At 46.5% G+C, this 72089-nt stretch overlaps 1 protein-coding gene and 1 pseudogene across 1 annotated transcript; one reads left to right on the forward strand and one right to left on the reverse strand.

Annotated features, from left to right (window-relative positions):
* Positions 1 to 2712: 2712 nt before the first annotated feature.
* Positions 2713 to 3438, reverse strand: LOC142437249 (dnaJ homolog subfamily C member 8 pseudogene; annotated as a pseudogene).
* Positions 3439 to 5656: 2218 nt separating this feature from the next.
* On the forward strand, positions 5657 to 44686 carry LOC142422865 (major histocompatibility complex class I-related gene protein). Its single transcript, XM_075528097.1, has 6 exons — positions 5657 to 5791; positions 29210 to 29470; positions 33152 to 33427; positions 38282 to 38557; positions 39441 to 39545; positions 40987 to 44686. Exons 1-6 carry the CDS (start codon positions 5737 to 5739, stop codon positions 41028 to 41030), a joined length of 1017 nt encoding a protein of 338 aa, XP_075384212.1. The 5' UTR covers positions 5657 to 5736; the 3' UTR covers positions 41031 to 44686.
* The last annotated feature ends 27403 nt before the right edge of the window (positions 44687 to 72089 follow it).

The following is a 72089-nucleotide window of genomic DNA, read 5'->3' on the forward strand; positions in this document are numbered from 1 at the left end:
ATCAACTTGACAGTACACGACCACACACACACGCAACCCAATAAACCAATGGCCCCATCTCAAAATCCATAATCACACCTGAACACCCCACCCCCACCCTATTTTTTACCCTATTTACCAAAGGTGATGTATTCACAGGTTTTGGAGATTAGAGCATGGACATCTTTTGGGGCCCATTATTCAGCACATCACAGAAGGAAACCAGTATGCAGTTGAGTATGATTGAGCTGTTCCTAATTGCAGTACTGAGGAGAATGTGGAACACCCTACCTTTATCGTTAAGGATCATCATGCATCTGATTCTCGTGTGGAATTTTTAAAAGGCATGGAGACTATTACCTCTACTTAGAGTTATTTATTTATTGGAAACAATACAAGGGAAAAGCTGAGTCAGATGAGATCTGGGAGAGGTCCCAGCATGAGGCTTCCACTGTGCCCAGACACACAGTCTCCCTTACATGGACACTCTCCTTCTTCCAGAGAGTATGACCGAATGGAATGCGTGACCAATTACTTCCATGAACAGCTGCCTCCCTTGCAATGAAACCAGAAGAGCTATATGGTACCTGGCTACCATTACTGAATGCTTCTTCAAAGTCTCTACAAGAATATTGACCAAAGCAGGTGAAATGCAAAATAAAATGGAAAATTCTCATGAAACTCAAACTTTCTGTAGCCATGGAGGCTGGCTAGCTCTATGAAACTATTGTTCCAAGATAACCCTTAAACCCTTAATCCTCTTAAAACCAAACACTGGTGTAGCATAACTAGTAGTAGGGCTTCAGTTCTGAGCATCAGGTTTGCAGAAGACTATGGACAATAGTAAAAGCCCAAAATTCATGTGCAGAGGCCCCACACTGATTAGGCCTCCACTGGAGTCCTTCTCACCATTTACCAGGATTGTGCATTGTCTTGCCCTCGGGCAGAGTGTATTAGAAAGGGCATTATGTCCATTCCCTGACCAGTCCAAGGACAGCTGATCTCCTTTGGAAACTTGTCTCGGGCGTCCTCACTGGAGACTACCATACTGACATTCATTGTGAGGGAGGTTTATTGTGTCAACTGGGCCAATAGGAGCATGTGGGCAGAGCTTAATCAGGTCGCAGCTTGCTTGGAGGGCTATGGAAGTAAAGATAGCCAGCATTCCTTCTCTCTTGCTCCTTGGTGATTGGACTAGCATGCTGCTGCTTTAGCTAGTTCTCTGCCTCAAACTGTGCTACACTGTGAGCTGAGCCAAGCCACTGGAGCAGTGGATCTCAACCTTCCTAATGCCTCGACCCTTTAATACAGTTCCTAAACCATAAAATTACTTTCGTTGCTACTTCATAACTGTAATTTGGCTACTGTTATGAATCAGGCAACCCCTGTGAAAGGGTTGTTCAACCCCCAAAGGGTCGTCTCACACACAGGTTGAGAACCGCTGCACTAGAGCTTGAGGCGTCTTAGAAACCTGCTTTGCCAGGCTGCTGGTGTGTACATTGCTTGAGCTGGAGACTGGTGGATCCTGTCACCGCGCTTGAGTTCAAGATTCCATCCAGGCCTGCTTTGCTAAGCTCCAGAGCTACTGACTGTTGCTGACCCACCCTGCTGTCTGCTGCCTTCCGGCAGACTCTGCCTCCCTTGCCTGAGGGCAGACTGCTCTGTCTGCTTCCTTGTCCTTGGACAGGGCAGCCTACAAGAGTTAAAGGACTTCCTGTTTGTATACTAACGGTTCCATGAAAGTGAGTTGAACTGAGCCCTCTGTACTACTGTGCGGATTAATTAGCTGTTATATTCTTTCTCACTGTGTAAACCTATCTATCTAATCATATTCATATATATATATATATAAAGCGTCCTGCTTTTGTTTCTCTAGAGAGCACTGCTTAATACACATAGTTATGAGTCATACCCTGATTGCCTCCATCAGAAGGCCCTGGACCCATCTGTAAGCTCTTATGCCCACCATAATATGTGTGTCCCATCATGGTGCCAGTTCCATTTCTTTTTTTTTGGGGTGGGGGGCGGTATAAAAATGTATTACACATCCAGAAGTTTACTAAGGCACACAGATGGGCTAGGACACGATGGTACTGGGTTGAGGACAGCTAGTTCTTCGGAACGTGAACGGGTTTGGATGGCTCAGAGCCTCGTGCCACGCTGATGGGTCAGCGAGGTTAGGAGGGCACATGTCGAACACCCAGGGGTGGCAGGGCACTGGGGGGCTGCCCTGTCTGCCTGCCCGCACCGCTGCCCCTGTCTGATTCAGGCTTCAGAGGACACCACGCCCAGAAGCAAGCACCTGAAGAGCAGGGGCTTCCTGCGGTGGTCCACGCTGACTGCAGGAGTGACTGCAACAGCTTTAATCGGATGATCTCCATCAGCTCCACATGAAGTCTCTAGCCATCACCATCCCCTAAAGTACAAAGTATGAAGTTCCAGGCCTTGGGGACAGAAGGAGCCCCAAGGGCAGGCGGCATCTTCCTACCTGGGTTGCTAGGGAACAGGGAGTGGGGAAGGTCTTTTTTGTTTGTTTGTTTTTTAACTGAGCCCCTCATGACAATATACAAAAGAATCATTCTGATTGATATTGAAGTGTACTGAAACAAAGTGGACTAAAAAACAAGTGCTGTTCTGTGTGTGTGGGGGGGGGGCAGGAGAGAGACTGAGTCCTTCTTCCAAGCAGGAGGGGTCAGCTGGTGGAAGCTTCTGTGGCCGTGACCCCAACAGTGGTCACTCCCGCTGCTCCATTTTGACTTTGGGTGGTCTCAGGAAGGTTCAGTTTTTCTTCTCTTTCTTCCCCTTTGTGTTTGCTTGGAAATTTCCCCGCTGTCCCCTCGGCCATCTCTGCTTCCCTCAACGTTTTTCTGCCACTCCCTTTCGCGTTTGGCTTTTTCTTGAGTTCCCTTTCATGCCTCTCTTCGGCCTCTTTCTTTCCTCTTAATTTCCAGTGCAGCAAAGTTTCCTGGCCTGCTTATATACCGCTTGTCTAGCTCGCGGTCACCCTCCTCCACACTGTAGCTTTGCTGCCTTCTGCAGTTGCCCTTTTCGCTCTTTCACAGAGTGTGCCACGTATTCTTCTCCTGCCTGAATTACATCCAGGGCCCTCTTCTTTCGTTCCTGATCCAGCAGCAACTTGTAAGCTTTGTCCACAGCTTCAGAAGCCTTTTGTGCTCTGTCAGCATCATCTTGGTTTTTGTCAGGAGCCACCGATATCGACAACTGCCGAAATTTCTTTTTCATTTCTTCCTCTGTCACTTCAGGATCTGTCTGAAGAACCTCAGATGGGTTCAAATTGAAGTAGGAGGAGACAGGACTGGTCAGTCTTTCAACCTGATTTTTGGATGTTAAAACCGAGTCTCTCTTCTCTATTTGTTTGACCTCACTATAAAAGGTCATAAACGCCTCCTCCATGCCGCCCCTGCTGCCCGCAGGCCGGCTCTCCCCAGAAGCCACCATTTCCCCAGCGTGGCCACAGCCTCACGTGGTCGCCAGTCCCATTTCTATAGTCCTGCCTGCATCTGTGCTGTATTGGTCTGCCAGCAATCATGTTTCTGTAATAGTTTGCTTTCTCTTCCCATTAACTCTCCTTCTTAGCCGCCATTTTGACCTTGAGCTCCCCTCTCCAGATGTGTCTTTTTAAAATCTTTGTCCTGGGAGGAGGGGAGTCACTCAGGGTGCAGTGTAGCATCTATGAAACACACAACTTTCCTCTCGTTCATAAATGCTTCCCCCCAACTATCATGATCCCAATTTTACCTTACAAACCTGGCTAGCCCAGAGGATGTACACTGGTACAGCCAGGAACTGGAAACACGGGGAATCCAGGACAGATGAACCCCCCAGGACCAGTAGTGAGAGTGGTGGGGTAGAAAGGGGGGACCAATTACAAGGATCTACATGTAATCTCCTCCCTGGAGGATGGGCAACAGTAAAGTGGGTGAAGGGAGACGTCGGTCAGTATAAGATACGATAAAATAATAATAATTTATAAATTGCCAAGGGCTCATGAGGGAGAGGGGAGCAGGGAGGGAGGGGAAAAATGAGGAGCTGATTCCAAGGGCTCAAATGGAAAGCAAATGCTTTGAGAATGATGAGGGCAACAAATGTACAAATGTGAAGACACAATGGATGGATGGATGGATGGATTGTGATAAGAGTTGTATGAGCCCCCAATAAAATGATTTAAATAAAAAATAGGAATATGAAAAAAATAATACAAGATTTGTCCTGTAGAAATAAACATTCTCCTTACATTATATTTAAGATTTTTTTAGCCTAAAGCACTGGTTAAGAATATCTGCCTTGAGTACTATACTCTTTTTTTTTGTTTTAGTCTTTAAAAGAGCTATCCAAATGGGCTCAGAGGGACAGCACCCCCCACCCCCCGAGTATTCAATAGGAAGCTTAGGGGCAGCGGGTTCAAGCTACCAAGAAGGAAGAACTCAGAAAAGGAGGGTGAGACTGGCGGGACCACTCCAGGAATATAATCAGTGTCACCGGATTGTACTTGTAGAAAACTACATGGTGTTTACTTTTGCTTTGTCTATTCTCAACAGTAAACAACACAGCAGAATAATGTTAGACTCGACATATGTTTGGTGGCCTCTCTCGTGCCTCTCTCTGAGGTTTGCTGCCAGGCCCGAGCATATCTACCCCTCCTCATGTACACATGTCTCACTGTTGTCTGGTTGTTCTAGAAAACAAAAGGGCTCCTTGATTTCTGGAGATTTCCAGAGGGTTATTTTCAGAAGCCAGAGACAAAGGCCAACCCAAGTTCTTTGTTGCACAAGAGTTCTATAGTTTGGGATTCTGCCCAAGGTCAAGTGGCTAGAATGCAAGCTTAAGTCCCTGCCCCCAAGTTAAGTTTGCCTGCCTCGCCTCCACTCAGCTTGTTCGTCTCTCTTCCTTTTTCCCCGACCCTGTCTGCTCACCAGCCACTCGAACAAGCTTAGGCACGATTTCCTACTTGTCATGGCTCCTGATGACAGCACTGCCACAGCCGCAGCTTTATCTACGGACGATTACACTAGCCAAGTGGCTACCTCTCAGAATCTTTTCTTAAGCTTTCTTCTTGTCTTCCTTCCCTTGTTCAAAAACTTTCTGTTGCATCTTGTTTTGTTTTGTTGAGCTCAGTGTGTTCCAGTGCTGGAGCAGCAGGAGAGACAGACCTAAAAGAGCGCAGCACAGTCAGAGGACGTGTGTGTCCCCTGGTGGGAGGTATGGACTGCTGCACAGATGGGCTGCGTGTCCATGCATAGCACACGCAGGCACTACAGCACCGCAGGAAGTAAGTCCTGGGACCTTGGTATGAATCTTTCTCACTGGCCAGTGGGCAAAATCTAAGGTCCAAGGAGGAAACAGGGGCAGCTACTCTAGCTCCCGAGGGACTGGGTATTAGTAATCTTTGTGTTTCCTGGGCCCTGCATATAACCGCGCTCCACAAATACTTGTAAGTTGGGAGAAGGGACCAGGTAAGCGCGCACATGCGTGTGCGCGCGCACACACACACACACACACACAGTACTTGAGACCAACAAAGGGTTGAAAGTTACCCTGGAAGGCAGCAGCATGTTCATTTTGTCTCTGTGTTCACTTAGCAACTGATGACACTTATGTCCCCCTGTTCTTATTGGAAGAGGGCCCGGGGTATTACTACGTCACTGGCTGGGTGGAGCGTAGGCTCTGGAAAGGTTGGACGCAGACCTGTCAGTGTTTGAGTTAAGAGAGTCCGGAAAGAGGAGCTTTGAGAGACTGATGGGGCTCCTCTTATCTCTCGTCGCTGTGTTAATGGTGACGCACAGCAATGCTCGTGAGTATCCCCCATTCTCTTTGTCCCTCCCTCCAAGCTGACGCAGCCTCGGGAACAGTGCTCCTTCCTAAAACTTGTGGTGAAGTAATGAAGCAGCCAGGGCCAGAAACGTGTATTTCCTGAGCTAGAGACTGGTCAGAGCGAAGGGCTAGCAGAACAATGTCTTAGTTCATGACTGAAGGACTTCGATGTCAACTCGCCTTCTGAGCGGTGAGAGCCATTCTGGGAAAAACCCTACCACACAACCTCCACTTCCCCTCCGAGCACCACTCTGCTGGTTGTCTGCTCATAGCCTTTCTTTTACTTTCTTTTCGTCTCTCATCTGGCTTCATGGCTCTCAGAAGGTTGTGGCCAAAGTTTCCAGGGCATTGAAGCAGAGTTGGGGGGCAGGGGGTGGAGATTCATTATTCACATTGTTCAGGCTTATTTATCCTTGTCCTCTTCACCACAAGTCCCAACTGTAACACAAGATGCAAGAGAGATAAAGCCATGGCCTGGAACTAGTTTACTGGCTGTAACAAATATCCATCAAGTAGAAAGAGGAAGGTTTCATTGTTGACGGAGGTGCCCATATTCTGGGGAGATGAATACTTCTGTTGCCCCAATATTTGAGAAGGTCCAGAGGCTGTCAGCACCAGAATGATCTTCAGAGGTGCCCTGGTGGTACAGTGAGGTAAGCACTGGGTTGTTAACTGCAAGGTTGGTGGTTCAAACCCACCAGCTGCTCTGTGGGAGAAAGATGAGGCTGTCTGCTCTTGTAAAGATTTATCGTCTTAGAAACCCTATGGAGTCGTTCTGCTCTGCCCAGTAGGGTTGAAATGACTTGGAATAGACTTGATGGCAGTGGGTTTGGTTTGGTTTATAATTCTCAAGGAATTCCCTATAAAAATATGACAACCAAATCTACCCCCTTCTGGCCCCCCCCCCTCAAAAAAATCCACTACCCTGGAGTTAATTCTGACTCCTAGTGATCGTAGAGGGGAGAGTAGAACTGCTCTACCACTTTTCCAATGTGGTCATTCTTTACAGAAACACATAGTCTCATCTTTCTCCCACGGAGCAGCCTGTGGACTTGAACCCCAACTTTTGCAATTAGCAGTCCAACTTGTAACACATGGTGCCACCAGGACCCTGTAATGTAACAATAGTCCTTAATTATATTCTATCATGTAAGGGTCTCATTAATCTTTTGTGATAGGTTAGGAAAATATCCTCATTGACAGATGAGGAAACCTAGGTCTAGAGGGATTGATAGGGTCCACATCACCCTGAAGTAGGACCCAGGTGTCCTGGCCTTCCATCTCTGCCAGTGGTTCTCAACCTTCCTCATGCTGCAACCCTTTCATACAGTTCCTCATGTTGTGGTGAACCCCCCCCCCCACTACCGAATCATAACATTATTTTTGTTGCTGCTTCATAACTGTAATTTTGCTACTGTTATGAATCGGGCGACCCCTGTGAAAGGGTTGTTCGACCTCCAAAGGGGTCACGTCCCACAGGTTGAGAACCGCTGGTCGATACCTTTTCCACAATGTCACGGTGCCTCTGAATGGGAACTCAGGTGACTGGTGCAATGAGAGATGGGATTCATGTGTTGTAAAGGGCGGGTTAAAGTCATATAGGAACAGTACTTCTCCTCCAGACCCCTCTGCCATTCTCTGTCTTGATCTATGCCCGGTGGGCTGACTCTAAAAAATGCTTCACCAAGTTTCTCATGCTGGCTGATCTGTTTAGGTTCAGCCGATAGGAGAGAGGAGATCAGAGAGCAGGGAGGAAAGGGAGGTTGGTACATGACTTTCTTGCTCTTTCCTCTCTTTACTGTTTCTGGAAGTTGCTGGGCCCCTTCACAGTGTAGCTTCCCTGAAGGTCCCCTTCACATTCTAACTCCAGTTTGCTACTCGTATCTCTTCAGACCTACAGGTGGTATCAGATTCCCACAAGTGCTGCTGTCTCGATGCCTCATTATCTCTTAGTTCCTTAAACTTGACCATATCTCTTCAAAGAGTTCTTTCATTGAGGTCTCTTTAGAGGACCATCTTAGGTAAAGACTATTTCCTGTGTATAATAAAAACCCTAAATCTAACCCAATGCCATTAACTCAATTCTGACATAGTGACACAGTAGAACTGCCCCTTTGAGTTTCTAATACTTTAAATCTTGACAGAAATAGATAGCCTCATCTTTCTCCTATGGAGCCATTGATGGATTCTAACTGCTGACTTTGTGGTTAGGAGCTCAATTCATAGATCACTACTCTACCAGGACTCTTCCTTGTATACGTTGATTTAAAAAAAAGCGAACTCAATACCTTTGAGTCGATGCCAATTTATAGTAACCCTACAGGGCAGGGTCTACCCTGCCCTAGTGAGTTTCTGAGATTTAACTCTGTAGACGTTTAGAAAGCCCCATCTTTCTCCTGCAGAGTGGCTGGTGGTTTCCAACTGCTGACCTTGTGAATTGCAGCCCAAGCATGACCATTATGCTATCAGGGCTCCTTAAGATACTGACAAATGCTTACTGAGTGAATGTGTCTTCTATAATTATGTCCATAAGGAATTGAAGGTTCTCTGTGGTTTATTGTAGTTAGAGAATTTATTTGGGGTGGAGCGGTGGCCCTGCTGCATGTTTGTGCAACTCATCTTGTTCTTTTTAGCCCGAGTGCAACTGAACCGGTGATGTGGGTGAATGTAGTCAGTCGGGGGCATGCATGGGATTTCTCTCACACAGCCATAGGTGCTTTGTGTTTCATCTTGAAATAGCGAAGGGCAGTCTGTTGCTGGTCCTTGGGATTTTGTGGACGAATCAGCCTGCATGTCAATCTGCTTCAGGAATGGTAGAGTCCTTCCCAGACAAGGACTGACGATGGCTAAGTGCTTCTTTAGCCTGCAAACTGGGCTAGTGTTAAAAGACAGGCTTGCAGATTAGAGACCTTGAGTTCAAAGAGTTAACGCAAGCAATGTTGGCATTTGCTGTAGAATGAGTAGCCCTGGCAATGCCTTTGGTCTGTTTCCATGGAGATGTTGCCATGGTAGATATAGTAGAAATTTCTCCAAAATAATATTTCACTCTCTTAAGACTGCCTTCTTGATTGACATTGAATGCATTTAAATCTGAGAGTCTGCACTAATTGGTAGATTTTTTTTCGTCTCACTACTTGGAATGTCTATTCTCACTTAACTTCCATTGACTGCACTCCTCTTGCTCTGGAGGATTGCCAAAAATCGGAGAGAGGATCAAACACATGACTGCTTGAATACTTTGATTTTGGAAAATCCAAATTGAGACAGATGACAAAGGACATTCTTTTGGGCATCCAAATATATATTTACTCTGGACCACTTTTCAAGAATATGACTCAGAATGAGAGGAAACAGCTTCAAACACCTATTCATAGTTAGAGCATTGACTATCTGGAGTATGAAGTTTGGAAATTTGGAAATTGTCAAAAATGAAATGGAATGCATAAAAACCGATGTCCTAAGCATCATAGAGCTGAAAAGGACTGCATCTGACCACAGGAAGGACAAGTTGAAGAGGAATGGCATCACGTTCACTGTCAACAAGAGTATTTCAGGATCCCTCCCGAAGTCCAGGGAGGTCAGTGATAGGATAATATCCATATGCATACGAGGAAGACACATTAATATGACTGTGACTGAATATTGTGCACCAACTACTAATACCGAAACTGAAGATTTTTTAAAACCAAATTCTACCCTCTGAAATGGATCAAACACACAACCAAGATGCATTGGTAATTATTGATAATTGGAATGTAAAGGTTGGAAATAAAGAAGGATAGTTAGTTGGAAAACATGGCTTTAGATGCCAGAAGTGGCATGATAAAAACTTGCAAGACTAATGAGTTATTCATTGAAATAAAAGCAAGAACTAGGAGGCAAAGGGCATTTATAGAGGTCTAAATACAGGCATGTACGCATGTAAGTATATTTATATATAATGATAGAGAAATCGATTTATGAACATATATTTATATGTTAAGTATTAAGGTAGCAGACAAACATTGGGTCCTACCTAAGTACTCCCTCAATGCAAGAACACTTTGTTCTAATAATCCGGCATTCTGTGATGCTCACATTCCTGACACGATGGCTGAAGACAAAAATGGATACATAAGCAAATGTGGTAAAGAAAGCTGATGGTGCCTTGCTATTAAGAGATACAGCATCTGGAGTCTTGAAGGCTTACAGATAAACAAGGAGCCATCTAGCTGAGAAGCAACACAGCCCACATGGAAGAAGCACACCAGTCTGTGTGATTATGAGGTGTCAATGGGATCAGGTATCAGGCATCAAAGACCCAGAACAAAAAATCATATCAATGTGAATGAAGGGGAGCATAGAGCAGAGATCCAAAGCCCATCTGTGACAATTGGACATCCCCTCACAGAAGGGTCACAAGGAAGAGACAAGCCAGTCAGGGCGTAATATAGCTCCAATAAAATTTACAACTTTCCTTTCATTCTTTAATGCTTCCTCCACCCCCACCCAACTATCATGACCCCAATTTTACCTTACAAAATCCAGCTAGACCAAAACATGTACACTGGTACAGATAACAGTTCTAAACACAGGGAATCCAGGACAGGTAAACCACTCAGGATATGAGAGTAGCAATACCAGGAGGACAAGGGGAAGGGGGGGCAGGAGAGGAGGAACCCATCACAATGACTGACATAAACCCCCTCCCAGGGGACAGACAACAGAAAAATGGTGAAGGGAGACAGCAGTCGGTGGAAGACATGAAAAAAATTTATAAATTACCAAAGGTTCATGAGAGAGGGAAGGTGGGGGAGGGGGGGAAATGAACTGATACCAAGGACTCAAGTAGGAAGAAAATGTTTTGAAAATAATGGCAACATATGGACAAATGTGCTTGACACAATGGATAAATGTATGGATTGTGATAAGAGCTGTAAGAGCCCCCAATAAAATGATTTGAAAAACAAAAACAAAATGTCAGTCCCTTTTCTAACCATGTAAATGGAGACTATATACTTGGAGCGAGCCAGATGGGCTGTAAAGGACAGCATCTGCCAAAAGCATGATGGGAAGAGCAGCAGCATCAGGCAGAAAGAGGAGGGGCCGACTGCAGAACAAACCAAGTGTTCACATGCAAGTGCAAGTGGGAGCTGAAGGAAAACACAGTCCACTGCAATGTAGAGTCCTTCTCAAGAAGATATTTGGTGCCTTGAGCACCAGTGACCAAAGACCAACTGAGCTGTGGGTGTCATCAAGGGCATCATACATGGAGAAAGGAAAAGGTCAGTGTTTTAAAAAAGGAAAGAAAGCAAAGACAAAAACGGATGCTCTGGAATGTAGAGTAGAAAGAGCAAACGATGAGATAAAAGAAGAGAACAAAAGGTTTCAAAGGGCAGCTCAAGAAGACAAGCAAAGACTTGGAGTTGGAAGACCAAAGGAAAGAACACGCTCTGCATGTCTCAAGCTGGAAGAACTGCAAGATGCAAGCCCAGGGTTACATGGGCGAGACACTGAATGACACAGGAAGCATGAAAGAAAAATGGAAGGAACACAGAGTCTGTACCGAAAGGAATGGGCTCATCCATTTCAGGGGTGGCATAAGCATAGCAGGAAGAGCCGATGGTACTGAAGGAGGAGGCTCGAGTTGCGCTGAATGCGCTGGTGGAATGCAGGCTCCAGGAGTTGAAAGGATGCTAACAGATGTTTCAGCCACTGGATGCAACGCTGCAGCTACTCACCAGTTACCTGGCCAGCCACCTTGAAGAATTCCAAATTCGTGTCCATTCCCCACACAAGTGACCCATCAGGCTGTGGGAATTATTGAACGATATCATATGCAAGTAAAGTTTTGCTGAAGATAATTCTAAAACAGTTACAGAAGTTCATAGGAAATGGCTGAAAATTCATGTTGACTTCAGAAGCGAATATAAAACAAGGACTATCATTGCTAATGTCAGATGCATCCTGGCTGAAAGCAGAGAATACCAGAAAAAAGTTTACTTGTGTTTTATGGAGGATGCAAAGGCATTTGACTATGTGGATCATAATTAATTATGGATACTATTGTAAAGAATGGTAATTCCAGAAACCTTAATTATGCTCATTTGTAACTTGTACATACACTTAGAAGCAGTTGTCCTAAATAAGGGTGTACTGTGTGGTCTAAAATCAGGAAGGGCCCACCAGGCCCTGAGGACGATGACCCCAATTAGAGCAGCCAGTCCACAGAGAGGACTACATGGCCAACCCCACTCTGAGACATAACGTCCCTCACTGACCCATGGCCCTGCGGGGGTCAGCACTGGAGACACAATGTGGGAATTACGCCCAATCTGGTCCCGCCACACCGAGGCAAAACACTGGGGAATGCGCGGAACAGCAAGGGAATGGAGCAGCAAGGTCCCCAGGGAATGCTGAAGGTGGACTTTGGGGCCAGGGCATGGTGCCCCAACAGACTGGACTGGAAAACACTCCTAAAGGCCAACAAACGGTCCTTGAACTAACTACAAGCTTTTCTTTCTTGTTGTGTTTTGTTCTTTGTCAGTGGTTTATTGTTGTTGTTTTGTTGTATATTGTTGCTTGGTTTTGCTCTGTCTTGTTTTTGTGCATGTTATTATTTCTGCAGGTCTGTCTAAATAAGATAGGTTGGATGAACAATCTGGAGGAGAAAACAACGGGACCAACAGTTCCCGGGGGGACATGGGAGAGGGGGAGGTGGAGGAAAAGGAAGTGGTGTTAACAAACCCAGGAATAAGGGAACAACAAATGATCCAAATTGGTGGTGAGGAGGGTGTGGGAGACCTGGAAGGGCATGACCAAGGGTAACGTAGCCAAGAGGAATTGCTGAAACCCAGGTGGGGATGGAGCATGATAATGGGACAGGAGAAAAGTCCAGGGAAATAGAGGAAAGATCTGAGAGGCAAAGGAGATTTATACAGTTCTAGATGAAGACATGTACATATGCAAATATATTTATATATAAGGATGGGGAGATAGATCTATGTGCATATATTTATAGGTTTAGTATTAAGGTAGCAGAAGGACATTGGGCCTCCACTCAAGTCCTCCCTCAATGCAAGAATAGTTTGTTCTATTAAATTGGCATTCTATGATGCTCACCTTCCTGACACAACTGCTGAAGACATAGTGGGTGAATAAGCAAATGTGGTGAAGAAAGCTGATGGTGCCTGGCTATCAAAAGGTATAGCATCTGGGGTCTTAAAAGCTTGAGGGTAAACAAACAGCCATCTAGCTCAGAAGCAACAAAGCCCACATGGAAGAAGCACAACAGCCTGTGTGATCACGAGGTGTCGAAGGGATCAAATATAAGGCATAATCAGAACAAAAAAATCTTACCAAAGTGAATGAGCGGGGAAGTGCAGAGTCGAGACCCAAAGCCCATTTGTGGGCCACTGGAAATCCCCTTGCAGAAGGGTCTGGGGGAGGAGACAAGCCAGTCAAGGTGCCGTGTCCATGTAGCAACGATGAAAACTACTACTTTCCTCTAGTTCCTAAATGCTTCCTAACCCACCCCCCATACACACACACACACACACACACACACACACACATACACACACACACACGCACACTATCATGATCCAAATTCTACCTTAAAAGTCTGGCTAGATCAGAGGATGTACACTGGTACAGGTAGGAACCAGAAACACAGGGAATCCAGGGTGATGATCCCTTTAGGACCAGTGCTGTGAATGGCAATACTGGGAGGGTAGAAGGAGAGTGGGTTGGAAAGAAGGAACTGATTACAAGGATCTACATGTGACCTCCTTCCTGGGGGATGGACAACAGAAAAGGGGGTGAAGGGAGACGTTGGACAGGGCAAGATATGACAAAATAATAATTTAAAAATTATCAGGGCTCATGAGGGAGGGGCAGCGGAGAGGGAGAGGAAAAAATGAGGACCTGATGCCAGGGGCTTAAGTGGAGAGCAAATATTTTGAAAATGATGAGGGCAATGAATGTACAGATGTGTTTTACACAATTGATGTATGTATGGATTGTGATAAGAGTTGTATGCGCCCCAAAGAAAACAATTAAAAAAAAAAAAGATCAGATCATTCAAATCAGCTGGTTAGTTTGTCACCTGAGCTGCTTTAAAGGTACTTTCCCCCATGGAATTATCTACTATTTCTCATTTGCCATATTTCCCTAGAAAATTAACGACTAAAAAGTTTGAATTAAATGTAAACTATACACAAACACATTAAAAAAATAAAATCAGGAAGGGAAAAAAATCAGGAAGGCTATGTTTCAAGTTCGTATCCTTTCACAGTCCTTATCCAATCAGTGCGCTGAACACATAATCCTAGGAGCTGAATTATATGCAGAGGAATTCCACGTCAGGATTAGAGGAGAATTTTTGGCAACCCTACCACCTGTCTGCGTGCTTGTTGTGTGCGGTGGCTTGTGTGTTGCTGTGGTGCTGAAAGCGATGTCACTGGTGTTTCAAATACCAGCAGGCTCACTCAGAGTGAACAGGTTTCAGCAGAGCTTCCAGGCCAAGGACAGACTATGAAGAAGCAATAGGCTGCCTATTTCTGAGGCAATAGCCACTGAAAACTCTCTGAATAGCATTGAAATACCATCAGATCCCGAAAACCTAATGAAAAGAAGCAAAACATTTTCAAAGGTAGTGTTTTATTGACGATGTAAAGGCATTTGACTGTGTGGACATAACAGACTATGGCCAGCCTTGAGAAGAATGGGAACTCCAGAGCATTTTGTTTGCTCATGTGGAACCTGTACACGGATCAAGAGGCAGCTGTGGCAACAGTCCAAGGGGATACTGCATGATTTAAAATCAGGGAAGCTGTGTGTCAGGGTTGTATCCTCTTACTGCACTTATTCAATCGGTATGCTGAGCAAGCCATCAGAGGAGTTGGCTTATCTGAGCAATGCGGCTTCGGAATGAGGGGAAGGCATATTAACAACCTGTGATATGCAGACGACCCATTCTTGCTTGCTGAAAGTGAGGAGGACTTGCCGATGAGGATCAAGGATTACAGCCTTCAGTATGGGTCACAACTTAACGTGGACAAAGCAAAAATCCACACGACTGGACAAACGGGTAGCACCGTGATGAGTGGAAAAAAGATGGACATTGTCAAGGATTTGATCTTCCTTGGATCCACAGTCAATGCTCATGGAAGCAGCAATCAAAAGATCAAAAGACACAACGCATTGGGTAAGTCTGCGGCATAAGACCACTTTAACGGGTGGAAAAGCAAGAATGTTACTTTGAGGACTAAGGTGCCTCTGACCCAAGCCATGGCATTTTCAGTTGCCTCATATGCATGTGAAAGGTGGACATTGAAGAAGGAAGACCAAAGGAACAAAATCACTGCAGTTGAGCTATGGTGCTGGAGAAGAAAGCTGAAAGTACCATGTCCGCCCAAAGAACAAGCAGATCTGTCTTAGGAAAGGTCGAGCCAGAATGCTCCTGAGAGGCAACGTTCGTCTCACCTACTTTGGACATGTGATCGGGAGAGACCAGTCCCTGGGGGAGGGCTTTGACAAAGCAGAGGGGCGGTGCAAAAGGGGAACAACCCCCACCCCACCCCCCAAGCTGGATTGCCACACAGGCTGCAGCGTGGGCTCACCAAAGAGAACCACTGTGAGGATGGCGGGACCGGGCGTGCTTCCTTCTGATGTATATAGGGTCCTTGTGGGTCAGAAGGGACTCCGGGGCACCTAACATCAGCAACATTAGCAACTGGCAATATGCAGATGACACACCTGACTTAATGGAAGCAATGAGGACCGAGGACTTGAAGCACTTTACTGAGAAAGGTCAAGGACTACATAAAGGCTTCAGCATAGATTATACCTCAACATGAAGAAAACAAAAATCCGCATAACTGGGCTGATAAACAATATCATGAAAAATGGAGAAGAGATTGAAATTGTAAAATATTCTGTTGTAGTTAGATCTACAGTGCTCATGGAAGCAGTAGTCAAAAAAGCAGTAGACATATTACATTGGGCAAATCTCTGGAGAGACATCTCTTTAAAGCAGTGGTTCTCAACCTACCTAATGCCGTGACCCTTTAATACAGTTCCTCATGTGGTGGTACCCCAACCATAAAACTATTTTCATTGCTACTTCATAACTGCAATGTTGCGACTATTACGAATCGGGTGATCCCTGTGAAAGGGTTGTTTGACCCCCAAAGGGGTGGTGATCCACTGGTTGAGAACCGCTGCTTTAAAGTATTCAAAATTAAAGTTATCACTTTGCGGACTGAAATGCTTGTGATGAGTTCTGAGGATGATTTTGGGGCAATTACAATATCTCATGGACATTCTATCTGTGAAATTGGATTATGAGACCCACATCAAAGTGCTGTTGTGAGGAGTAAGTGAAATTCATGTTGACGTGATCCAAATGGTTAATGCACTCAGCTACGAATGGAAAGGGTAGAGGGTCAATCTACCCAGAGGAGCCTCAGGAGACAGGCCTGGCAACCTCCTTTTTAGCAACCCTTTCTAGGATTTCCAAGGCTGCAAATCTTTACAGGAGCAGGGAGCCTCATCTGTCGCCTTTGGAATGGCTGGTGGTTTTGAACCATCAACCTTGTAGTTAGCAGCACCACCAGGGCTCCTTACCCATGTGGTTAAAAAAAAACAAACTCACTGCCATTAAGTCTATTCCAACTCTGCAGCAGGGTAGGGCTGCCCCTGTGCGTTTCCAAGAGTTTAACAGGAGTAGAGAGCCCCATCTGTCTCCCTCGAATTAGCTGGTAGTTTCAAACCAACAACGCTGGGGATTGGAGTCCACCGAGTAACCACTATGCCACCAGGGCTCCTGATAACACATTGTAGTACTCAGCAAATAAGTGCAATTCTTTTTTTGAATTTACTGAGATTTATTTCAGCTATAAGCATATAGTAAGGGAAAACACCTATTCATGAGAATGATAGTGTGATTAGATGAGCTAACTTGTGCTACGCGGAGGAGCATCCCATTTGGCAGAGCGTCAGCAAAAAGCCAATAAAAAGGGCGCACATTCACAAGATGGGGTGACACAGTGACTGTAACAATTGGCTGAAGCATAGCAACTGCTATAAGAATGATGTAGTACTAGACAGTAGTTCATATTGTCCTGCAAGTGCAAATAAAAAATACTGCTGCTTTGTCTCTAGTGCATAGATGGATAGATTTATTCCAAACCAGTTATGTTCAATCATCTCTCAGCTATCAGTAGGTGACTGAAGTCAATTTCTCTCAATAATATATTTGTATTAGCATCCTCAGATTGCTTTAAAAGTTAACATTTTCCCCATTAAAAAAACTATTGTTCAGGTCTCAAAGCAAATTTTTAACAAAATTTAAGTGGACACCTTTCTAAATCATTGAAATTTTTCAGTGAGTTTACAGATGCACTCTCCTACACAAATGTCGTACAAATGTGCTTTACACAATGGATGGATGGATGGAGTGTGATAAGAGTTGTATGAGCCCCCAATAAAATGATTACTAAAAAAAATGAAACCATAAAAAATGTGTTCGATGCATCTACAAACTCTTGTTTGTTGTGGGAGAGCACAGAATGAACACAATTCTAATGGTTGGAGTCGGGGGAACTCCAGCGCTCTGAAAGTAAGTGACAGGCTAACCCAAAGGTGGGTGGTGCCGACCCCCAGTGGTTCAGCGGGGAAAGATGAGGACATCGCTTCTGGAAAGATGTGCCTCTTTGAAAGTTGTATGGGAGAAGTTCTACGGGGTCTCCTACCGTCCCTGTGAGCCAGAATCAATCCAGTGGCAGTGGGCTTGGCTTTTTATGGCTCATGATTGTGGTTAAGATTCTGCTGCCCTGGGGGCTCTTTCAAAGGCCCAAGGGATAGGTCCCCTCCTGCGTGGCGTTTCTGTGTCCTTGCATATGAGCATGAGCAAGCTCTCTCTCTGAGCTGCCTGAGCACCCCGCCATCCCTTTGTTGCAGCACCTCCTGCTTGTGCATTTGTTTTTTTAAATGTATAAGTGCCATGTGCATGTATTTACTTACGGTGGGTGTTGCAGTTCCCCAACAGTACTACGTGCTGCTGGAGACAAGAATTGGCATCTCTTGTTTTTTTCTTCCTGACATTGCCTCATCATTACTTATACATAGTAAACAAACAAACAAAAGACCCACTGCCATTGAGTTGATTCCAACTCATAGTGACCCAGTTTATTATTTCTGGGGCTATAAATCCTTACAGGAGCCAACAGCGTCCTCTGTCTCCTGAGGAGCAGCTGGGGGTTGGAACTGCTAAGCTTGAGGTTAGCAGCCCGACGCTTCCCCAACAGCCCCGCCTGGGTTCCTTACAGGCTCAGTAGTCACCTGATAGAAGCTACCCCGATGGGCGAATGAGGGACTGAATGTTCTTCACTATCTTACAAGTCGGTGCTTTTCACAAACTTTGATAAATACACTCTGTGGCCTAAAAAGGGGCATCACTCACTTTTCACTGATATTGAGTCCATTCTGACTCCTAGTAACCCTGCATTCAGGGCAGAACTTCCCCTGCGGCCTTCCAAGACTGTCCATCTTTATAGCAGCAGAACGCCTCATCTTTTTCATAGGTAGCTCCTGGGGGGTTTGAATTTCTCACCTTGCAGGTAGCAGCTCAGTTCAGAACCCGCTATGCCAGCGGGCTCCTAAGGGACCTCATTTAGAAACATAGTGAGCTCTGCATCAGACCTGAGAGGTGACAAGCAAAGAAGCCTTTGGCTGACCTCATGGAAGAACAAGCTGTAAAGCGTACAGTTCAGCTCATTAAGTGAAGTGATAGGGAGAGATCCAATATCCTAATTGTTGAAGGGAGACTGGAAGATTTGAAGCCATCATATGAAGTTACCATGGTTTTCAAAGAAGTCAAAGATGATCAACTAGCAGCCATTTGAAGTGATTCGACTGAAATAGTAATCATGCTGGAGACCTGCTCACCGGCAATGCTTCATTCACAGTGGGATAGGGATGATCACAAGGACTCAGGTGCTGTGAAGGGGCCCTAGTTAAAGTCCTTGACTGTAACCGAAAGGTCGATGGATCAGATCCACCGGAGGGGCTTGGGAGAAAAGGCCTGCCAGTCTGCTGTGGGACAGTGCGACTCCGTCTTACAGAGAGGGCTGCTGTGAGTCGGAGTCATGTTGCCGGCGCACCACGACAGGTGCTGCGGGGGAGACAGAGCACCGTGGACTTCGCGCCATCGCTCCTGTTCTGAGCGGCTGACTTCACATCTGTCATCGCTGTACCGTCACAGCCAAGGGAGCGTTTTGGAAGCAACTACAGAGCAAATGCAATGTGTACCTGTGGAGGAGCCAGATGGGTGTGTGGCACAAGAAGAAGGAGGCGATTGTGCTGTATGCTGGAGCGGAGTCACAGGGTGACGGGACAGGAGACAGGCGCTGTCCTACTTGTCTAGTGCTGCTTAAAGGACATTGCCTAGGTGGATGGCTTTTACCAGCACATTTATTTTCTCACCGTTGGGGAGACTACTGGCCTGCTGCCATCAAGCCGCCTGGCTGTACAGGACAGACGAGAACTGCCCCCCACCCCCACCCAGTGTTTCTGAGACTCAAATCATTATGGGAGCAGGAAGCCCCGTCTTGTTCTCTTGGAGCTACTGGTGGGTTTGAACTGCTGACCTTGCAGCCCAATGCTTAACACCCTAGCGCTCCTGTTAGGAGGGAAGACAGCCTAATTCACAGCACTGACTCCAGGGAAAGGCTTCCTTTCTGTAGGTCCTGAGGAAGGTTCTCGTCTCCTCTGAGCTTCTGCTCCGCCGTTGCTTGGTGTCTTCCTTCTCTCATCTTTGGTCTTTCTCTCATCTCCTTTACCTCTCGGTCGGATTGCTGAAAGAGTACATGGTAAACTAACCCTGCCTCGTGAGCACAACAAAGGCAACCTTTTCCCAAATGGGGTACCACCATAGGCATAGAGGTCAGGACTTAGCAACATCTTTGGGGGGACATCATTCAGCCCTGAGCAGGCAGGCAGAGGCCTGCCTTCCGGGGCAGAGCAGCCTTGGCAGTCAGGGCTGGCTGTGGAGAGCAACCCCTCTGAGACCAGGAACTGGGCTGAGGTTGAGCTTGGAGCAAAGGACATTATATGACACTTGGATTGCCTTGTCTGCAAAGTATATTTCTCGAATGCAGTTATTTAGGAAGTTCTATTCCCACCCCCCTTCTGTTTTCTCAAGAAAACTCACTGGAATTGTAAATATGCTTAGAGGGGGCGCCAGTGATACTCAGAATAATCTCCCTATCAGGCAATAATGCCCTGAATTGTTAATATGCTTTCTGCTTGTGTGCTGACCTCTCCCATAGTGGTAACTCACTGGGCTGCTAACCATAAGGTCAGCAGTTCAAAACCACCGGCTGCTCCTCCAGAGAAAGACGGAGGTTTCCATTCCCCTAAACAGTTGCAGTATTGGAAGCTCACAGGGGCAGTTCCATCCTGTCCTATAGGGTTGCTATCAGTTGGCATCGACTCTACTGATGGCAATGAGTTTGAGTTTTCACCAAGAATAAGGACCTAGAGGCCCTAAGAGGGACGCCTAGATCTCAGGGACATTCTCTACCAATCCAGCTTAGCTCAGGAGCTAGGGGTGTTTTTCTCTCCCTTCTTTCTCCTCTCTGTGTCCATTGTCTGGAATCCGCTCTCCGTGAGGTTTGCTTAGCTATGAGTAACTGTGAGAGGAACTGTTCGGAAGCCACCTACTTTCTTCTTTTTTAATAGTTTTATTGAGGTAAAATGAACATATCATACAATTCAATAGTTCAATCAGATGAAGAAAGGTTGTGCTGCGTTCAGCTCCACAATCAACTTTGGAACATATTCTGCCTTCATGTGTCCATACTTTTGACCCCCTCGTTTGCTAGCCCCTATTCACAGGCCCCAGGTAATTACTAAAGGTGTTGCTGTCTTTGTAGCGCCCCCCATCGACTTGCATATACAGACATACATGCAAAACAAAGACAAACGAGAACCCAACAACGATGGCCAGGTAAAAGGGGGAAACTCAAAAGAAAGCAGAAAATTCCAAACAACAAAAATAAAGAGAGAGAAAATTCAAACGGGTCAAAAGGGAGATCTAAAGACAGGCTGTTACATTTCAGCCTAAGGACAGCTACTAAAATCCACTGTACAGTGTCTTTGTCTGCTATTAGGCCTATTCACATTCCTATACTATGGTCAGTGGGGATTCACCAGAGACTCAATCCCTGTAGGGACCTTGCAAATGGATGAATTTAGACTCTAGTACCATTCCCTCCTCCAGTTTGGATTTTATTCTTTACAATCTTTGGATCACACAGGTTGGTATGCTTCTTCCACGTGGACTTAGCTGCCTTCTCACTCAGATGACTGATTGCTTTGAAATAAGGCCTTTAATACCCCAGATACTGTTTTTCCTAATATCCGAGTACCATCTGATTTCCTCACTCTACTTTGCTATGGCACTCATGTCCTCAGTGGCCTGCGAGTGAATTCTGTTGCACAGAATCCACCCTCTTGGGAGATCTTTGCTAACCACTCCTTTAAACTTTTGTGGCAGGTTCTTTTCAGCTGGGTATTTATGTACTCCTATTAATGATTATATATGATGATATCCATTTCTCTGTATACTTGTCACATACACTATACAATATATAATGTAGAGTCGAGTCAACCAGTTGCTATCAAGTTGGTTCTGACTCATGACAATCCCATGTGCGTTGAAGGAGAACTGCACTCCAAAGGGTTTCATGGCTGGTTTGTTTTTGGCACGAGATTGCCAGGCCTTCCTTTCACGGCCCTTCTATGGGGACTCAAACCTTCGACGTCATGGTTAGCTGCCAAGCATGTCCGCTATTTGCACCACCCAGGGACTCCATATGTGAGATGTTTATCTATTTTGTTATATGTAGGAGTCCTACATGGAGTGTGACTCTGTCTCCACTGATCCAGATGGCGTTCATCATGGGCTGCAATCAACTGGTTTGGTTCTGGGTTTTATTATGTCCCTGTCCGTGTACCTATATATGAATGGGTTTCAAAAAATCAGTTGTAACATGGAATTAAAAGATAACAGAATTTTTCTATGAGTTTTTTTCTTCCAATTTTTGGTTGCATCATTTGTAACTTTTTAAAAATGGAGTCAATTCCCCAACTTTTTAGTCATTCTTCAAAAATCTACATGCATCCGTGTTATCAAATTCTTCAGTGTTTTTAAGACAATGCAGGTTTCACACTGCAGGTATCAAACAACCTTTTCACTTCAGCTTCTGGAGCAAAGCATGGTAGGCCGGGATGGTGAGTTGGATCACAAAAGGGAACAGACAGGAGGTAGTGAAACCCATTTCTTATTAGGGACATTAATTCAGGGTAGCATTGAAGTTTGCTTGGGTTCATAGTGACTAAGGCTCAGAAATCCTCAGCTGCTCTCTGGAGAAAGATGAGATTTTCTACTCCCCTAAAGACTTACAGTCTCGGAAAAACCCACAGGGCCTTTTCTACCCTGTCCTGTCAGGTTGCTATGGGTTGGCGTCAACTCCATGGCAGGGAGTTGTTCTGTTTTGGTTTTTAAAGCCTCCTCTATGCCAAATCCAGCCCAACTGGGCAGGATTTGCTCTTGGAAGACCAACAATTTTGCAGCAGAATGATGTAATGTGCCCTGAGAACATTGCTCTGAAATACTTTGGCTCCAGGTATTCCGATGACCAGCTGTGCTGAGTCAGAGGTTCTGCTCCATAAAACTCCTGCATCCCAGGCTCACTGATGGCCACACCCATGACTATGCTCCAAGTCTGCAACCCATCGCATCTCAACTGCCTTGCCAGAGAGGGAAAAATACCCTGAGTCCGCCCCTGCCTTTAAGAAAAATAGCCCAATACTTCTTCAATAGCTGGTGCTCTTCTTGGGAAAAGGCACTCTTATTTGTGGGTCACCCACTTTTCTTCCAGAAGCTCTGCTTGATCCCATTCTCTGCCGCTCTTTAGTTTCAACTGACACTCTGGGATCGTTACATCGCCTTTACTGCACAGACGGATATCACTGGTACCTGAGTCTTTGCAGCTGCTTTCTATGTACTTCTGAAACCTCCTAGAAGGTGTGTGCAGAAGGGCATATATGTGCATGTGTGTATATACACAATATATGCATGCATACATGCATGCGTGTGTGTGTAATAATTGCATTTAGTTTTTATTGTCTGCCCCTTCTCCCACTAGAATATAAGCTTCCTGAGGTCTGATGTGTATGTGTTTTAAATCATTTTATTGGGGGCTCTCACAGCTCTTATCATAATCCATACATCAATTTTATCAAGCATATTTGTGCATATATTGCCATAATCCTTTTCAAAACATTGTCTTTCTACTTGAGCCCTTGGTATCAGTTCTTCTGTTTTCCCTCCCTCCCCTCCCTCCCTCATGACCCCTTGATAAATTAAAATTACTATTTTCATATCTTACACTGTCCACTGTCCCCTCACCCACATTTCTGTTGTTCATCCCCTGGGGATGGGATTATACATTGCTCATTGTGATCGGTTCCTCCTTTCTTTCTCCTTTTCCTCCACCTTTCCTTTTTCCTCATGGTATCACTACTCCAATTATTGTTTCTGAGGGGTTTATCTGTCCTGAATTCCGTGAATTGAGAGCTCTTATCTGTACCCATGTACATGCTCTGGTCTAGCCGGATTTGTAAGGTAGAACTGGGGTCCTGATGGGGGTGAGGGGAGAAGCATTAAAGAACTAAAGCAATGTTGTGTCTTTCTTCAGTGCTTTACGAGACCCTGGCTTGTCCCTTCCTTGTGACCCTTTTGTGAGGGAATGTCCAATTGTCTACAGATGGGCTTGGGTCTCCACTCTGACCTCCCTTGTTCTAATTTATATGATTGTTTTTTGGGGTCTTCTGATGCCTGATACTTGATCCTGTTGACACCTTGTGATCACACAGGCTGTGTGCTTATTCCATGTGGGCCTTGTTGCTTCCCTGCCAAATGGTCGGTCACTTGTTTCACTTCAAGCCTTTGAAACCCCAGATGTTATATCTTCTAATAGCTGGGTACCATCAGCTTTCTTCACATTTGCTTATGCACTCATTTTGTCTTCAGCAATGGTGTTGGGAAGATGAGCATCACAGAATGCCGGGCTATTAAAACAAAGAGTTCTTGTGTGTAGAGAAGACGTGAGTAGGGGCCCAGTATCATCTGCTACCTTGATACTTAACTTATAAATATATGTACATATACCATCTCTATCATTATATATTAATGTATTTACATACCTATATTTGTACCCCTAGTAATGTCTTTTGCCTCCTAGTCCTTTCCTCTATTTCTTTTTACTTTCCTCCTATTCCACTAACAGGTTTGGCCTTCATTCAGCTCTCAGTAACTCCTTTTGGCTACATTGCACTTGATCGGACCCCACCTGGTGTTCTATATCCTCCTCACCATCAATTTTATATCTCTTGTTTTTCCTTCTCCCTGGGTTTGTTGGTTTCCCCCTCCCTTGCCCCCATGTCCCCCTCTCCCCTGTCCCCCAGAACAGGGGAGGGGGGATGATTGGTCCCATTGTTTTCTCCTCGGGGTTGTTTATTTTGCCTTGGTTTTTATTTGCCTAATGTTTTTATCTGTTTTGTTTGCTGTGTGCCGGGGGCCTAAGGCCCTGACTGGCATGAAGGAGTCACTCACATATGTGTTGAATGTATGACTCGGTATTGAGAAACTGAAAATGAAAGATGCAGATCTTCAGAGTCACCACAAAGCAGTTCCAGGGGTAGAGAAACAACTGTCGCAGCATTGGCTGCAGATTCAAGCATGTGTAAGAAAAACAGGACAAAAGCTAAGTCTCAGCTCTGCAGTACCTTAAATGGAAAAGTGGGTAGAAGCAAAGAAAAGATGAATAGACCAGGAGGCAGAGGATAACTCTCACTTTGGGGGCAGAGATGAATAGACCAGGAGGCAGAGGATAACTCTCACTTTGGGGGCAGTATCTGTGCTTGTACCTCCCTGGCTCTCGTTTCTATGAGAACCAACGCTTTTATGAAGAGTGGCTCCCACAGCCAGCCTCAGAGAGTTCTGTTGTATTGTCTTCCAGCTGCAGCTCCCATCCCCCTTTCACACCCCAATCCACTGCCCTCCAGTAGCTGCTGGCTTATAGCAAGCCGCTAGGAGAGGGTAGGACTGCCCACAATCGGATTTTCAAGGTTGTAGTCTGTACAAGAAGGAGCCCTGAGGACATCGTGGGTTACAAATTGGGCTGCTAACTTCAAGGTCAGCAGCAGTTCAAAACCACCAGGATCTTCTAGTGAGAACAATGAGGCTTTCTACTCCTCTATCTCCATCCTTCCCTGCAGAGCAAGGAGCCCATGAGACCAAAGGGTTTTTCCTGCATCTGTGCCTGTCCACTCTGGACCACAACCCTGGGACTCGACCCGGGGGCTTCGAGACTGCTGCCCGGTGACAGACAGGCTGCTTGGGTTTGCACAGGCTCCTTCTTTGGGTTCATCCTCCTGTCTGACAACAAGCAAATCCCGGCTTTGAAAACATTATTCAGAAAGGAAAAGAGGAAAGTAACCCAGATAGCTGTAATAGTGGGGGAGGGGCTACTATAACAGGCAGAATGTTCCCCCATAGGACCCGCCAATGCCCCCCGAGTCAAGGGCAAAGCATTTTCTCTCGAACCAGTGAGAGGAAAGCAGGGTGGAAGAAGTCCAGGGGTGGGTACTAGCATGCGTGGGCGGCATTGAGTACTAAATCAGAATGTTTTATGCTGTTTGGGGGTGAGGGATGCTTACAAAAGGGACTCTGTTGGCTCAGGCTGAGGCTGAGGCCAAAGACCTGCCCTAAAACATCACCTTCTCTGCAGTCTTCCCAGTGACTTGGGGGCAGGAGAGAAGCTTCATTACAAAGGTCATTAATAAGCAGCTTGGTTCTGGTAGTTCAATGGGGACAAAAAGTTCAGTTCAACATTTAGGAGGCAGAGAATGGCAATTGGGGAGGGTCCATCTTTCTTTCTGAGTCCAAATCATCTTGATAGCAGTGGTAGAAAGCTCTACTTACAGTTCAGGGACCGTATTTTGGCCTCCAACACAGGAGATGCAGATCTGACTCCAGTCAGTGCACCCAGGCCCAGCCAGCATCTGTCAGCGGAGGCTTGCTTGTTGAACTGGTTTCAGGAGAGGTTCCAAACGAAGATGGACTAGGAAGAAAGGCCTGGTGATCTCCTTCCAAAAATCAGCCAATGAAAATCCCATAGATCTCAATGGTCCAATGCAGAACTGGCCATGGGGATGGCGCAGGACTGCCGATGAAGCTGCCGTGTTTGGGGTTCCCACGAGTCAGAGTAACAGTAACATCGCTTGGTCTGGTTCGAGGCAAACCAGGCAGCAGTGAGTCTTTTCAAAGTCATAAGAGAGGGTGATTATTTGCAGTAAGTCCGTTTCCTGGACATGGAGGGGCAGTGGGGCTGGGTGGGGAGGGGTTCAGTCCTCATGGCTATTTCCAAGGATCCCAGGTAAATGCAGTGTTAATATTAATAAGGGTGGACTGAGCTGTTGGTGAGAGCCCTCCTAGGCCAGGGGATGGCCAGGAGACGGTGCTTGTTGGATAAATGCATGCAGTTGGAGCGGGAGCAGTAGTGTCTAACACGAGGTCACAGTCCTCTTTAGTTCATGCCAAATGCAGCCAGAGACTGGAGGGCAGGGCCAGCTTTCCCAGTGCTGCCTCGATCCGATACAGAAGGCTGCAAACAAGCAGACAAAACCCATTACTGTTCAGACAGTTCCGTCTCATAGTGACCCCTAGAGGACCACGTAGAACTGCCCCTCGGGGGTCCTGCGGCTGTACACCTTTGTGGAAGCAGACTGGCCCAGACTGGTCAGAGGAAATGGTGGGTTCAATCATCCAACCTTTTGGTTAGCACCCCAAGGCTTAATCTATTGCTCCACCAGGGCTCCTTTTAAGAACTCTACAATTTCTAAAATTTAACTTGGCTTTTGAAGTTATGGGAGAAAGACTGGGCTTTCTAAGCCTTTAAAGAGCCATAATCTCAGAAGCTGACAGGGAAAGTTCTACCTTGCCCTGAAGGGTCACTATGAGTCGGCATCAACTCGATGGCAATGAGTTTTGTTTTTCTGGTTTTTGTTTTTGAAGTTATATGCCGGGATATTTGTCAAGGTGGGAAGACAGAACAAAAGGCATGGAGCAGTTTGCTAGCTTAATGTTTTCCTTTAAGTGCCAGCAACTATGTTATGTGAGCCTCCATGTGCCCCTATCCTGCCAGTGCCAAGCTGGCCCTGAGAGGCCTTTGAAGATCGGTTTTGATAACTGGGCAGAGGTGGTGGGAGGAAAAAGAAAAAAAAGGCTCTGCCATGGGGATCCTCAGACAAGAGCAAGCAGAGGAGGGGAAGTAGACTGTACACCTACTATGTACACACATCCCGTATACCTACTATGTGCCCACTCTTTGTGGCAGGGCAGCCTGGGAGGCATCCTCTCCTCTGGTTCCCCTCTCTGGTGCTGAACTCCACACCCTGGACCATCTGCATCCAACTATTTCCCATTCTTCCCACCCCTGTCCTACCCCCACCGTTCTCTCTCTCTCAATCTCTCTCTCTCTCTCTCTCACCTGCTGACCTGCTTCCTTTCCTGGAGACAGCCTTCTCAGCAGAGTTCTGTACTAGCCCTCCCATTGCCCTCACCACACTGCAGTATGCTGTCTCCTCTGTCTCTCCTGAGACCCTGAACTCAGTTAGACAAACAGAGGAGTTCAAGGTGGAAGTGGCAGAGAGCGTCAAGCATTTGGTGAGAGCATACACAATAAAACATAAATCCACTCAGCAATTTCCACATGGTGAGAAAAGCTGTCGAAATCCTGGACACAGTATTGGGTCCTCTTAGCAACTGGGGGATCAGTATAAAGTTTAAACCGCTGATCTGGGTTATTCTATGAGAGAGAGAGAGAGAACGAGGGGGGTGGGGACGACGGCATACCATTATATCCTATTTGGAGTTTACCTGTGGGCTTAACAGGAGTTTAACCGACAAATGCTCAAGAAATCCAGTCTGCACTCAAATTGATGAGAAGCATTTAGTGTTTGATTTTTGCAAAATTGGGTGCCCAAACCCAGAGTCAAATTGGGCAAAGTGCGGGGGTGGGGTGCTCCTCACAGACCTTCTCAAGCATTTTAGCCCCCAGTGTACAGGCCTCCTCTCCCAATTCCTCAGAGGCTGAGTCTTGTAAGGTGAATGATCTTTCCCATACATTGCCTAAGATGATTCTCCCTCTGGAACAGATTCCCTCTCCCCACCCCTTTCCTAATTCACCCAGTTTCCACATTCCACACCCCAGGTGCCTGGGCTCCAGTGATTGGCAGAGCTGCTCCCAGCTGGTGCCTTAGCTACTTAGTACCTGCTTGACTCTGTTCTCTGAAGATGGGCCAACCTGGTGACTTTACTTCCCCCAGCACACACAGTGACATTGGTACGACCTTCACAGGGTGTCAGCATATGCGCTCTTTGCTTCCAAATCATGCCATTGCCATGAACTTAAAGGCACTCACTGCCTCAACATCTTTAAATTGCGTTGTGTCTCCATGAGCCTAGGAAACACAGATTCCATAAGAATGTGAAATTTGGTTTCCCATATCCCCTCTTCTGATCAGGAGCCCTCTATTGTGTCCTTGATCAAAACAATCAGGAATGGTAGTCAGGCACCTTCACTTACTTTTAACCTCGAACGTTTATCACAATGTTTACAGTGACATGCGGCCAGAAGACAATAGGAAAAGAATAAGAAAGTAGTTGGTGGAGGTGGCAAGAACTCGGGGAAGTGGCACATATGTGGCACATAAGAGAGCCATTGGATGCAGTCAGGAGAAGCCTGGTCATGGGCCACAGAGGACCCCTCTGGCTGCCCTCTGGCGGCATCCTCCCCACAGAGAGGCCAAAGCATGGTTCCCTGCGTCCGCTCTGGACCACAGCGCTGGGACCCAGGAGCCTGAAGATGGCTGGGCAATGACTAAGGCTGCTTGGCTTTGCACAGGCTCCTTTGGTTTATTCTCTTGTCAAACCACAAGCAAATCCCAACGTTGACAGAGAGCAGCTTTATTCAGACAGGAAAAGGAAAAAGGAGCCAAGATTGCTGTCATAGTGGGGGAGGAGGATTACTATAGTGGGGATGCTCCCTCCCCCCACCGCCCCTGTAAGACCTGTCAGGGCCTCAGCATGAGGGACAACCCATGTTGGGATCACTTCAATAGCAGTGGCTTTGAGCTTTGTTCTCTAATTCTGTCCATCTGAGGACCACAGCAACTGGGGCATGATGGGGGAAATGGATGTAACTTAGCGTGGAGCCCTGGGTTACGGACCCAGAGTTCAATGACCCTAAATACCTGCCTTCTTTTTCCTTTGCCTCCCTTCCAGGAACTCACTCTCTGAGATATTTTCGCCTGGGTGTTTCAGATCCTGGCTTTGGGATCCCTGAATTCATTTCCGTTGGCTATGTGGATTCTCACCCTATCACCACATACGACAGTGTCACCCGGCTGAAGGAGCCCCAGGCCGCGTGGATGGCGGAGAACCTGGCGTCTGATCACTGGGAGAGGTACACCCAGCTGCTGCGGGGCTGGCAGCACGCGTTCCAGGTGGAGCTGAAATACCTGCAAAGCCACTACAATCACTCAGGTGATGAGTGTTTTCCCTCACGATGCACCCCCACCCCCAGCCTCCTCGGAGGGCAGAACCAACAGTGAATGTGAGCTAAGTCACCGGGTTACACTGTGGCTTTAGGCAAAGCCTGGAACATCTGGGTTGCTGTGTCCATGCCTGCCAGCTGCCCTTTATAGCATCTGACTTGTCTGTCTCCCTGGTGCCCTATCGTCCCTATCGCATCCCTTCCGGGCTTCCTGTGTGGACGTTCCCAGGGGTCTTCTGGCTCCTTGTTGCTCTCCCTCTCCTGCTGCCTCCATGCTCTTGCTCAACTGTTGAGTCGATTCTAACTAAAAGTGACCCCATAGGTCAGGGTACAACTAACCCCATAGTAAGGTGACCAGACGTCCCGCTTTTGGCGGGACAGTCCTGATTTTTAACGATTTTTCCTGCGTCCCGCAGTGTTTTTAAAAAGTCCTGATTTTTGGAAAGAATGCATGACAAGCTAGGGTATACGGTTTTCAACTGCCGTGTGGCTATTTTGCCAGGATATGTTTTATCAATGGTGTCCCACTGGTGTCCCATTTTACCAATGTTAAAATCTGGTCACCTTACCATAGGGTTACCTTGCAGTGATCTTTATGACAGCAGATGGTCACATCGGAGCAATTGGGTGGGCTCAAACCACCAACCTTTTGGGTATTACATTTTTAGCATTACACACACACACACACAAACCGCATGTACTTGAGTATAAGCCAACCCGAATATCCACTGAGGCACCTAATTTTACCACAAAAACTGCATTAAAAATGTGCTGAAAAAAATCATCTTATACTCGAGTATATATGATATATGATAGACAACAAAGTTTATCAAGGAATTAATCCGATTCTAGGCTAACTCCCCCAGATAGGAATGATGTTCTTTTGTCATGTACTCTAGGAACATCTGTCCACAGGTGGGGCTTCGAGGAACCCTGGAGGCACAGTGGTTACACATTGGGCTGTTAGCTGCAAGGTCAGCATTGCAAAGCCACCAGCTGCTCCTTGGGAGAAAGATGAGGCTTTCTACCCCGAAAGAGTTACAGTCTCGGTGTAAATGCAACATACCGGCATGAAGCAGCGAACCAATAGAGAGATCTGAGGGGTTGGCCTCATTCCCAGCTAGGTGCACCCCGCCGCCCCCACCCCCAAACACACACAGAAGAATGTACTATAGAGGACAGTACTGAAGCTACAGCTCAGGGAGAAAGGTACATCTGATCAGAGCACATAGGAGAAAACGAGAGGGAAGGAGAGAGAGTGGAACACATCCTGGTCCACCAAATCCTGAGGACAATATTCCTGCTCAGAGCAGCCAGTGCACAGAGAGGACCATAGGGCCAGCCCCACCATGAGACACGACTGTCTCTCACTGACCCATAGTGCTACGGAGGGCAACACTGGAGACACAGTGCAGGAATTGTGTCTGATCTAACCCTACCACACTGGGGCAAAACATTAAGGGAGTGCAACAGAGCAGTAAGGGGAGCAGAGCAATGACGTCCCTGAGGAATACCAAAAATAACTTTGGGACCAGAATGTGGCACCCCATCAGACTCAACCTGAAAACACTCCTAAAGGTCAATAAACAGATCTGGAACTATTTATAGGCTTTTCTTTTTTGTTGTTGGTTTTCTTATTGTTGTTGTTTTGTTCTGCTCTGTCTTGTTTTTTGTGCTTATTATTGTCTTTGCATGTCTATCTAGATAAGATAGGCAGGATAAACAATCCAGAGGAGAAAACAATAGGGCCCATGGTTCCAGAGGGACTTGGGGGAGGGGGAGGAGGGGGAAAGGAAGGAGGATGCCAACAAACCCAGGCACAAGGGAACAACAAATGATCTAAAATCAATGGCGAGGAGGGCGTAGGATGCCTGGTGGGGCTTGATCAAGTGCAATGTAGCCGAGAGGAATTACTGAAACCCAAATGGAGGCTGAACATTATAGTGGGACAAGAGGAAAGTAAAAGGAAATAGAGCAAAGAACTAGAAGGTAAAGGACAGTTATGGAGGTCTAAATATAGGCATGTACATATGTAAGTATATTTATATATAAGGATAAGGAAATAGATCTATGTACATATATTTATATGTTAAATATTAAGGTAGCAGATGGACAATGGGCCTCTACTCAAGTATTCCCTCAATGCAAAAACACTTTGTTCTAATAACCTGGCATTGCATGATGCTCACTTTCCTGACATTATTGCTGAAGCAAAGCAGGTACATAAACAAATGTGGAGAAGAAAGCTGATGGTGCCCACCTATCAAAAGATATAGCATCTGAGGTCTTAAAGGCTTGAAAATAAACAAGTGGCCATCTAGCTGAGAAGCAACAAAGCCCACATGGAAAAAGCACACCAGCCTGTGTGATCCTGAGGTGTCGATGGGATCAGGTATCAAGTATTAAAGACCCAGATCAAAAAATCAAATCAATGTGATTGAGGGGGAGGGCAGAGTGGAGACTCAAAGCCTATCTGTAGACAATTGGACATCCCCTTTCTTTTCCCCATCATTTTATTGGGGGATTTTAGAGCTTATAGCATTCCATACATCAATTGTATCCAGCATATTTGTACATATATTGCCATCATCATTTCCAAGATATTTTCTGTTTAAGCCCTTGATATAAGCTCTTATCATCTACTTCTTTAATGCTCCTCTCCCTCCCCCCCTCCCACTTTCTTGACTACAATTCTACCTTACAAATCCGGCTAGACCAGAGCATGTGTACTGGTACAGATACGAGCTCACAACACAGGGGATCCAGGGCAGATAAATGAGCGTAGTAATACCAGGATGGAAAGGGGAAGGTGGGGGTAGAAAGGGGTAACCAATCAAAATGATCAACGTATAACCCCCTCCCAGGGGATGAATTACAGAAAAGTGGGTGAAGGGAGACAGCTGTAGGTAGAAGACATATAAAAAATAATAATTATAAATTATCAAGGGTTCTTGAGGGAGGAAGGGGGGAGGGGGGAAATGAGGAGCTGATACCAAGGGCTCAAGCAGGAAGAAAGTGTTTTGAAAATGATGATGGCAACATATGTGCTTGGCACAATGGATGTAAGTATGGATTGTGATAAGAGCTGAAAGAGCCCTCAATAAAATGATTTTTTTAAAGGAAAATAATTGGAGCTCTAAAGCATATTAGGAGTTAAGTGTAAGTTTTTAGATACTAAATAGATGAAAATTAGCAATGTGTTTATAACTTTCTGCCAAAAAGTTTGACCTCATGAAAATATTTTGTGAACTATAGTAAAATACTGAAGAAGGAATGTCATATAAGTTATACTAGGCCTGAATGTTTTGAATGAATAGAAAATATTAGAAATATTGATAAGATCTTTCATATTAACCTATTTTTTTCAAATTATTTTTGATAATACATGGAGCATGTTGCTCCTTGACGCAATTTTATATCAATAAGCTGATTTAAATTATGTGGGGAAAAAGAAAAGAGTTACAGTCTGGGAAACTCACAGGGGCAGTTCTTCCCTGTCCTGTCATGTCGCTGAGTCAGACTTGACTGGATGACTTGGGGGTGGGCTTGATGGGACAGGTACCTTCTGGTGGCTCCAGGATGCCATGACAGGCTTTGGATAGTGAGGCGTCCCCCTGCCTCTGTCTCACCATCACCTGTGCTATTTCGGTGTCACCCCCTGTGTGTTGCAGGGTTTCACACTTATCAGAGAATGATTGGCTGCGAGATGCTGGAGGATGGCAGTACCACCGGATTTCTTCAATATGCATACGACGGCCAGGATTTCATGATCTTCCAGAAAGACACTCTATCGTGGACAGCCGTAGACAGTGTGGCTCTAATCACCAAGCGGGCCTGGGAGGCCAACCGGCATGAGCTGCAGTATCAAAAGAACTGGCTGGAATCAGAATGCATTGCCTGGTTAAAAAGATTCATCGAATATGGGAGAGAGACCCTACAAAGAACAGGTAAAGTGAAGAGAGAACCCCTCCTCTGACAACCCCCAATTTCCCAACACCCTTGGCTTTATACCTAACTTCTTCTAATCTAGCAGATAGTCACCCGGTACTAACACCCATCCCTGAACTAGACTCACATGGTCTATGACTCCCTGTGAAATGTTTCCCTAATCGCTTTGGGTCAATACTGTGACAAGACTCAGCCATTCTGCTTGACTTGAAGAAGTGGATTACCTCCACAGACGCTTGCTTATGGGGAGATCCAGAGAGGCAGACCCTTCCATTTCCTACCCATGAGAAGTCGGGAAATCCTTAGGAGGTAGAGCAATTCTTCGTCTCAGAACTAAGGGCTCACACAGCACCAGGATGACCGACCATCTGAACTCACAAAGACTGCGAAGATCTTAGCTTACTAAAGAATTTCTAATAAGATTCCTCTTATACATTTACCATGTGGTCCAGTTGGACAACTTTAAGTTAATACAGAACTTCTCGGGTATAATATTACTCAAAATGAATGATCCTCTGTGTCATGTAACAGGCAACTCCTCGTAGTTTTTCCCAAATGAGTGGTCCCGGATGGTGGGACTTTCCAGGGGTGTGGAAGGCAGGCTCGTAGTTTTGAACATGCCGTATCTGGCTCAGTGCATGGACTTTGGAAGTAGATGATTGGAGTCTGAGCTCTGACTTCCCCACTCACTAGCTGAGCACCCATCTTCATCTGAATGGAGTAAGTAATAGAATTTTACTCAAACCGGATGAAATGCAGAGAGCGGATATTGAAAGTTGGGGGATCTGGGAAGTCTGGGGACCTGAAGAATCAAGAACCAAGATGTAATCGACTCTCCAGGAGGGGGAAATGTGGCTGTGACCACCAAGCTCACACTCCTAGCTTTTCCCAGCCGTACAATCATCACCATCCTCTCCCAGACAGACACTGCCTGGCCTGAGTTGCACCATATTCACACTTGGACCGATGAGTGTGGCCATCAGCATGAGTTTCTTAGATTAACCCTGTGCAGCAGGCAGAGTCCTGCCAAAAGCTAAATGGTATCCCCAAAGTTATTTAACAGAAGCACATTTCAGCAAGGGACTGTTTGCGGAGGGATACTCAAGATTTTGGAAACTGGTAAGGGATGGTGAACAAACGCCCTGGAGACTCGCAAGAGTGGGAAGTCATTACACCCCCTAGGCCTGAAGGGGTGAGGAGAGGAATCTTGTTACTAGAGCCCAAGCAAGCTAGTCCTATGGAAGAAGAACTTCCCAGCAAGAGCTGTGACTGTGTCGGACCATGGCCACTGTCAGGACTAGGGCGTGGTGGATGGGAATAAATGTCCACCTCTGTCCAGCTCTCTGGTCTCTTCCAGATGCATATCCCACTGGAAGCCAGAGGAAGGGCGCTCTGGAGGTGCAGTCTGATGAGGATAGCCCTCGCGGGGCACAGTGGGCAGGAACTAGACCCGAGAGTGGCAGCGAGAGACTCACAAGGACACCCAGTTCAGGTCACACTTGCCTGCGAGGCTTCGCATTGCCAACCCAGAAGAAGCACATGCTGGAATGAAGTCAGAGTCATTTTCCAAAATGTGTGTGTGTGTGCACTGGTGGTGGCGGCATTGCTATTGCCCAAGGCTGGGCTAACAAAGCCATCGTCCTGAGAGACATCCATAGGTCCGAAACCTACCTCACAGACATTTAAGAAACTTTCCTGTGAGTGGGGAAAGATCTGTGGAGCAGATCTGCCCTCCACCCAACAGTGCACACACATTTGCCTCAGGCCCCCCATCGTACCCACCACATGTGCACCACCCCCTGTCTCACTGCCTCCTTGCCATAGAGTCACCTCAGCCCCATTCTCCCTTCTCTCCCAACCCATCAAAACCTTGTCCTTAGGCTAATACTGCCCTTTTGATCTCAGACTGTTGATGAGTTTGTATTGTGCATACCTTCCTAGTGGTACTGGTCCTTTTATATGTGGTTTGGTTGACAATGGCACCTCACAGAAATCCATGGGACAGAACGTGCATGAAGCCCAAACCCAAACTCACTTGTGTGGAGTTGATTCCACGCAGGGCGAGCCTACTACGGGGCAGGGTGGAACTGCCCCTGTGCGTTTCCAAGACCACAGCTCCCACGGGGGCAGAGAGCCTCCTCTTTCTCCTGCAGAGCCGCAGCGGGGTTGGCATGGTCGGCTTTGTGGTTAGCGGCCCGAAGCATAACCGATGACACCGCCAGAGCTCCTCGAGTGTCTATAAAAGCACCCTGGAAAACCCTAAAGCTCGGTCACCCACAGCACTGTATGACTGCTGCCGAATACGAGTCCCTGACAGCTGGGGATCTGGTGAAAGTCTGTGGCCAACTGTGCGCTGTGCCAAACCACGCCCACGGCCCCAAACCACGCCCATTTCCCCAGACCACGGCCACTGCTGCTGAGTCCTCTCTGACTTCCGTGACCCTGAAGGATGGGGCTGACCTGCCCACAGGGTTTCCAAGGCTGCAACTTTTGTGAATGGTCACCTCTTCCTCCCACAGAGCAGCTGGTGGGTTCAAACGACGAAACTTTTTTTGCTGGCGGTTGGGTGCTGTAACCACTGCACCACCAGGGATGCTTTGGGGTTGTGCAAAATCCTTAAGCATTGAGACATTTTATTTATTTATTCAATCATTTTATTGGGGGCTCGTGCAACTCTTATCACAATCCATACATCCATCCATTGTGCCAAGTATATGTGTACATTTGTTGTCATCATCATTCTCCAAACATTTGCTTTCTGCTTGAGCTCCTGGGATCAGCTCCTCACTTTGCCCCTTCCTTCCCTGCTCTCCCCTCCTTTATGAACCCTTGATAATTTATAAATTATTGTTATTTTGTCATATCTTACACTGTCCGATGTCTCCCCTCACCCACCCTTCTGTTGTCCATCCCCCAGGGAGGAGGTTATATGTAGACCCTTATAATCGGATGTCAAGCAGATGTAAAAAGAGATCCAGAGCCTGTTGTTCCTGATCACTATGGGTTGTCAAAGCTTCGACTACAAGTAAATGGAACTCCCCAGTTGCCTCCTCTTCCACTCTTGGTGAACCCAGCACCGGGAGAATTTAGGGAAATGGGGACAGAGTCGCTCTGAAATGGGATTTGAGGATTAAAACGACCCCTGTAGGTTCTGTCTGGGCGGGAAGAGCCCGGTAGAGAAGCAGGGGGTGCCTGGGCAACTGTGAAGTGTGGGGAGTCTGCCTCTGCTCCCCTGGCCAAGCTTCTCTGTCTGCCATCAGTCCCAATCATCAGTCACAGTAACCCTTCCATCAAAATCCACGCTCAGACAAGGACGTGGGACCACTTTCTGCCAGCACTGTCAGAAAGCAGAGCCTCTCCTGGAAACATTCATGTTTTATTTTTCAAGTGCAAACTAAAGGCTTTTTCTATTACTAAGTTGCATGCTTGGGGCATGGGGAGAGAACCAACAACATGGGAGGTGGTGCAGAGATGGAGGAGGGCTCTTCCCGGTGTCAGAGGTGGTCAGAGTGAGGTGGCAGGGAGAGATGAGTCTTGGAAAAGAGCAGGAAGCTGCCCTTCCAGATAGGGCTGTTTCTCTCTGGGTGGCTGACCTTTAGATGTGACCCAATTTCAGCGGGAAACCTTAGGGGCAACACCATCTGAGAAATTAATTGAGCAGTCAGGAGAAAGCAAGGTCATGAATGGATGATCCTTTGTTGTCAGGGCTGGAGCTCCTCTGGGAAATGAATCCCTGGAGTCCCATCCAAGGCATGAGGACAACATGATCTATTACATATGTTTGTTTCCAATGGTGACCACCAAAGGGTCGGCCCAGGTACACAATGCGATATGAAGGCAGAACTGAGTTGAGGTGGCGGTGTTATGTATTTGCACTGAGCCCAGACTTAGGAACTAGGAGGGCTGCGTTTTTAATCTTCCTCCTGTTGCTGACTTAACTATCAGGAGCAGACACCCACAAGTGCTCAGTTTCTCTTTCATGTGACTCATAGAGGTGTTTCAGAGGTTAGCTATAAGTGCTTCCATTGTGCTTTCTAAGGACTCAGAGCTCTAGGATTTTCCCATCCCTTGGACATAAACAAGCTCCACATTCCTGAGGCACAGCCCCAGTCAGAAGCTGGCCTGCTAGCCATCAGGTCAGTGGTTTGAAGCCACCAGCTGCTCACGGAGAGAATGATGAGCTCCTTTAAGGATTCACAGGGGCAGCCCTGCCCTGCCACATAGGGTAGCTGTGAGCCAGGGTCGACTTGCTGGCAGTCAGTCGTTCTGTTGTGGATCAGGAACCTGGGTTCCAGACCCTTCTTCATTTCGGGTGTTCCCACAGGAAGAACAGTTCCCAAGTTCTAATATTATATGCTCAATAAATAAAGTACTGGTACTTCTATTTAAGGAGTCCCGGTTCTAGTCACATAGTGGTTACCAATGGGCTGTGATCTGCAAGGTGCACAGTTCGAAACCACCAGCTACTCCAAAGGAGAAAGACATGACTTTCTACTCCTGTAAAGAGTCACAGTCTTGGAGACCCATGGGGGCAGTTCTACCTTTTCCCATAGAGTTGCTATGAGTCAGCATTAACTTGATGGCAGTGAGTTTGTTGTTGTTTATGTCATGACACAACATTTAATAGCTTTCTTTCCGGGTGTCCACGTGGTTTTGGTTTGGGTGGTACTACTGGGTAAGCATTGGACGCTAACTACAGAGTTGTTGGTTCAAGCCCATCAGTCACTCCATGGGAGAAAGATGAGGCTATCTGCTCTCGGAAAGATGTGTAGCCTCAGAAAGTTGAAATAAACTCCGTGCCAGTAGGTTCGGTTTGTTTTATTTTTAACTTAACCCAGGTTTCTTCTTTTTAGAGCCTCCACTGGTCAGAGTACATCGCAAAGAAACTTCTCCAGGGATTACAACTCTCTTCTGCAGGGCTTATGGCTTTTACCCTCCAGAGATTTCCATGATCTGGATGGAAAATGGGGAAGAAATTATACAAGAGATTTATTATGGGGACATTCTCCCCAGTGGAGATGGAACCTATCAGACATCGATAGCCCTTGAGATTGATTCTCAGAGCAGCAAGGTCTACTCCTGTCGTGTGGAGCACTGTGACGTCCACATGGTTCTTCAGGTCCCCAAAGGTAAGAATGGAGGTGTGGCACTCTGTAAGGGGAGCCACACTGCCAAACATGGGCCAGTAAGAGGTACTGCCGTCTGCCAACGAAGGGGACAGCTGACTTTAGAATGGGTATTTTAAAGCAGTGGTTCTCGTACTGCTGCCCCCACCCCACCCCCCCGCTCCATACTCTGAAAAATTAAAGAGGAGCTCTTTGTGCTAAAAAGGGCAACGTTCGGAGGGCAGGGAAGAAGGAGGAGTGGAAGCAGGAATCACGGGGAAGCAGATATGTGATTGTACACTGAGGGGGTCGCAGTGGAGGAGTTGAACCTGGACATGGATGAATTGTTGAATGTAAAACTATAACCTACTCTGTAATCTTCACCTAATTCACAATAAAAAGTTATAAGAAATGATTGAGAACCCCCAAAGAGCTGTATGTGGGTTTTATATCTCTATTGATGAGGAGGCTATTAAAAGTTTGTGGAAACATTTCATTATTTAATTCCATTTTTACACAAACTTTTTGAAGCCCCCTCTTATATGTGTGTTGTAATTTATCATATAATTTAAAAATGAGGAAAGTGTAAAACAAGAGATATGTTCATATGTTATCGGAACAGGAATGTTTTCACAGAACCTATTGTCTAGAAAACCCCACTGTGCACACGTGATAGACTGAAATTTCTAAGCAGACAAACTGACTCAGACTTGGTGGCTTCCCTGGAAGGGCTTCAGAGATCGGACCCCTTTGAAGCCCCCTGTTTTCGATGAGTACCCTACCAAAGAACTGTGAGGCCACTGTAGGGAAACAAGGCTGGGTTTCCAGTTTTCACAAGAACACAGTCTCTGAAAGTTAAATACAAGTGGGTGGAATTGTGCCATTTTCTTCATTTATTTCCTTTTAGGATCAGAAACGATCTTTCTGGTGATGAAAGCCATTTCTGCAGCCATTGTCCTTGCCATTGTCCTGGCTGGAGCCGGCGTCTTAGTTTGGAGAAGGAGGCACACAGGTGAGAAGCATGTGGAAGGCAAGAGTCTCAGGGTCTGGAGATGTCTCTTTCATATAGCTCCAGAGGGGTGGATTTTCTGCACCTGCCACTCTGGACTTCACATAGATAAGGGTTGGCCCTGACTTTGGGATGGCAGAAAGGACAGGGTCACCTTTTCCACCATAAAGGGAACCCAGGCCATGGAGAAGGCTTGTGGAAAATGGTCTGTGTTCACAGTGATGCCTGACATGGATGATGTAGTGCAACTCCTGTCCAAGTGGACTGTCCTCCAGAAGCGGGGTCCAGGAAGCTACAGTGGCTCTAGTTTCTCTCTCCCCAAACCATATCTTTATTATGGATCACTAGTGACCTTTTTAAGCAGTGTAATTGGCATAGAATTCACATCTCATACAACTCAATATTCATTCCTATCAAGAAGAGTTTACAATCATCATCACAATCAGTTTTAGAACATTTTCTTCATTCTTGTACTCATCTTTACTAACTCCCCACCTCTTCCCAACCTCCCCTGCCTTACCCCCAAGGAATCATGAATCCCTCTACTGTCTGTATAAGTTTATCTAGAATTACTACTGACTTCTGAGGGAACTCTGTCCTTTGTCACTGTGCTCCCCGGTCATAATAAGAGCACCTTTCCTTCCAAATTCATTTCTTCAGCACGGAGAAGGAGAAATGGGAGACACATAGACTCATGATACCTTGAGAAAAAGAGAAATTCATTCAATGACTATACATATATTTGTATTTTATACAATATAAAGTGTCTACTCTGCACGAGGACCCTGGAGTGGGAGGTGTTGCAAGGCGATGGGATGTTCCCGACACTGAAGAGGGTGAGTGTAGTGAGATACAGCCATGAGAAAGACAAGCTCCCTGCTGTCAGAGTTTACCATCTAGTCTGATACGGTAATGTCCCCTCTAACTTCTCTGGTTGATGACAGCATATTATTAATGAGTTCTGAATTGTGGGATTGAGCCCACCGTGGACCAGGCTTTGCTTCATAGCGACAGACTCCAACCCCAATTCCGGGGATAATGTACCAAAGCACATTATTAGCTCAAAGTCCAAAACCAACTCAGTCACTAGAGAATCAACTCAGACACCTGGTGAGTCATTACTAGTTGATTTATAAAGTACAGCAGTAAATCCCATCCAAGCAACAACTGCTACTGAAACAAAGAGTGAGCGAGCGCGAGAGAAATGACACTGCTACACCTCTCTCAAGAGTGACACGGACTGTGAGTACCTGGTTTTTTCATCTTGTGGGGCTTGTGAATTTCAGCTAAATTTGTCCCGTACTAAGAGAGTCTTGACAAAAGAGGCAAAAAATGCCAAAGCCTACTTCTCAGAATCTGCTCAACGATCGCACACTATTTTGGAGCTCTGGGGAAACTCACACCCACCTGCCACCTCGGAACTAAAACCTCCTTTTCCTTTCAGAGCAAAACAGCAGAATTGTCTACCTGCCCACGCCGAGTCAGTGATGGCGGACACCTCCCTTCCGGTTCTCTGCCCCTAGGAGCCCAAGATCTCCTTTACCTTCCCTGGATTCAGGCCCAGCGCTTGAATCATAAATATTTCAACTGTTGAAGAAATGAATTTGGAAGGAAGAGGGCTTGAAGGTCTTGACCACGCCTGCAATAGGCTTGGGGGATCCAGGGGTGAGAATCTGTGGCAAGAAGTGAGGGGCCACACAATTTTCTTTCTTTTTTTGCTCCCCGCAAACTTGTCAGCCTTCCGCCTCATCCCTAACTCAGGATACACCAGTCCCTGCATGGTACAGCTCACCTGCTAGGCAAAAGACTGGAGGTTCGAGTGGCCTTGGAAGAAAGGCCTGGCGACCTTCTTCCCGAACTCTACAGAGCAGCTCTGCTCTCACACTGGTGGGGCCACCGGGAGTTGGAGGTGACTCGACAGCCGCTAGTGTGGTTTGCATGACACATGATGGTTTGCCACTAGATTGGAGAATCTCAGAGCTGGAAGGAACCTTGCCACGCAGGGCAGGAAATGTCTTTGACGGTGCCTCTGAGCATCCAACTTGCACTTGAACACTGCTGCTGAAAGGGCAGTTCACTACCGCATCCATTGGCCTTTCCCCTTCTTCTTTGAGAGGGTTTCTTATACAAGCGTCCAGTAGGGTGGCTGCTGTGACCATGATCTCTGGGCAGGAGGAGAACACTCCCGGAGAGAAGCCTACAGGCTCCACAGTGCATGTTGCACATGTCCTGGACCTTAGGGAATGCCTGTTCTTTGTTGCAAGTCCATGTGGTGACTTGGAGTCTTGGAACTATTCCTGGTTGGATCTATGGAGGTGGGCTTACCCTCTGTCTTTTGTGGGAAATTAAGAACAATACTTATTTTAAGATGCAGTATCACCCTCAATGGGAATACAATGGTAACATTTTAATGTCAAAACAACAATATGTTATTTTTCAGGACAAGACTAAATTCTAATTTCTGTTCATCCTACACCAGCTTATTGTAGATAACCATGGCCCGACCTCACCTAACACCTAATACATAGCAGTGATCTTCCCTCTTCTCGGACCCTCTGTGCACATCCAGCCCTGAGAGTCACTTCAGAGGCCCCACTGTAACAACTGAACACACATCTCATCCTTGACCTCTGTCCTCCCCAACTTTGACCCTGACGTTTGCCCTCTGGACACAGGTAAAGACATTTTTATTCTTGGGCCAAGGCCTTGGAGAAGCCCCCTTCTGTGCCAGATCCTTGCTCCCTGTCCCAACTTAATCACATAGATTATGCTCCCAATCCACCTCTCTCTCCGCTGACACCAGCTGGGTTGCTTAGAAGCACAGCTGTGTTCCTTTTGTTTTTAGGGTCTCCACAGGTCAGTTTTGTACCACTCTTTATACGGTGTTGCGTTGTAAAGAGAACACATGCACTTTATTTCTGGGATGGTTTCTTCTTCAGAACAGCTAAGACTTAATATCATTTTGATGGACACTTAGAACCACGCAGGTGATACTTACCTACATATACATAGGGTTCCTGTGAATCCCAACTAACTCACTAACAGGGAGAGCGAGAGGGAGATACACACACACACACACACACACACGCACACACATATATATACATATATACATACACATGTACAAATGTATCTCCATTGTACTCCCATCAAAGACATGGACGGTCAACTGTCCCTTTGCTCACCCTAAGGCCTTGCCCCATAGCTAAAATGGAATAGAAATAACAAAATGTGGAAGAAGATGGAAGAGGAGGAGGCAGGAGAAGGATGTGATGAAAAGACGTTCTGTCATGCGCTTGTAGAATGTTTGGTTTTCCTTGGGGAATTCCATAATTATAAAGAGAGTTACAGTTGATTTTTCAAAAATACCCGAGATTTTGTTACTTTCATTTTTTTGGTGGTTCAAAGTCGTATTTTCCTAAAGAATTACAGATTTTAAAAGTATCGACTCATTTTGTTGATTATGGATACGCAGTAATCGGAATCTATGAAATGTTTGGCAACATCATGTGAACATTAAAGACAAAGAGTGACCAGCAGATCTAGATGAGCCTGGTCACTCCTACTGACCATTCCGATCAGGGGCAGATAGATGGATCTTGACAGAATGGGAGCATGTCTGTGTCATTTCTATGTCCTTGAATAAACTATTGAAGTATTGATGTTATTGATGCAATTGCTTTATACCCTAGAGGGATAGTGATAATGTTTTTCCTTTTTGTTTCTTTTGTGTTCTTGTTTTTCCGGTGGGAGGGAAGGTTGTTTTGTTGTTCTTATTGGTTCTGGTTTTGATTTTTGGTTTTGTCATACTATAACCGCCAAAGTAAAGCAGTGTTGTTCATAACCTGGGGACAAGCAGATGGATTCTGGGTTTCCACTTAATGCTATCCCCAATTCAAGAACGTTTTTCTGATCATATGGCCCTTCTTGATACTTGCCCTCAAGAAAAGATAAGGGTGCTACAAGTGTGGTGAAGAACGCAGATGGTGCCCGGCTACCAACTGGAATACTGTCTGGGGGGCTTGTATGTAAACTAGCAGTCAACTAAGTCCACATGGCAGAAGCACACCAGCCTGTGTGAGCAAAAAATGATAATAACAAAATCTAATACAATGGAGAGAAAAGTAGCAGAGCTTAAATTGCAAACACCCAATTTATAGAAGGCTATAGAAGACGGTAGGAACTTAAACACCATCTGTAGATTATCTAGTCAGGTGAGATTCTCAAATCACGCTTTACTATCAGACAGATTATTGTAAACTTGATTATGGTAGTTCAAATCATGGTGTAATATGATACGTGATCAGTTGACCTCTCTCTATCCAACCTGAATTTGTTCTAGGCTCAAATATTTCTTGACTGTTCCATGATAGAAATTTCTTCTCTGGCTTTTAAAATATTGTAAGTGGATTTCTCTGTCTTACTCTATATTTTTATCTATCTATCTATTATTATTGTTGTTGTTGTTTTCTTTGTTTCGTTTTGGTTTGGTTTTGTATTGTTTCTGTTAGGTTTCGCAGTTTAGGAAGCACAGAAGGAGTGGATGCATAGATAACTGATGCAATGGTTTATCGGTGATGGGGAGAAGGGGAGGTTTGGGGAGCCATCAGTGAATGTGAGAGGGAGCATTAGAACTGATTCTGATGATGTGTTTATGTACAACTCTTTTAAAAAGCAATTTAACTATGAAAGTGTATTATATGTGGATATTATATCAAGAAAGCTACTAAAATAAAGAAAGCAAACTTGATCTGTGGTTACCATGAGTGAAGGAGGAAGAGTTGTTACTTAAGGGGCACTGAGCTCATGTTAATGGTGGCGGAACAATTTGGAAAAGGATATCAATCATGGTTGTACAACATGAAGAGTATAATCAATGGCACTGAATTATACATGTAGAAGTCCTTGAATTGGAGAATGTTTTCTTGTGTACATTTTTGCCAAATTTTTTTAATTACATGAATAACAATGAGTACAAGGAAAAGAAAAAGTTCTATAATTGATTGTGGTAAAGATTGTACAACTCTTCTTGACATGGTTGAACTATTGAATTGTATGACATGTGAATGAAGTGTCAATAAAACTGTTAGAAAAATAAATAAAATAAACTTTGGATAAATACATGGATAAATAAACTTTGATACTATGCAACCTTAAAGAGTAATGACTCTATGAGCCACACATTCAGGGATGAGCCCAAGGAACCTTTTATGGAGAGAAATTCACCAATCACAAAAGGACAAACACTGCATAAACCACATAAAACAAAGTCAAGAAAAAAAATCATGTGTATGAGACTAGATGTCAACACTTTACTCTGAAGCAAAAAAGGAGAAGTCAAGAGGGCAGGGGGACTGGGACAACCAAACAGACACAGTGAGAAGGCCGACGGGACACTGTAAAGTGCAGTCAGTGTCATGGGGTAAATTGTGTGGAAATCATTCCGTGGGAACCGAATTTGCTGTGTGAGCTTTCACCAAAAAATACAATAGAATAGTATATGTTAAATGACTATCACCACAATCTTCTGGCTTTGAACCATCTTGACTGAATAGTTGGGGTCACGAGCACTGGAGGAGAAATCAGCTTAGTGCTGATTTTTTTAGTATATGTGTCGCCGAAGTGAGCACATAGTGCTAATTTTTTTAAGTTCCCTAACATTCATTAGGCTTTTGTTTCGGTGCATAGAGATGAAGGAGTACAGGGAGGGAAGGAAAGCAGCTAAAGAGCAGTGTGAACAGAGGCAAGGTTTCCTGAGCCAGACACTGTCGTTGGAGTCTTACCTCCCATCAGAAGCCAGCCTCTTCTGCTTCTCTCTCTTGATTTTTACCCTTTTAATTATTATAAATATATACACACATATTTCTATTCATGCATTCGTGAATATTTGTGCATGCATGGGTGTGTTTGTGTGGAGAGAGAGAGAGAGAGAGAGCGCCCTGGTGGCACTGTGGGTTAGCTATGGGCTACTATCTGCAAGGTCAGTGGCTCAAACCCACCATCCGCTCCTAGGGAGAAAATAGGCTGGCTGCTTCCAAAGAATTTACAGTCTTGGGAACCCCAAAGAGCAGCTCCACCCTGTCCCATCGGCAGTGGATTTGTCATACACACATGTACCACAATCGGCCAAATTGTCCTTCATCAACAGAAACCCACTGTCTTCCTTGGCTCCCACCATCTTCAAGTTCTGAGCCTTCCCTGTTTCTGAGGAATCGCTTGGCTTCTCCTCCAGTTTGTCCCGTGAAAAGGTTGTGTTTTTGTTTGCAGTTGTGGTCCCGTCCACGAGGGAGGCCAGGTGCCCATTTTCCAGCAGGGCCCCACAGAGTGGACATGTCTTATTTTGATTACCGCCCCCCCCCCCCGGGGTCTTTGTTCCCAGAAGTGCAGTGCAGTGCTGCCACGACGATCAGATGCATGCATAAGCTGGCGTACCCATGTATTAATTTACTGGCACGCACACGGTTGCCAAGTGGGTCAGTACTTGTCTCAGCTGGTCAGCTCCGCTTCCAGCGGGAACTGCTGTGTGAGGGACAACTTGCTCGGGCAGAAGAGAGCTTGGTGACTCCAGAGTCCCGCAGAGGGACCCAGCCACGCTCTTTAAACGTCTTTCACGCACACTTGATGGACCCACAGAGCCTCCTCGGGGCGAAGGCTGCATTTGCCTGCAGCCTCCTGGTGCAGAGCCAGAAGGGCGCACGGGTCTGTCTCTCAGTCCAGGTGTTTTTCCACTTGACCGCATGGCCCGTCTTCGGAGATGTTGCTGACCTCCCTCCCAGTCTGGGGATGGTCACTAGGCTTCCCCTTTTATTGGGGTTGGACTCAGCGGGGCAGTCTATCTTATGATCTCTTAGAAAGCTGAAGTCGGATGGTGGCTGGAACGGAAGTGCCGCGGCACTGAGCAACAGGGCTGGCCTGGGACCCCTCTCTCCATGAGTCTCGGGGTCTCTCCATGGGGGCTTCCTCCGGGCACGGCAGCCTCGGCCCAGTCTGATGCTTACAGGGCAGCTAGCCTCCTCAGAGCGAGCATCCCAAGAGATCCAGGCAGACGTGCGTAGCATTGGCAGGACCTGCCTCAGAAGTCACGTTGGGTCAATTTTGCATTCTCGACTGGTCGAGGCAGTCGTGAACGTCTCCTCAGTTTCCAGCGGAGGGCATCGATCCCAAAACTCAATGGGAAGATTGTCAAAGTCACATCGGCTAGAAGAACATATGGATGGAAGATATCGTGACAAATTTGGAACGGTGCAGTCTGTCGGCTGCCATACCCCACCCTCCTCTCCTCATTCCTCTCTGATCAACGCCCCTCAGCGCAGCAGGGCGCCTTCAGACCACCGCAAACACACAGGCATGGAGTAGAAAGCCCCGTTTTCCCCCGGCAGAGGCACTGGCGGGTTTTACCTGCTGTCCTGGTGGTTAGCGGCCTAATGTGTAACCCACTACGCCTCCGGTCAGGAAATCAAGCTACTGAAATTGACTCCGCCTGCAGGTAGGCTGGCCGACTGATATTCCACTTCCCCTTAACGCTCCTCGAGGAGTGAAGACTAAGGGACCCACTAGAAGTGTGGATGGCTCGGAGGAAATTGGCGTGGGACAAAGACAGGACATGGTACTCCGTAAACTTCCAGGGACAGTCCGACCCTGGCCTATATGGTCGCTAAGAGTCGGCATTGACTCGGCGGCAGTGATTTGGTTTGGTTTGGGGAGATTGGGGAAAGAAATCCTGCCTTTAAGTCGCACTCCTCCGTTTTCTTCCCGGAGGCCCGGGGTGGTCAGACAGTTCGCGCACTCGCGGGTAACGGGAAGGATGGAGAGCCTGGTCCTCCTAGGGAGGACCTTGGAAAGAAGGCCTGGGACCAACTTCTGGAAAAAATCCGTCCTTAACAGCCCTGCGGAGCACAGCTCTACTCGGACACGGGTGGGGTCACCGTGGGCTGCAGAAGACCAGATAGCAACTGGTAGTGGTCTCAGTTTTCCTCCTTTGATAAGGCTCGGCCCACATCCTATCGCCAACAGGACAGGGCAGGGTGGTCTTGCCTTTCAACTTGCCTCCCTGATGGTGAATGGAGCTGCCCACCACCTACTTGCCGACTGCCTTTCGTCTGGAGCTCGAGGCTCCTGCGGCCCGACAGTTCCACCCGAAGGTAGGTGCATTTCAGTAGGTTCAACATGAGTTCAGACCCTGGTGTCTCCTGGGAAGATTTCTGCAAACACGCAGGTCCCGGGGAAGAAGAGCCCGTGCTGAGGAAGGTGGCTAAGAGGTAGTTACTGAACCAAAGACCAAGCCAGGCCACAGCGAACCCAAACATAGCCTTGATGGGAATTAATGCCACTTTCCTGGGAAGACGCTGGCTGAGGTCAAGTCACATGACTTAGCTGGTAGCTGTAGGGTATGTTTCAGCCCTGTTTGCCCCTTGGTAGGTACCCGTATGAAGGATACAACCTGCTCGTAATCTTAGTATATAGAAGGAAATGGGCTGTAGATGCAAATGAATGAATTGATTTGGGAGGAAGTGTGATGGAAAAAAAAGTGAATGAAAGCAGGCCGATTCACTTCATTCAAAACAATAGGACTCGAAGCCCTGTCTAGTATAGCCAAACAGTTAAAATTATCCGAAAGGTCTTACATAAGCGTCTCATCATGTTTATTTACGGCAATCTATTTTTAGTCTTTTATGTAACAACACACACAGCCTATCTAACGCACAGTCCCTTGCAGGTAGCAGGAACTCAGTAACTGCTTCTTGAATGAACCGCGATGGAATTTTAATGGGCTGGTCCTCGTGTGCTGGTGCAAAGGGACAGTGTCATTGTACAGCTGAAGTCAGAGAGGGGAAATAGCTTCCTCGGAATCACAGAACGTCCCAGAGACCCTGGCGAGCGCTGCCAAGCACGCAGCTGAGCTCATCAGTGGTTTCCGGCGGCATTCGCGTTCTTTATTTTTAAACCGTTATCTTGTCTATGTGATTAGGCATCCCAGACACCTGGGTCACACCCTTCTTCCCCCACAGAGGGATTAGTGTCAATGGCAGGATTCAGAGGTTCTTACACAAGGGCCCCTTGTGGTGGTGTGGGTCAGGCATTGGGTGGCTAGCCACGAGGTTGGCAGTTCAAACCCACCAGCTGCTCCGTGAGAGAAAGAGAAGGCTGCCCGCGCCTATACAAGATTTGCCATCTTGGAAACCCTGCGCAGCATTGCTGTGAACTGGAATTGACTTGAGCTCAGTGGACTGGTTTTGGCTCTGTTTTGTTTTTGATGCCAGGCACCGTTCTTTTCTGGATGTCCATGAAGAGAAGGGCTGCAGAGTGAGTTCTCCAGACTCTCGTGGGCCCTGAAACGACTGCTCGCTGCCATTGAGTCCATTCTGACTTGCAGATCCTATGGGACAGAGAGCTGTCCCCGGGAGTTTCTTGCCTGTAACTCCTTTTGGGCACAGAAAGCCCCATTTTACTCCCGTGGAGGGGCCAGTGGCTTCGAACTGCTGATCTTGCAGTTAGCAAGTCAACACATAGCCACGATACCAGCAGGACCCCTCAAGGGCCCCAACATCTGAAGATACACGCACGCATGTTTAAAATTGTGTCTTCATGCCAGTGGATTTGTACGATAGTGTGAATTTTCCTTTCCGTCACCTTTTGGGCATTTAGTGAAATGCCTTAAGATACGGATTTCATTCATTCTGTCAATGACCAGAAATGAAGAACTTTCTGAAACTGCTCCTTCTAAGGACAATTAGTGAGAGGTGTTTTTTTTCCTTTCCCCCTTTTCCCACTTGATATTAGCTGACTCCAGCAGGGGCTTGGGTGGTTGGCCCTTGGGGGGTGGGGGTGGGGTGGCTGGGTGGGAGAGTCGGTCTGGACACAGGAGAGTCGGTCTGGACGCAGGAGAGTCTGAGCGAGATGCGGCAGGACCGGTGGCGCTGTACTGCCACCCTGGCAGCTGGAGACCGGCCTGGCCCGGGGCCCTGGCATGTCAAGACGGAGTCCGCAGTTCGAGGCAAGAGCGGTGGTCACAGTCAGGCTTCTGAAAGAGCAAGATAGGAGCCAGAGAATGGGAACAACTGAAGAGCGAGACAGCTTAAAGGCGGGATAAATTCAGGGCATAGGAGGCAACCGAGTGCGACCTGCAGTCACAGGAATGGGAAAGGAAGAGAAAGGGAGAAACGAGGCAGTCAACGGCGAAGCTGAAGCCGTGTTTGCTTTCCTTCCTCCTCTCCTTTCTTTCCCCTGTTGGGGTGTCAGTGAGGACTCTAAGGTGAGCCTGCTACCTGAGCTAAGTCAGGTTCATTCTCCCCACCCCGCCTCCTGAGAAACACAGCAGAACAAAGGACTCTGGGAACGTACTGATAAGCTACAAACTCTGAGAGGCGACAATCCCAAGGAGATTTGAAGGGCCCGAGTAATGAGGACGCGGAACACTTAGGGTCTCACTGGGGGCCGAAGCACAATCTCCGCGTGCTCTTTAAAATCCCTGTGCTTTGCATATTACACACAAAATGGCTGCAACAACACATCGTGGGCACTGTACACAACAGGACGGCATCCAAACACATATAGCCAGGGCCACAAACTGTTTGAACTGGTTCGGTCCCGGGCGGTGCAGTAAGATCGGAACAAACCTGAGTTTGTAAAACGTGGGTGTACCAGGAGGGGAAATTGCAGCTTGAAGCCTGGAGTGGCAGACTCCGGCGGCGGCCTTCGTAAGCCCTGCCAGCAGACCGGGTGATTGCGGGGCCTGACGCCATTGAAGGCTGTTCCCTTGGCCTCTGGCTTGAAGCTGGGCACAGCCCTCTCTGACTCTGCCTGTCAAGAGATTTGGTTGCTGGCACTGAGCAGGCTGCCCTGGTTTTCTAAGAGGGAGATTAAGTGCCTAGCAGGGTCCCATTTTTGTCTGGTTGTTTTCCTGTTCTGGCTATTGTTCAAGGAACCCTCATGTCGTCCTGGATTTCACAAAGGACTGCCAACTTGGCCACCTAGCCTCCGAGGGAGAACAATGAGGTTTTCTGCTTCCATAAAGCTCTGTAGTCTTGGAAACTCAAGAGGCAGTTCCACTCTGTCCAATAAGGTCAGAACCTGATGGATGGTACTAAGCCTGGTTGCAGGTGGTTAACGTGCTTGTGTACCGACATTTTACAAATCCTGTCCCTTCCAGTTTCCCCTCAGTGCCATGCCTGCACAGGGCAGGACTGATGTCGAGTCCTGGCTTTAACACCCGGGGACAGAGACATGGTTGCTTAGTCACCAATCTTTGAGGATCGGGAAGAACTGAAGAAGGAAGGCAGCTTCTCTAACCCAATCTATGCCTTTTCAACTGAAATTGGGATCCAATTTTAATGGAGCAAAGATTCTAACCTTGCCTAACTCCATAGCCTTGAAACCAAGCTACAAGACAGTATGTTCATAGATGCAACGAAGAGATTTCCAAGGCATGTCTTTTGCCACAAGGATGTAGTACTTTCTCCACATGCCATTGTACATACTATGTTCCCATCTAAGCTGGGGCATTTGTTTTTAAGTAATAATCTGTCACAGATATTAATTTTCAAACTAAGTTCTAATGCCCTTTATGAGTTAACCAGCCATTCGCAGTACATGTGATCTGAAACTCCAGGGATCATAGTAGACATTCAGTACATGTGCATATTGACTGAATGAATTACTGTTATGACTATCGTGAGCCAGTCTCTAGACATAAGAAAGCCCGTTACAGGGAAAGGATTCTGCCTGCTGGAGCCCCAGGGTGTCAGAGTAGAACTGGGCTCCCCAGCGTCTCCAATGGCTCTGCGTGTTTGGAAGTCCATCTCCAGAAAGCCTGGGCACCTCTGGGTGAACTCAAAAGGCCAACCTTGCAGTCCGCAGCCAAGAGCTTCACAGCAAGTGCTGCTCAGCAAGACCCAGAGCAATAACTGGGCCCAAAGACATTTTGAAAATTAGCAAGGGCATAACTGGCCCAGAGTGGGCTAACGAGCAAACAAACTCAGACCACAGAAAGGGAGTTGAGGAAAGGTCATCTAGAACGTGGAGTCCCGGGAGGTGCAAAGTTCATGTGCTTAGCTGCTAACCAATAGGTTGGCAGTTCGAGTCCTCCCAGAGGCACCTTGGGAAACAGGCCTAGCCATTTACTTGCCAAAATTAGCCATCAAAACCCCCGTGAGTGCCGTCAAGTTCTGACACACATGCCCTTATCTTGAGTCAAAAGCAACTCCACACCAGCTTGGTTTTTTTTGGCTTTTAATCTAGAATGCATTTCCATACCACGTTGTTGGGTACCACGGAGTCAATTCTGACTCCTCGCAACCCTTCGAGACAGCTTCTAATGTATGGTCTTTACTGGAAGGGACCATCAGCTCTTTTGCATGGGGCTTCAAACCACTGCCTTCTCGGATGGCAGCCAAGCACTTAACTGCTACACCACTGGGCCTCCTTTCTCAGAAAATGGACCCTGGGTTTGATCTTCCCACAACTCTTGACAGTGAACTTTTATGGTGATGCTAAAAACTGTCGGCTGCCTGAAACTGTTGCGGGAGCACTGTGCAGCGTGAAGGGGGCGTGGGAGGGGGACCGAGGGCAGAGTGCAGCCTGCCTCCTGCAGCAGCCTGGCAGGGCTTCAGGGGCGTGATGGTGACACCTAGGAGCTCGGGGATGCTCGGGAGACAGAATAAGTTCTGACCTCTGACTTCCTTTTGCCTTGCCCAACTGCTCGGCCTTCAACTCCGCCCTTCTGAACTCGGAATGGCTTCTTGGTTCTGCCACTGAGCATCCGTATTGCTGTGCCTCTTGGCTTCTCTCTCAGTAGAGCCTTAAGGTTGTGGTTTGAATTCCATCCCCCGAGCTGAGCGGGAAGCCGAGTGCCGCACATGGTTCAGGCTTTCAGTTGCGAGCAGAGAGCCCAGTGATTTCCGTGTTCCCAGAGATGCTGCTGCAGGACGTCCTGGAGATCTGGTTCCAGAAAACTCTGCCGTTGCAAACCATATGGAGCACAAGTCTGCTCTAACGCTCAGACTGTCTTGAGTCGGAGCAGACTAGATGGTAACTATGTGGAGTTTGTCTTTTTCACTTAGGACCAGGGTGAACCGAAGTTACTGAGCCTACCTGTACAACATAGGCATTCAAACCAAACCAAACTCCCTGCCATTGAGTCGATTTCAACACACAGTGACCATTTAAGACAGGGTAGAACTGCCCCCTGTGGGTTTCCAGGACTGTACCTCTTTACAGGAGTAGACAGACAGCCTCGTTTTTCTCCCACGGAGCAGCTGGTGGTTTCGAACTGGTGACCTTGTGACTAGCAGCTCAGATTTTAATCTGCTATGCCACCAGGGCTCCTACTAAGACCCTTAAACCAACAAACAAACACTGCCTTTGAGTCCGTTCTGACTGGGTAGAACTGCCCTGTGGGTTTCCAAGACTGTGACTCCTTAAAGGAGTAGAAAGTCTCGTATTTCGCCCTTTGAGCTGGCTGGTGGTTTTGAACTGTTGACCTTGCAGTTAGCAGCCCAACACATAAGCACTATGCCACTAGGGCTCCTCCAAGATAGGCTATGCAATCCGAAACACCTTATGGAGTAGTTCTACCCTGCACACATGAGATTGTAGAATCAGAATCAACTCTATGGCAACAACAACAAAATAGTGACAATACCAAATGTTGGTCACTATCCATGCATTGTTGGTGGGGATGCAAAATAGGACAGCCACTTTAGAAATAGTTTCTGTGTTAGTTACATAATCTCATGTCAGGTCAAGGATATTAAGGGTGACCTGGTGGAGTCTAGCCTGTAATCAGGTCACAACCTGATGATGCCTTCATGTGGGCATGGCCTTCTCATGAGGATTCTGGGGATGTCCTCTCTTCCCTCTCTCTCTCTCTCCTCCACCTTCTTGTTGAGAAGTCACATGGAGACCCTTGTCAAACCTGAAGTACTTCTGCCACCACTGAATGCACAAGACTTTGCATCCACTGGTCTGTGATCTTCCTGCATTTTGCTTCATTGTATGTGCTGTGTGAGTCTGAAGAGGGAGTTGTGGACTGTGTTAGACCGGGTTGACTAGAGAAACAAATTCAGGACACTCACTGTGTACAAGAAAGAGCTTTATATCCAAGAGCAATTGTATATTTAGAAAACATCCCAGCCTAGTCCAGACCAAATCCATAAGTCCAATATTAGCCCATATGTCCAATACCAATCTATAAATTCCTCTTCAAACTCATTTAACCATGCAATGATGCCGAATGCAGGAAGATCACAGGTCAGTGGTTGGAAAGTCTTGTGGATCAGGTGGTGGAGGAAACATCTCAGTGCTGGTGTGGGTCTCCATGTGGCTCCTCCAGCTCTAGGCCTCTGGCTCCATTACCATAGTTCCATGTGGCTTGTCATCAAGAATACAACATAGATTGCCTGTGTGTCCTGCCTCCAGGGAGGAAGACAGCAGTTCTCAGAATCCTCAGGAGAAAGCCAGGCCCACACAGAAGCATTATTGTCTACAACCTGATTGACAGGCTAAACTACACCTCTTTGCAAGTGGACCGGAGATTATATAACTGCCACATGAGCTAGCATCAGACTTATGAGCTAATATCAGACTTATGGACTTGATCTGCACTTCACTGGGATGTTTTCTTAATATATAGTTACTATTTGATCTAAAGCTCTCTCTTACACACATATGAATGTCCCTGGATTTGTTTCTCTAGTTAACCCGGTCTAACACAGTTTCTTCAAAAAAATAAAATAAACCACACTTGCCCAGCAGTCCTGGGTATTTATCGCAGGTAAATAATACAAACAGATACATACTATGTGTTGAAATGCACATTTTTACATAATAGCTTCATTTGTCCCCAAACTGAAAACACCCAAAACATCCTTAAACGGGTGAATGGTTAATCCCTAAACGGCTATATGTCTACCATGGACTATGAGTCATCAATAAACTCAAACTCACCATTAATTGAGTCAGTTCTGACTCATGGCACCCTATAGGGCAGAGCGGAACTGCTCTGTGGGTTTCGGAGGCTGTTAGTCTCTATGGGAGCAGAAAGCCTCTTCTTTCTCCTGCTGACCTTGTGATGGGTAGCCCAGCATGTACACCGCTTCTTCACCTGGGCTCGTTCAGCAATAAACAGGAAGTAACTGGGCACACACAGCTTTGAGGTGAGCCTCCAGGGCATTGTGCTGAAGGAAGACACGGTTGCATAAAGTCTGCTTCCATCTCGGTAACATTCTCCAAAGGACAGAGATTAGAACAAGCAGCGATTGCCAGGGGTTGGGAGTGGCCGTGAAGGGCGGGGGCGGGGGGGTGAGTATAAAGGGACAGCACGAGGGAGGTCTTCGTTGGAATGGAACAGACCTGCAATCTTGATTGCGACAGTGGGGACATGAATCCGCGCACACAACGAAATGGCACAGAACCACACACACACGCATTGTCCCAGAATAAAGCTATAATTGTGTAGGTGTGCCTGGATGACCTCTGGTGGCATAGTGCTTATGCGTTGGGCTGCTAACCGAAAATCAGCAGTTCGAAACCACCGTCTGCTCCCAGGGAGAATGAGGAGACTTTCTACTCCCGTAAAGAGTTACAGTCTCAGAAACCCACAGGGACAGTTCTACCCTGTCCTAGAGAGTCGCTGTGAGTCAGGATCCACTCGGTGGCAGTGAGAGTTTAGTTGGGAGTTTGAGTGCCTGAGTGGGGCAAACTGTGCTTGACTGCTAACCAAAAGTTTGGTGGTTCAAGTCAACCCAGAGGTACCTTGGCAGGTCAATTGCCAAAAGAATCAGCCACTGTGTTAGCCTGGGTACATTAGAGAAACAAATCCACAGAAACTCATATGTATAACAGAGAGTTTTATATAAAGGGTAAGTGCACATCAAGAAAACATCCCAACCCAGTGCTGCCCAAGCCCACAAGTCCAACATTAACCATATGTCCGACACCAATCCACAAAGTCCTCCTCCCTCTCACAAAACACACACTATGATGCCGACTGCAGGAGGAAAGCCGAATCAGTGAGTGTGTAAGTATCTCAGCACTGGCAGGGGTCTCCACACGGCTGCTCCAGCATCCAGGGCTGCGTTGGGGTAGGTCCATGTGGCTTCTCCTTGGGGATGTCTTGCAGGAAGTGAGCCTTGCCAGCTGAAGCAGGGAACTGGCTAAGGCAGCTGCACCCCCTGGTCCGACCATCACAAAGCAAGAGACCTGAGAACTAGAAAGGCGCTATTTATCCCTCCACCCTTCAATTAACCACACATGTGTTTATCGGCCAGCTTGGCACAGTAAACTACCTACCTCAGCCACTGAGATCCCTGTGGGACACAGTTCTACTTGGCCGTTCCAGTAGTTGGAGTCCACAGATTCCACAGCAACTGGTAATAACGATGTAAGATGTAGCATGGTGTGTGTGTGTGTGTTGCAATTTGGTGAAGGTTCCTCTGCCTTCTCCCTATGATCTTTGCACTTTCCTGTGAATTGGTGATTATTTCAAAATAGAAAAGTTTCTTTATACTGAAGGACAACATGAAAACTCATTTCTGTTAAGATTCATGTGGTTTTCTGGCTCCATGCATGCAGTGATCTGGCTTAAGCATGTCCATGAAGCTGGCTAGTGTGGAACAGGCCACAGAGAATGGCCAAACAAGAGCACTGACCATCTAGCTTGTTCAAGATGATCTGAGTCTGTCGTCACGTTTTCCCATAGCGCTTTGAGAAAAACCCCTCTCAGTTGGCAATCAGCAGATTGCAAATCAAGCTATGTAAGACTACCCATCAACAGTGATGTATAATTTGAAAGGGGCCATGTTATTGGAATTTGCCAATCTAGTCTTAGAGCATTAAGAAGCAGCATCTAGTTAATGAATACCTGACTTAAAGCTTCATAAAATGCGGTCGTGGGGTGGGCAGGAGCTAAGTTATTTGGTGCTTGGCGCTCGCCGGTGTCCTTTGCTTGAAGCCACCATTACCTAAAGAGATGGTTCATTGTATGCATCAACTTGGCTAGATTATAGTGCAGGCACCCCTTGGAGAGCTTGGGGGCATGGCTCAATACCCCGCAATAAAGTGGGTGTCACAAGAAAGCGAGTCCCACGAGCTTTTCGGTTTCCCAGTGCATATAAAAGCGATGTTTACACTATCTTGCAGTGTATTATGTTTTCAATAGCCTGATGAGCAAGTTTGAAACATTGTCAGATGTAGCAGTACATGACACCATGACACAAAGCAAGCACATGTGGTTGGGAAAATGGAGACCAACAGACTTGCTCCATGCAGGTTATCACAGACATACAGTTTGTGAAGACACCGAATCTGTTACGTGCAATGCAATGAAATGTGCCAGTACCCAGTTGTCCAAACAAACACAAGATGCTATAAAGATATTTTGTGGTATCAATGACATTTGTAATCATTTGACTTTAAGTAAAGATTGCCCTTGGTAATATGGGTAGACCTAATGTAACCAGCAAGCCTTAAGAGCAGAATTGAGGTTTTCTGAAGTGGTCATTTTGCCCTAAGACTCTAACATCAAATTCTGTCTGAGTTTCCAGGCTGCTGAACTTTCCAGTCCCCTGCAATCACGTAGCCCAGTTCCTGAAGGTCTAGGTGTCTATCATTCCATCGACCAAGTGGATCATGTGGATACACAAGGGGCTCGGTTTCTCTGGAGAACTCCGACACAGGGAGCATCATCTACTGAAGTGATTGAGAATTCTCAGCACTAGATGGCGAGCAGCTGGAGATGTCTTGAACTTGAAGCCTCTCTTTGCACAGGTGGGAGGGCTACCTCTGAAGATTGATTACACTTCAACTATTTTGATTGTTCTTTTCTAATCTGGTTTCTTTGCAGCAGCTGTTTTCCAGCTGTTCCCAGCTGTCCCCTGAGCCTACAGCTAAAGCTCCCGCTTCGGAGGCTGTCTGACTATAGTCTCGCTGATGACTAATGCTTCCCATTGTGGCTGCAAGCAGTGACTCCTTTCATATGGCCCTACTAGCCATCGCCTCTGTACTCCATCAACTGACCTCCCTTGGCTCGGTGAGTTTGGTAAGAAGTTCCAACTGCTGATTTTCGGTTAGCAGCCCAACGCAAAACCTCTATGCCACCAGGGTTCATCCAGGCACACCTACTCAAGTTCCTGGGTTGCCCTCTCTACCCATGACTTCTTAGCCTCGTCTTCTCAGGATGGTTCTCATGGGCCAAGCTGCCGCTGGTGTCTCCCCCTCCTCACTTGCCCCTTGCTCTCTGACACTCGGCAGTCAGACTCCTGCCTATACCACTTCTTCATTTGCCTCCTAGGGAACTGACCAGGAAACACCAACTGCCCATCCATTCCTCAGTCTGATTTCATTTGTCCTTTGGGCAGCGATGACATGGACTGACACACAGGATACGCCTTCCTTGTGCATCTCTTTCCTTGATTTCTGTGGTGTCACGACATAGTCAAAGAGGCAAGGGCAAGGCAAACAAAGACTGTGTTATTTTGTTGCCTAATTATAATTATTTTTCCTGTGGTTTAAAACATACACAACACAAAACATATAACCAGTTTGATAAATTCCACCCGGACAATTCAGTGACCTTAATTGCATTCTTCATCTTGTGCAACGACCTTACCAGATTGCTCCTCTGTCATAAGCATGAAATCACTGTCCCCTAAGTATTCTATCTAATGTTGAGAGATGCTGTTATCAATTTGATCCCACAGAGATGGTTCTCAAAGAGCACAATGTTCTTGGAAAAAAATGCCAAACAAAGTCATAAAAGAAACTAAGCTTATTGGTTGGAAGGAGACACGTACCCCCCTCCCCCATCCCACAATGGCCCTTAATCTCCCTTCATGACCGGAACTGAACCAAAGCCTATGGTAAAATATTCAACCATTTAAAGCCAGAAGGGCAGCATTTCCCTGGTGACAAATTGGAATCAACCCGATGGCATCTACCAATAAGAACACGACATCTGGAAAATCGAAGTTGGACTACTCCTAGTTGCCTTGTTGGTGTTGTGATCGTTCCTCTTTTCATAGGATGGCGACACTGGAAGGAGCCCCAGATGACCCTTCCCATGTCACAGATAAGGAACCTCAAGGGCATGTAGAGCCATGGCTCGTACACTGTCACCCCGCTGGCTAGTGGCAGGGCCATATGGTGGCCTGATCTGATTCCTGATCTGGTGTCTTTTAGACTGTGCTGTTACCCCAGTCAAAAAGCTCAACACCAACACCGCAAACTCACCTCCACTGAACCGATCCCGATTCATAGGATCCCACAGGACAGAGGAGAACTGCCTTTGGGGATTTCCAAAGCTAAAAATCTTTGCAGGATCAGAAAGTCTAGTCTTTCATCCACCGAGCAGCTGGTAGGTTTGAACTGCTGACCTTGTGGTTAACAGTCCAATGGGCACCCCATAGGCATACTCCTGAACCCCTTAGAAAAACTCAAAGCAACACCTGCTTATGAAGTGCCTATTAGATGCACCTGGTGGCGCTGTGGGTTAGGCAATGGGTTGCTCATCTCAAAGTTGTGAGTTCAAACTCACCAGCAGCTCCAAGGGAGTAAGATGAGGTAGTTTGCCCTGTAAAGCTTTACAGTCTCAGAACCTTCTAGAGGGTTGCTAAATCAACTCTAGTAGTAGTGAGCTGGGTTTAGGGTTTTTCTTAGCTATAAAGCAGGAGGCCAAATTCCACTGGGGAAATTGAGGTTAGAAAAAAACAGTCCCTAACTTGAACCATTTTATAATCTAACGAGGAAGAAAGGCATGAATGCAGAGCATTGTAGAATATATGCCCCAGTAGACACATGAAAAATTCACAATGCAGTGAGCTTCCACATGAAGTTGGGAAAGACTTTGGAATGAAGGTGGGATGAGAACAGTGAGCCCCTCTGTACTCCTCTGGGAGAGAGGCTGCAGGTGTGAGAAGACAGGCTGGTGGGGAGCGCGCCACCCTTCACTGATTCCAGGGACTCTGTCCAGCACAGCTGGCGGGCTGGAGTGTGGCTCCCTCTCAGTGTCTTCTTACAGGGGAGGCGAGGCACCATGAAGATGCCAGACCGACTGCAGTTTCCTCTGAGCCGACAAGAAAGAACCAGGCTCCCGTGCTTCAGACCCACATTTGTAGTCTTATCTTTTCTTAATCTAAAATGTTTCTGAACTGGGGCCTCCTAGCCCAGAATCTTAGTTTGAGATTCTAGTCAACGCAACCTGGCTTTGTAAAACCACCTCCGTGAAATGTTCAGGATATTTAGCAATACAGGACTGCAGAGAATAGTCCCTAGACTGAACGTGCTAATGAGGTACTAACACAGCTTTGCTTAGGATTAACACATTCAGGAGCCAACCAATTAACTGCCCTTTCTAATACCTCCCAGGCATATTTCTGTGTGCGGAACTTTCTAAAGCTCCCTGGCCGTGTCAATCTCAGTTCTCATTTGCTTTGTGTTATGTTTGCAGGGGCGGGGAATGGATGGTTGGCTAAATGAATGGCCTTGAAATTCGCCGAGGGGTAAGTCTTAGAGTGAGCTGTTTTGTGTGTTTCTTAAATGCTGGCGATTCGAGGGTCAGTCAAAAAAAGTATTACTACTCGGGGTTCCCGTTCAGACATGCAGAGGTTAATTACAAACAAAAAGCCTCTTGGATCCTGGATGGCCGGGGAACTGCTCCATTACACACTCGTTGGAGGCTCATTAGCGCGCCTTCAGAGCGAGGTCCAATCCAAACAGAGGCTTCTCGGGGGATCTGCCTGGCCAGCTCACCGAAAGCAGACGGCTCAGCGCAGAAGGTCATAGCAACTGGTTTGGGGGGATCGCAAAGGGTTAAGCTTGATATATTTTCTCATAGGACCGCCGGATGATGGCGAGACAAAAGCCAGACAAGGTTCACTGAGGAACTGTTTTCCATCATGATAATGCTCCTGCTCATTCTGTGCGGTCGCACTGGGTTGGGAAACCTTACCCCGTCCACGCTGCAGCCCTGCTCTTGCCCCCTTCACACTTCCTCTTATTCCCCAACCCGGGGGCGTTGCGGGGCGGAATTAGAAAGCAACATGACTTGAGTCATGCGAGGGAGGGTGTCTGCGCTGCCATCCTGATGTGGTATAAACTGAAGAGGGCCCGTTCTTCCAGCGCTGGTGGGAGAGCTGGAAGCTCCATCTTCAGAAGTGTGCAGGCCTGGATGGGGAATATGGCTGGAAGCAAGAGCTTCATATTTTGATATTTTTGTTTCATGTGTTTAGGGTTTTGTCGTGATACTGTTGCCCTACCCTGGAGATCTGCACAACTATAGATTTACTTAGTGCCGTTCCAATCCCGGAAGGGGTCCTGCTGGCGCACTGGTTACGGGCTCAGCTGCTCCCTGAAACAGGCTTGATGACGACAGGTATTTGGCGTTCCGATCTTTTAGAGATTGAGTCCTCCATTTGGGTCATCCTTCCTGGGCTGCACGTAGTCTATTCCTCCCCCTGCTCTGGTGTTGGCCTTGCTCATGGCCTCTACCATGCAGAGTCCTTGCCAGCAGCAGAGTGTCAGCTTCTGGGGACCCCAGCATCTAACCAATGAGTCAGGCTTAGCTGCCTTTGTAGGAGGGCACTACACTAGATCACATGTAAACTCTCACTCCCCTCCTCTTACCTTAAGAACTCTACCAAGGTCTCTAAAATACCCATTCCTCTCTCGGAGGCTTTTTCTTCCATAAGAATTTTCACAGGACCACGGTTGGGGAACACAATGTTATAAAATGCTTGATATTTGCAGCGTGACACGAGCACCACTCCACCATTCTTTTTCCTGGAAGCCTCTTCTCTGGGAGAACAGCTGGTCCTCTCCCCTTCACATCCTTCATCTCACAGATCGTGCTGAGTGAACGCCTGTGAAGCTATGACAAGCACTCCGTGGGGAGGATCTAGGCCAGGGGTTCTCCACCTTCCTCATGCCGCGACCCTTGAATACAGTTCCTTATGTGGTGATGACTCCCAACCATAACATGATTTTCATTGCTACTTCATAACTGTAATTTTGCGACTGTCATGAATCATCATGTAAATATCTGATATGCAGGATGCATTTTCATTGTTACAAATTGAACATAATTAAAGCATAGTGATTAATCACAAAAACAATATGTAATTATATATTGTGAAATATTTATTTCTAATGACAAATAAATGAAAATTTGTGTTTTCCAATGGTCTTAGATGACCCCTATGAAAGGGTTGTTCGACCCCCAAAGGGGTCCCAACCCACTGGTTGAGAACCACTGATCTAAGTGGAGCAAGTCTTGTTGGAACATCAAGGACAACCATTTAATTTCTCTACTTATAGGGGACAGACAACAGAAAAGTGGGTGACTAATGATCGGGAACATTTTCTCCTATGTTTATTGGCCATTTGAATTTCAGACTCTGTGAAACTTCTGTTCAGGTCCTGTGCCCACCTCTTCAGTGTGCAGTAGGTTTTTCTCTTATTGGAAGCTTGCAGAGTATTGTAGATTGTAGTAATAAGGCCTTTGTCTGATGTGTCATTGCTAAAGGTGTTTTCCCAGTCTGTGGGGTCTCTTATGACTCTTGGTGAATTCTTTCCAGGTACACAGGTGACTTATCTTCAGTGTATCCCACTTGTCTATTTGTGACTCCTCTCTATTTTTTCCTCCCTGTTTTCAATAGCCTATGTATTCCCTGTGCCAAGGTTCTCAGGTTTGTCTCAATGCCCTCCTTAATGGCCCTAATTATTTGGGGTTTTACCTCAAGGTCTGTGATCCACTTTAAGTTTATTCTTGTGCATGGAGATACGGGTCTTGTTTCATTTTTCTGTAAGAAGATACCCATGTTTTCCAGCACCATTTATTGATGAGGGCATCTGCTTCCCATTTGATATTTTTGGGGGGCCCTTATCAAAGATCAGTTGTCTGCATGCTGGTGTTTTTCTTTCTGGGTCTTCAGCTCTTTTCCATTGGTCTGAACCCCTGTTGTCTATGGTGAAGAAAGCTGATGGTGCCCGGCTATCAAAAGCTATAGCTCTGGGGTCTTAAAGGCTTGAAGATAAGCAAGCAGCCATCTAGCTGAGCAACAACAAAGCCCACATAGAAGAAGCACATCAGCCTGTGTGACCACGAGGTGTCGAAGGGACAAGTATCAGGCATCAAAGAACAAAAAATTATATCCTTGTATATAAGGGGGAGTGCGGAGTGGAGACCCAAAGCCCATCTGTAGGTAATGGGACACCCCCTTACAAAGGGGTTGCGGGATGAGATGAGTCAGTCAGCGTGCAGTGTAGCAACAATGAAACATACAACTTTCCTCTAATTCTTAAATACTCCCCTCCCCCACTATCATGATCCCAATTCTACCTTACAAATCTGGCTAGATCAGATGATGTACACTGGTACATATAGGAACCAGAAGCACAGGGAATCCAGGACAGATGATCCCCTAAGGACCAGTGGTGAGAGTGGCGATACCAGGAGGGTGGAGGGAGGGTGAGGTGGAAAGGGGGAACCAATTACAAGGATCTACATATAACCTCCTCCCTGGGGGACGGACAACAGAAAAGTGAGTGAAGGGAGACGTCAGACAATGTAAAACATGACAAAATAATAATAATTTATAAATTATCAAGGGTTCATGAAGGAGGGGGGAGTGGGGAGGGAGGGGGAAAATGAGGAGCTGATATCAAGGGCTTAAGTGGAGAGCAAGAATTTAGAGAATGATGAAGGCAACGAATGTACAAATGTTCTTGACACAATTGACGTATGTATGAATTGTGATAAGAGTTGTATGAACCCCAATAAAATGATTTTTAAAAAGTGGGTGAAGGGAGACATCAGACAGTGTAAGATATGACAAAACAATAATAATTTATAAATTATCAAGGGTTCATGAGGGAGGAGGGAGCGGGGAGGGAGGGGGAAATATGAGGAGCTGATACCAAGGGCTCAAGTAGAAAGCAAATGTTTTGAGAATGACAATGGCAACAAATGTACAAATGTGCATGACCCAATGGATGGATGTAAGGATTGTGATAAGAGTTGTACGAGCCCCCAATAAAATGATTTAAATAAATGAAAATTTTTTTCTCTACTTAACCCATTTGTCAGGTAAGTATTGGACTACTAACCACCAAGAAACAAGGCTCTCGGCTCTCTTCGAAACCTGTCAGATACTCCCTCTGAGCTGGAATTGAAACAATAGCATTAGGTTTTTGGTTTGATCATAAAGACGCTTGTGATTTTACTTATCCTTTTCTAGAATATATGGATGATTCATATTTCAAGTGTCTGCCTCTACTGTTTATTCCTCTCCATCCCTCTTTCCATCCATCCATGCACCCTCCTTCCATCCATCCATCCATCTACCCACCCAGCCACTTACCCACCCACCTATCCACTCGCTCACATTTCACCTACCCAAAATTTGTCTCTTTGGGTCCAGGTTTTATGCTAGGCACCAAGGACACACATAGGAGACGGCGAAACCTCTCTGCAGAAGGAAACTCTCTGTCTCCTTGGAGGGCATGGTCTATGATCAACCCCTGGCTATAATGCTGTGAATAGCAGGGAGGCAAAAGGAATCAGACTCGTGGCTTCTGGCATCCAAGTTGATTATGAGTTGGAGATTAATTCATAGAACAGATTTCCTTTCTCTCTTTTTGATGGCCATTTTGATTCCCTTTCAGTATATTTTCAAGGAATTTGAAAACCGCCAAGTCCAGAATCCAATTTATCGATAGGGATAATCTTTGAACCCTCCCGTGGTATATTTTGGTCCTGCCAGGTCCTGCCACCTTCCTCCTTGGATCTTCAGGCTCCTGACATTGTCCGAGGCAGACGCTGGCTTTCCCTTTGTGTAGCTCATCCTGGCCTTTGCCTCCCAGCCACGTCCCCACTCATGGCAACAGATATTTCAGGACCCCGGAGAGCTGTGCGGGAGCGGAAGAGGCAGCCTTTCAGAGAAAATGGAGAGAAGAGGCAAGCAGCGAGGCAGGCAGGGAAGGGACTAAGGAAGAAAGAGGATGGGGCGGAGAATGAAGAGGGGAAGAAAGCAACGGCAGGCCTCATCAGCTCTCTCAAGACCGGTGCAGAGGAATTTCTGCAGCTAGGATGCAGATTTATAAAAAAGCTGGCTTTAGCAGTCCTTCCAAATATGGGGGCGAGGTGGAGCAGAATTGCAGGAATACCACAAGACATGACTCATTCCCAGAGCGGCATCTTAAAGGGCGATTTCACTACTAAACCATAAAGTGGGGGCAGAAAGGAAAGCCTCCCCACATCCATCATAGGCTGCTTTTGAAAATTATTATTTTGGAGCACAAGCTGTTTCCTGTCTTTAAAGCTTATTATCTATTTCCCTTCCAGGTGGGGCCTGGGCTGCCTGCTAATTTAATCCCCTGGGTCCTCCCCCCCCCCCTCTGCCTTCAAGATCCCACAGATGAGTCGGGCTTCGGAAAGAGGGCACCTTTGTGTCTTCCTCCCCTGAAGGCCCCCATCTACCCTGGCAGCACAGGAGAGGCTATTTTGGGAAACAGCAGCTGAGTTGGGAGGATTGTTAATTGTTTGTCAAACCTTCCAGTCTAGTTAGAGCTTGCGGAAACAGAAGGGGGGGTTGGGGGGAGGGCAAAGCCAGCCGTACCCTTTCCTTCCTTCTGCCTTAACACCCCATCTGAGAACGAAGGTGGGGGGAGGCTTTCCATCCTCTTCAGACACAATTAACCACACAACCGTGTTTTTGAAGAAGCAGCATTCTTCTACCCTATTGGAAGCCAACATAATATTGGCCCAGGAATCAAAGTAGTTTAAATGTCATTTATAAACCTGGAAAAAAAGAACCAAAAAAAACCCCGTCATAACAGAAACCCTTCAGAGTCTCTGCCATTAAATTTGACCATAAGATTTGCTCAGTCCACTGCGGCCAAACTGACTAAGCAAATCCCCAAGACACGCCAACACCCCACTGACACACTTGAAAACAATGCTGCCCACGCCCACTAATCAGAACGTTCACAGGGTGCCCTCACCCCATCAGCGCAAGGACAGACTCCAAATCGGCCAGCCAAAGACTCAGCCTGATAAAAGGCTACTCAGGACTCTGACTTCAGGCCGCCCCTTCACCTCCCACCCGCTGGTGCCCCTGAAGCTTTCTACACATTACATCACCCTGAGAAGGAAGAGGAGGAAAAAGGCTGAGCGCCAAAATATCACACTTCTTTTTTTTTTTAATTATTAAAAAACATTTTATTAGGGGCTCATATAACTCTTATCACAATCCATACATATACATAAATCAATTGTATAAAACACATCTGTACATTCTTTGCCCTAATCATTTTCTTTTTTTGTTTTTTAATCTTTTTTTTTAAATTTTAACAATTTATTAGGGGCTCATACAATTCTTATCACAGTTCATACATATACATACATCAATTGTATAAAGCACATCTGTACAGTCCCTGCCCTAATCATTTTTTTCTCCTCTTTTCTTTTTTTACATTTTATTAGGGACCCATACAACTCTTATCACCATCCATACATATACATACATCAATTGTATAAAGCACATCCATACATTCCCTGCCCCAATCATTCTCAAGGCATTTGCTCTCCACTTAAGCCCCTTGCATCAGGTCCTCTTTTTTTTTTCCCCTCCCTCCCCTTTCCCCCCTCCCTCATGTGCCCTTGGTAATTTATACCTCGTTATTTTGTCATATCTTGCCCTATCCGGAGTCTCCCTTCCCCCCTTCTCTGCTGTCCCTCTCCCAGGGAAGAGGTCACATGTGGATCCTTGTAATCAGTTCCCCCCTTCCAACCCACTCACCCTCCACTCTCCCAGCATCACCCCTCACACCCTTGGTCCTGAAGTTATCATCCACCCTGGATTCCCTGTACCTCCAGCCCTCATATGTACCAGTGTACAGCCTCTGCCCTATCCAGTCCTGCAAGGTAGAATTCGGATCATGGTAGTTGGGGGGGAGGAAGCATCCAGGATCTGGGGGAAAGCTGTGTTCTTCATCGGTACTACCTCGCACCCTAATTAACCCATCTCCTCCCCTAAACGCCTCTATGAGGGGATCTCCATTGGCTGACACTTGGGCCTTGGGTCTCCACTCTGCACTTCCCCCTTCATTTAATATGGTATATATATACATATATATATATACACACACTTATATCGTTTTTTTTTTTTTGCATGATGCCTTATACCTGGTCCCTTGGCACCTCGTGATCGCACTGGCCGGTGTGCTTCTTCCATGTGGGCTTATTTGCTTCTGAGCTAGATGGCCGCTTGTTCACCTTCAAGCCTTTAAGACCCCAGACACTATCTCTTTTGATAGCCGGGCACCATCAGCTTTCTTCACCACATTTGCTTATGCACCCATTTGTCTTCAGCGATCCTATCATGGAGGTGTGCAGTCAATGATATGATTTTTTGTTCTTTGATGCCTGGTAACTGATCCCTTTGGGACCACTCGATCACACAGGCTGGTGTGTTCTTCCATGTGGACTTTGTTGCTTCTGAGCTAGATGGCCGCTTGTTTATCTTCAAGTCTTTAAGACCCCAGTCACTATCTCTTTTGATAGCCGGGCACCATCAGCTTTCTTCACCACATTTACTTGTTCACCCAATATCACACTTCTTAAAAGAGCAATGCCACACACACACACACAAAGCTAGAAACTTTTTCTTCCTTGGCCATTTCTCATCTGAAAGGCTAGCTGGTCCCACCTGACTTTTAAAGGACCTTTTTTGGGGAGGTTGGTTTGAGTTGCCTTATAAACTTGAGTTTACATATCAACGAACTTGCTCACTGATCGAGAGCAGATCTTCTCAACCTTCCTTTTACCCTGAAGGATGTGTCTGAGGCCATACTTGCCACCACCTGCGGGTCGATTCCAACGCGATGGCCGCCCGTGCTGCTTTAAGGCTGTCACCTTTACAAAGCACAGGGTCACGCCTTTCTCCACTTGTCAGCTATGTGTCATGTGTTTCTGCCACTGCATCATTCGGGGTCTCTGTCCCAGTCAGTACTGACTCAGAATTTGCTTAGTCAAAATGAGCATGAGACGGGTGAGTGAGGTGGAGTTTCTGTACGGAAAGAACACTCATGTCAGAACCTCGATCAGCTGTGTGGGATCCGGAAAGGACTCCACAGCAGTGAGGTTGGGTACTTTTCTGGTGTTGATCTAAATGGATTCTCCTGATGAGTTCATTTGTTCCATTGACTGTGGCAATCAGAATAGGAGTGGGGGAAAGGGTGTGGGGAATGTCTTAGAGGTTGGACGACCACCATTGCCAGTGGCCATTGTGTAGCTCATTACTCCTGGCAGCCCCATCCATGCCCCCTAGGGTTCTCAGGGGTTGATTTTTCAGAAATCGATCACCAGACCTTTCTTCTGAGACACCTCTGGGTGGATTCAAATTGCCAACCTTTTGGTTAGCACCTGAACATGTTACTTGTTTGGGCCAGTCAGGGATAACGAAATCAATCTAGGGTGCCTCAAGATGAGATATGCTTAGTAAAGTTTTCAGGATATCAGTTATCCACAATAAATGATTAACCAGAAAAGAAGAGGCAAGCAAAACTGTCCTTGGCAAAAATCAGTTTATTCTGTGTAGTCTTTCGATTTTACAGGGAAATGGTATAACTTATGAGCTAACTCTTTAACTCAGTGTTACCAATTCAAGTCTGAGTGATGGTGGCTGCATCTATTTCTGGGTAGAATTGTGCTCCATGGGTTTTCACTGCCTATAGTCTTTAGGATCCCTGGTGGCATACCGGTTATGCGTTGGGCTGCTAATCACAAGGTCAGTAGTTCTAAACCCTCAGCTGCTCTGAGGAAGAAAGAAGCAGTCTTAGAAACCCACAGAGGTATTTCCACCTTGTCCTATGGGCTCATTATGCGTCAGCATCAACTCAACTCACAGCAGTGAGTTTCAATCTTTTGGAAATAGATCTCCAGGCCTTTCTTTTGAGGACAGAGCCACTGGGTGAATTCAAAATGCCAGTCTTTGTTCTAAAAGCCAGCGTCAAATCACTTGGGACACCCAGGGACCTATAATTATGAGTTAGGGTAAGAGAGAATGTATTTGTGGTGATCATTTGGTTAATTTATATTTCTCTTAGAGAAATTATTTGGAGTCACTTCCTTGGCTGCATTCGAATATTTTAGCCCCAGATGCTGGGTAGTTGTTAGTGAATTTGCTGATCAAATATCTATTGATCATGCGATATGCACAAGGCACTGTTCTGATGCTAGGTTGGAGGAGGAAGGTGGTGAGGAAGAGTTAGCGCACCATCTCCTAGCAGGCTGTTGGGAAATGAGAAACCTAGTCACGTGAAAGTTAAGGAAATAATTTGTGAGTATTAAATATACAAAGCAGAAATATATAAAAGTTATCACAAGATAGTGAGTAGAATTGTGCTTTAAGGGATAGTGGGGGCTTAGTTAGGAATCTTGATGGCACCGTGGGTTAAGTATCGAACAGTAAACTGTGTGGTCAGTGGTTCAAACCTAAGGGAGACAGAAGAAGCTGCTTACTTCCACCAAGAAAGAAGTAACTGCTTGTTCTCAGATAGCTTCACAGTCTCAGAACCCCAAAGGGTCTGTTCTAGTTTGTCCAATCGAGTCTCTATGGGTTGGAAAGGATTCACTGGCTATGGGTTTGGTGGCTCAGCTGTAGCTGACCTTCAGCACAGAACCCCTGTCTGCTTCCTAGCAACACACTCTAGCCAAAGGCCTCACTTTGTTTTGTCCTTTCTCTGTTGCCCATTAGACCTATCTACCTGTGAACGAGCCAGGACTTTTACCCTCTTCAAGGCAATGGGAAGGTCAGAAAGGTCCTTTGTTGGGATCTGTAGAATCAGAGAATAGAAGTCGAAGATGACCCTGAGCCTATAAGCTAGTCCACTTGGCTATACAGACGTGGGGATGTGAAAAATCCAAATGTCCATATCTGATCGGAGCACATGGGAGCAGATGAAGGGGGAGGAGGAGAGAGTGGAACACATCCTGGCCCACCAGACCTTGAGGACGATGATCCCAGTTAGAGCAGCCAGTCCACAGACAGGACCACATGGCCAGCCCCACTATGAGACATGATGCCCCTCACTGACCCACAGCCATACAAGGGACAACACTGGACACACAATGTGGAAATTGCACCCGATCTGATCCCACCACACCGAGGCAAAACACTAAGGGGGTGCAACAGAACAGCAAGGCAATGGAGTGGTGAGGTCCCCAGGAAATGCTGAAAGTGGACTTTGGGGCCAGAGCATGGTACCCCAACAGATTGGACTGGAAAACACTCATAAAGGCTAACAGACAATCCTTGAACTAACTACAAGCTTTTCTTTCTTGTGTTTTGTTTGTCATTGGTTTGTTGTTGTTGTTTTGTTGTATATTGTTGCTTGGTTTTGCTCTGTCTTGTTTTTGTGCATGCTGTTATCTCCGCAGGACTGTCTAAATAAGATAGGCTGGATGAACAATCTGGAGGAGAAAACAATGGGACTGACAGTTCTGGCGGGGACATGGGAGAGAGGGAGGTGGGGGAAAGGAAGTGGTGTTACCAAACCCAGGAACAAGGGAACAACAAGCAATCCAAATTGGTGGTGAGGTGGGTATGGGAGGCCTGGTAGGGCTTGATCAAGGGTAATGTAACTAAGAGGAATTGCTGAAACCCTGGTGGGGACTGAGCATGATAGTGGGGCAGGAGAAAAGTCCAGGGAAATAGAGGAAAGAGCTGGGAGGCAAAGGACATTTATACAGTTCTAGATAAAGACATGTACACATGCAAATATATTTATATATAAGGATGGGGAGATAGATCTATGTGCATATATTTATAGGTTTAGTATTAAGGTAGCAGAAGGATATTGGGCCTCCACTCAAGTATTCCCTCAATGAAAGAATACTTTGTTCTATTAAATTGGCATTGTATGATGCTCACCTTCCTGACACAACTGCTGAAGACAAAGCGGGTGAATAAAGCAAATGTGGTGAAGAAAGCTGATGGTGCCCAGCTATCAAAAGATATAGCATTTGGGATCTTAAAGGCTTGAAGGTAAACAAGCAGCCATCTAGCTCAGAGGCAACAAATCACACATGGAAGAAGCACACCAGCCTGTGTGATCACGAAGTGCTGAAGGGATCAGTTATCAGGCATCAAAGAACAAAAAAATCATATCATTGTGTGCTCACCTCCCTGATACGACTGCTGAAGACAAATGTGCCGAAGGGATCAGGTATCAGGCATCATCAGAACAAAAATCTAACCATAGTGAATGAGGTGGACAGTGCAGATTGGAGACCCAAAGCCCATTTGTAGGCCACTGGAGATCCCCTTGCAGAGGGGTCTTGGGAGGGAGATGAGCCAATCAGGGTGCGATATAGCAACAGTGAAAAATACAACTTTCCTCTAGTTCCTAAATGCTTCCTTCCCCCCACACTATCATGATACGAATTCTACCTTGCAAGTATGGCTAGACCAGAGGATGTACACTGGTACAGATAGGAACTGGAAACACAGGGAATCCAGGGTGGATGATCCCTTCAGGACCAGTGGTGTGAGTGGCGAAATTGGGAGGGTAGGTTGGAAAGGGGGAGCCGATTATAAGGATCTATATGTGACCTCCTCCTGGGGGACGGGTGAAGGGAGACGTCAGACAGGGCAAGATATGACAAAATAATAATTTATAAATTATCAAGGGTTCACGAGGGAGTGTGGAGTGGGGAGGGAGAGGGAAAAATGATGACCTGATGCCAGGGGCTTAAGTGGAGAGCAAATGTTTTCAGAATGATGAGGGCAATGAATGTACAGATGTGCTTTACACAATTGAAGTATGTATGAATTGTGATAAGAGCTGTATGTGGCCCTAATAAAACGATTAAAAAAAAAGAGAAAAATCCTAATGTCCAAAACAAACAAACAAAAACCCTCATGTCTAGCTTCTTTCCCCAGCGATTCTCATTTAGATGATCTGGCAGCTGGATTTTTCAAAAATTTCCCCAGCAATTCTAACTTGCTGCCAAAATCTGAGGACCAATGATTTCATCCAATTCCACAGTTTTACAATTTTTCACCTACAAATTCGCCACCACCCCCTACTCCTCTCCCACCTCTATCACCCCCCACCCCTCTCCAACACACACACACACACAGCTGGTAAGAAGCCTAGAGTTCCAGTTGGGTCCTGGGCTCTATTTGCCCTCCAGGCCATTTCTCATTTATTTCTCATCATGTCTCATACTCTGGAGACCAGGCCAGAAAACCTGCACTTTTGCCCTAAAGGTCATCTGTATACTACAGAACATAAAACAATTGTGAGGATGGCCAGGATGGGTCTGGTTCTGTAGTATACCCAGGATGGGTCTGGTTCTGTAGCTGGAACCAATGCAACAGCTCCTAATAGCAGCAATTACCCAGACCAGGAGCGCCTCCATGGATCAAACTATTGACTCACTCAGCTGCTGATAGTTGAAGTTTAAGTCCACCCAGAGGGGCCTCAGGAGAAAATGCTGACCATCTACCTCTAACTGATCAGCCATTAAAAACCTGAAGGAGCACAGAAGAG

This window comes from Tenrec ecaudatus, chromosome 1 (assembly GCF_050624435.1).
Source record: "Tenrec ecaudatus isolate mTenEca1 chromosome 1, mTenEca1.hap1, whole genome shotgun sequence".
Taxonomy (NCBI): domain Eukaryota; kingdom Metazoa; phylum Chordata; class Mammalia; order Afrosoricida; family Tenrecidae; genus Tenrec; species Tenrec ecaudatus.

Excerpts from the sequence above, each read along its gene's own strand:
- LOC142422865 (XM_075528097.1), top strand. The coding sequence starts at position 5,737 with ATGGGGCTCCTCTTATCTCTCGTCGCTGTGTTAATGGTGACGCACAGC. Across the intron at positions 5,792-29,209 it reads GGTGACGCACAGCAATGCTC|GAACTCACTCTCTGAGATAT; the intron begins GTGAGTATCCCC and ends CCTCCCTTCCAG. Across the intron at positions 29,471-33,151 it reads AAGCCACTACAATCACTCAG|GGTTTCACACTTATCAGAGA; the intron begins GTGATGAGTGTT and ends TGTGTGTTGCAG.